Raw genomic sequence first — 65,541 nt, forward strand, 5'->3', positions numbered from 1 at the left:
CTGTAAGCACAACCCCCACCTGTGGACGTCGGGCCCTCATACCACCCTCATGGAGTCTGTTTCTGACCGTTTGAGCAGACACATGCACATTTGTGGCCTGCTGGAGGTCATTTTGCAGGGCTCTGGCAGTGCTTCTCCTGCTCCTCCTTGCACAAAGGCGGAGGTAGCGGTCCTGCTGCTGGGTTGTTGCCCTCCTACGGCCTCCTCCACATCTCCTGATGTACTGGCCTGTCTCCTGGTAGCGCCTCCATGCTCTGGACACTACGCTGACAGACACAGCAAACCTTCTTGCCACAGCTTGCATTGATGTGCCATCCTGGATGAGCTGCACTACCTTAGCCACTTGTATGGGTTGTAGACTCCGTCTCATGCTACCACTAGAGTGAAAGCACCGCCAGCATTCAAAAGTGACCAAAACATCAGCCAGGAAGCATAGGAACTGAGAAGTGGTCTGTGTTCCCCACCTGCAGAACCACTCCTTTATTGGGGGTGTCTTGCTAATTGCCTATAATTTCCACCTGTTGTCTATTCCATTTGCACAACAGCATGTGAAATTTATTGTCAATCAGTGTTGCTTCCTAAGTGGACAGTTTGATTTCACAGAAGTGTGATTGTCTTGGAGTTACATTATGTTGTTTAAGTGTTCCCTTTATTTTTTTGAGCAGTGTATATGCTGGCTGACTTTCTACAGAGAAAAAGTCACATTAAACAAATACATCATACTGTATTTAATAAACTTTATTATGGAAATAAATTCTAAAATAATTAAAAATAGTAATTTTTTTGCCACCAAAATCTTTGTAGTCTTACCAGTTAGTACACCCGTGGAGGTTGGTGGCACCTTAATTGGCGAGAAGGGGCTATTGGTAATGACTGGAGCAGAATAAGTGTAATGGTATCAAATACATCAAACACATGGTTTCCATGTGTTTGATGCCATTCCATTTGCCCCGTTCCAGCCATTATTATGAGCCGTCCTCCCCTCATCAGCCACCACTTTCATACACACCCTTCTTGGCTGAGGATGATGATTGAAAAAGTATGTTGGTTTCCTTTGTAACTGACACTCGTTTCAATTATGAAATGATTTGCATATCTTTAGTGGAAAGAGCGTTCCAGTGTAATATTTTGTTCTGTTTTACTGGGAAATAATGTGAAAATTCGGACACATAATATAATTCCATGTTGGAACCCTGATGTCATAATAGGACTATTTGTTTTTTTGATAGTCCTACCTGAAACAGAAGCAAACATGCAACTTTTTCAACAAAGAAACATGCTAACTAATGTATTTTATTATTTAAAAAATGTTGAAATATATTTGTTGGTATTGAATAAATATTATTCACTTGCTTTTATTGTCATTTTATGTTTGCTTATTGTCTAACTCTAGGTCAAAAAACGTTTAGGTAGTTCATAGTGCGAAACGAGCTTTGAAGCTAATTTATTATAACAGATACTGATGGAAATAGTGAGTCATTTTTTCATTCAATTTTGACACCATAGAGCTAGCTAGACTTGAATCAATAGGCCTACGCAAGTGTGAAAATATTCTCTGATTTGGATAAAATGCCATAAGCTACATTTTACTCCATATTTTTCTGTGTGTGTGTGCATGTTGATGTACTGCATTATCAATTTCTAAATTCACGTTTTGTGTGTGTGTGTGTTTGTGTGTGTGAGACAGTGCGAGATAGAGTTAGTTTGTAGTGATTTTGTTGATTGGAGAGTTTTGTTGATGTGAGTTGGTGCCTGTTTGATGACATCTGTTTTACATCAGATTTAATTAATTGATTAAATTCAATCCATTAAAGGGGCAATCTGGGATTGGTACATCCATTTTTAGACATTTGAATTATTAACATATAGCCATTGATTCTTGTATAATATAACTTAGAAATGACTCATGAGCAACAGTTAGAACCCAAAATATAAGCTTGTTTTACTCCATTGTTTGAAGACAATGTAATTGTAAACAGCTTCATTAAATAGTACCCGCAAAACACCAGTCTCAACGTCAACAGTGAAGAGGCGACTCCGGGATGCTGTCCTTCTAGGCAGAGTTGCAAAGAAAAAGCCATATCTCACTGGCCAATAAAAAGAAAAGATTAAGATGGGCAAAAGAACAGACACTGGACAGAGGAACTCTGCCTAGAAGGCCAGCATCCTGGAGTCGCCTCTTCACTGTTGACGTTGAGACTGGTGTTTTGCGAGTACTATTTAATGAAGATGCCAGTTGAGGACTTGTGAGGCATCTGTTTCTCAAAATAGACACTCTAATGTACTTGTCCTCTTGCTCAGTTTTTCACCGGGGCCTCCCACTCCTCTTTCTATTCTGGTTAGAGCAAGTTTGCGCTGTTCTGTGAAGGGAGTAGTACACAGCGCTGTACCAGATCTTCAGTTTCTTGGCCATTTCTCACATGGAATAGCTTTCATTGCTCAGAACACGAATAGACTGATGAGTTTCAGAAGACAGTTCTTTGTTTCTGGCCATTTTGAGCCTGTAATCGAACCCACAAATGCTGATGCTCCAAATATTAAACTAGTCTAAAGAAGGCCAGTTTTATTGCTTCTTTAATCAAATCAAATTTATTTGTCACATACACATGGTTAGCAGGTGTTAATGCAAGTGTAGCGAGTGTAGCACAAGTATAGCTTGTGCTTCTAGTTCTGACCATGCAGTAACATCTAACAAGTAATATAACCTAACAATTTCACAACAACTACCTTGTACACACAAGTATAAAGGAATGAATACGAATATGTACATAAAAATATATAAATGAGGGATGGCTGAACGGCATAGGCAAGATGCAGTAGATGGTATAGAGTACAGTATATACATATGAGATGAGTAATGTAGGGTATGAAAACATTATATTTAGTGGCATTGTTTAAAGTGGCTAGTGATACATTACATCAAGATGGCAAGATGCAGTAGATGGTATAGCGTAAAGTATGTACATATGAGATGAGTAATGTAGGGTATGAAAAAATTATATAAAGTGGCATTGTTTAAAGTGGCTAGTGATACATTTAATTACATCAAGATGGCAAGATGCAGTAGATGGTATAGCATACAGTATATACATATGAGATGAGTAATGTAGGGTAAGTAAACATTATATAACATAAAGTGGCTAGTGATAAATTGATTACATCAATTTTTCCATTATTAAAGTGGCTGGAGTTGAGTCAATATGTTGGCAGCAGCCACTCAATGTTAGTGATGGCTGGCTGTTTAACAGTCTGATGGCCTTGAGAAATATGCTGTTTTTCAGTCTCTCGGTCTCGATGCACCTGTACTGACCTCGCCTTCTGGATGAGAGCGGGGTGAACAGGCAGTGGCTCGGGTGGTTGATGTCCTTGATGATCTTATTGGCCTTCCTGGCCTTCAAAATTAGCACAACAGTTCTCAGCTGTGCTAACACAATTGCAAAGGGTTTTCTAATGACCAATTAGCCTTTTAAAATGATAAACCTGTATTATCTAACACAACGTGCCATTGGAACACATGAGTGATAGTTGCTGATAATGGTCCTCTGTACGCCTATGTAGATATCGTGTGTAGGTAGATATTCCATACAAAATCTGCCGTTTCCAGCTATAATAGTCATTTACAACATTAACAATGTCTACACTGTATTTCTGATCAATTTGATGTTATTTATATGAACAAAAAATGTGCTTTTCTTTCAAAAACAAGGATATTTCTAAATGACCGCAAACTTTTGAACGGTAGTGTATAATTTTGTTATCATGGAAGGTCAGTCCTTGCATCTATATGTGAAGTCCTTTCGTCTATGCATTCCTCAGCTGTTTACCAAATGACATTGCGGGGGAAATGCTTTGTTAATGTTTGAATCCCAGATTTCCTCTTTAAAAGGGGTCAAACTGCAGGACTATTCAATGATCCAAACTTACTATCTCATAATTAAGATGTACATATCTCATAATAATGACTTAGTATTTCATAATTATGACTTACTATCGCACTGTAATGACTTACTATTTCATAATTGACCTACAATACCATAATGACTAACTATCGCATAAATATGACTTGCTATTGCTGTCTCACAATAATGACTTGCTATCTCATAATTACGACTTACTGTCTCACAATAATGACTTGTTATCTCATAAAGATGACTTGCTATCTCATAATAATGACTTACTGTATCTTGATTATGACTTCTCATTACTGACTTACTAACTCCGAGTCATAATTATTTTGGTGGGTGGCGGGAACGGCCTTCCATACACTGTATGTCAGTTACGATGTTCTCTTTCACGCATATTTTTGATGGCTTTTTCACCAGTGGCATTTTTCCTGGGTGCATGAACCTCGCGATAATGTTTGCACACGATGCGTGACGCTTGAAGTAAGGTACAACAGCACAGGGCACTTCCAGACGCACTGCAGAGGTGTGAGGAGGTTATGTCCAAAATGTTAAATTCCAACATTTTGTGAGGTTACCGGTGCAGCTGGGCTTATGTCTAAACATTGCAGGGTTTCAAAAATCACGAGATTGTACTGCCACTGACAGCGGTGTTTGTTTGCTTTGTCGTTTCAAAAAGTAGCTTGATGAGTGTCCAAAGTAACATTGGAAGTTTGGAGAGGACGCCATCTTGGCCCTAGCTCTCCACGTCCCCGACAGCACAGGGGTTGCTTTCTCAGCAACATATCACGGCAGTGGTGAAGGCCAAGGAAGGTACTGTAAAATAATATTGGAAGGAAAATTATTTGTTACATGTTTTGTGAGTCGTTTTGTGGTACGTGCTAAGAATAGTCTTGAAATGAATTGCGTCTTGAGTTACACCGAAGCCATGATGGGCAGCAGCCTGCTAACGTTAGCTAGCCACCACAGTACTAGCTGGTGGTGTCTAACTGCAAATATATGAGGCAAACTAGCTAATTGGTCAATGTTAAGCACAGTACTTTAAACTACTGGTACTTTGCTCGCAATTTAAGTTCATCAATTATTGACATGCTGAAGTGGAGTAGCGAGCGTGCTAGCTACTTGCCTTTCTGGCTAGCAAGTTTCCGATACAGAATTTGCTATCCAGTTAACGTTAGCTAGCTACTACTAACTAACTGTCTCTACCGGCTACAAAGACAACGTTAACTGTTACCTGTATCTATTGTTAAATGTTGCATTTGCTAGCCAACAAGCTAAGATGTCTGATTTAAAACAGGGACGTGACATGGAGGACTCATGGATTCAGTATTGCGAGATTTTAATGGGTTTCTGTGGACTACATGAATATATGTACATGCATACAGTAGTTAACTAGAATGATTTACTCCTTATCGATAATGATGCAATGGTGTCTGGCGACCCTCGCCTTTTTTTTTTTACATGAAGTTGGGATGGCATTTTTATATTGCAGTAACCAGCTAAGTACACTTGTCATGAGAACCTACTGTGCAATGGATCATATTAGATTCAGAAACTGGTGTTTGCAATCTGAATTGTTTTGCACTCATTGACTATCAACAACAGTATAAGTGACTCAAGTATCCATCAACTATTACTGTGCTATTGACAGTATAAGATGCACATTCAATGGTTTGTGTGGACAAGACGGTGGCAATAGTTTAATAGGGCAGTGTATTACTTTAGACAAGTAGTCAGCCTAAATGTCCTGATGACAACTCAAGTCTTTGTGATGGTCTTTGCATGCCTTGTTATTGTTGTGATATTTGTTGAGTGGGTATAATTTCTGGAACGTTCCAACAGGAATCCGTTCCAAAAACGTCATAAATAACAAGTTTTCCGACAAACAACGCATACAAGGTTGTAAAGCAGCAGCATAAGATACCAGGTAGGGAGTGGGCTATTTAATTACGTTTTTCACTCGCCACGTTTATTCCGAAAAATGTATCTCCTCACTCTGGTACCCTATGGACAAACATTCATTAAGAATAATCTACCTGCTGAGTTGGTGGCTAGTTGACTAGGTGAATTGATCATTCTACTTTGTATGCGTTGTATGTTGGTTTCCTTGTTACTTTACCAAGTTTTGTGAACAGATTCCTGTTAGAACTTCCCACAAATTATACCCAACCATCTTTGTTTGTACCAGGTAACAGTACATATTTAAAGCACATGTTCTGTTTCAGCAGTGATCACCAGATTTCTAGACATTGTGATGGTCATTTTCTGAGCAAAATAAAACATTTTTTTAATAAAAATACAATCTTGGACATGACTGTGAAATTATTTCGAAGTCATTTTAATTTAGGAAATCTGTTCCATGCATAAATGGAGGCATATTCAATAATATCCCAATGTTATCGTTTTTTTGTCATACTACATCTGTTTGGGATTCTTGCAGTCAATTTGCGGTGTACAAATTATAACTATAACCAGGTTTTCATCCAACATTTTTATGTTAGTAAAGTACTTTTGAAATGTTGACAAAACAAAATACGCTAGACGAGGTGCGATCTTTTTGTCGGTAAAATGAATTTAGCCTTTGCACATTGATGTAATAACCATGTAGAAGTAAATTTGAAGTCGCGCGACAATATGGTGTGTGGTTCTCGACTAGGACTTGGAAACCATGTAGTTTGTTAGGCTACCTATACATTAAGGTATATGAACTTCACGAGGTCAAAGTGCACGTGGTGATTGATTCTGCTTTCTAATAAATATCGGGGGTTCTGGAGACATGATCGATTGTTGGCCGGCATTTGACAAATAACTATGGACAAAAGAGAGATTTTTATCTCATGTAGGCCAGCCTAACCGCGCTGTATCTGCAATCGTTTGGCTAGTGTGCACGTGCCAAGACCAGAGTGGGCACATTAGCGACGTAACGCAAATTTTGAGCAGTAGAGTTGAAAATGTAATGGAAACCCATTTAATAACTTGTATCCTTTATTCAGTAAATGGGAATTTAACCGCAGTTATTTTCATGTGCACTTGGTCATCACGAAAAGCCTTTCATCCGCAACAGGTCAATTTGATGGGGAAACTTCTCGGATGGGAAAATGCATATTGTTTTTTATGCGGATGCATGTTTAGTTTTTTTCCCCTAGCACTACACAGCTGACTCAAATAACCAACTCATCATCAAGCTTTTATTATTTGAACCTGCTGTGTAGTGCTAGGGATAAAACCAAAACGTTCACACCCGGGGGGCATGACCGAGTTTGGGTAACCCTGCTCTAGTCAGACTAGTGCAACAGACTCAATTCTGAAAAGGGTGATAGGGGGGGACTATTTTTTTCTGTAATTCTGCACATTTTGTCATGGAGCTGAGAGAGAGATGGCTGTTAATTTAAAGCTAATTTCCTGACAAATCTGCACATTCAATGGGTCCCCAATGGTTCAGAACAGTTTAAAAAGTGTTCTATAGCACCTGTCTGCTTCATTTCAATCCAATAATCATTAAGCAATCTGAAGTGGATAATGATATTTGGCAGTGAGCATTATTTACTCTGTTACATGACATTTCTCAAGTTACTTCATGATGTACTGAAATATCTACTGGCAAGCTATAAAATTACATCACGAATCCCCGAGCTGACAAGGTAAACATGTCGTTCTGCCCCTGAACAAGGCAGTTAACCCACTGTTCCTAGGCCGTCATTGAAAATAAGAATTTGTTCGTAACTGACTTGCCTAGTTAAATAAAGGTTAAAAAAAAGTTGCTCACTCGCTTTACACTCAAATCAAAATGATCTTTGTCACATTTGCCAAATACAACAGATGTTGACCTTACCGTGAAATGCTTACTTATGAGCCCTTAAGCAACAATGCAGAGTAACTCTTTTTAAGTAAGAACAATGAGCTAAATAACCTAAAAGGAAAAATAGTAACACAAAAAAAGAATAACGAGGCTATATACCAGGGATTTTCATGCGGGGGTTAGGGTTAGTCAAGGTGATGTGTATATGTATGTAGGGGAACAGTGACTAGATAATAAACAGAGTAGCAGCAGCGTGTGTGAAGGAATGTGTTTGTGTGTGGCGTCAGTCAGGTTGCTCTCTGGTGCAGCTGTAGAACTTTTTTTCCAGAATCTGAGGTCCCATGCCAAATCTTTTCAGCCTCCTGAGGGGAACAGGCATTGTTGTGCCCTCTTCACAACTATGTTGGTGTGTTTAGAACATGATAGGTCCTTAGTGATGTGGAGACCAAGGAACTGAGGTTTCCTCGTGCCACACTCTCTTGTTTTTGTTAGGTTGAATGTGGTAAATCATGGCTGGTTTTCCATTTTATGTTCTTTCAACTTTTTCACTTTTGATGAATGATGTTATTGATGAATGATGTTGTTGCCATGCATAACTGCTGCTTATGATTACATTATCACTGAAAAATGCTAAATACCGTAGTCTACATAATGCAAGTTCCACTTGGGCAGCTGTTGCATACAATTTATATTAAATCAAATGCATGTTTCTAACTAGAGATGCATAACATTGTTGCACTGCATCGTCCTGGGTTTGTACGAAGACTCCCTAGGACCCCAGAGCACCACATTTTATTTCACCTCTACTCCACAAATGAGCTAAAGTGGCATCCATCTTGGGTGCCATGGAACCTGCTGTGGTACCTGATCCTTTGTGTCTCCAGGGTGTTGTCTCTTTTTTCATTCTTTCGCCTGTTTTGCATTCCCTGCCAGTTAGACTGCCTCCATCTGGTGTTGCAGCACCCACCACACTATGCGGATGAACAGCAAACTAATCTACAGTAGGCTAGTTGACATTAGGGATGTTAAACGGTTAGCTGCCAAAAATAAATTTGACCAGTCATGCTTATTGGTCTATAGGGTAATTAGCATAATTATGTTGTGGAGTGGCTTGTAATGTTGTTTTCGTTATGTAGTCATGCATCTTATTCATCACACGCATACAGAGCCTGGTTTGAGGAGTGGAAAAGCCTTCCTACCTGTCAGACTGTGCAAGAGGAGCTCAAGTCTGTAGGCTACTGTAGTGAAACCGAAGTCCAGTCATTGGGCAACAAATAACCATTCTAAATGCAATCGCGTATTAAACTTTGGTGGCCACGATTTTAAAAGGAGCTATTTTTAACTCGTAATTTAAGAGTGCCTCCCATTTGCCATTCGGGTGTATAGGCTGAAGCCTGCCTACCGTTGACTATCAGCGAGTCACCCACTGCTTTGCAATGTGAGCTTGAGGCAGTAAAACCTGCACGTTTTACTTCAAATAATGAAGCATGTTTTGCCCTGCGAAAATCCATCTGTAGAAATGTGGATGCAATTATTTTATAAAGACTTCCTCATGCCATTAACCAGCATTTCTCTCCTGTTCTATTGGTTTTCATATCAATTTTCTTTCGTTGTCCAGAAGCACAATCCTCGTCATATTAGTAACCCATCATAGTTGTTGCTATTAGATTCCCCCCTTTTCTAAATTTCTGAAAGAGATTTTAATCTCTGTCACAACTGCTCGCATTAGGTTTAGAGCTGTGTTTTCCGCAAATTGCAATTTGGCAAATGTTTGAAAATGGCAATTTATTAGCTGCTTCATTATAGGAGTTGCGTGTTCAATAACAGGCTACAGCCTCTTGAACTGTAAGACGATAAGCTTGCTATTGTTGCATGTATCCACTAAGCTCTTAATAAAAAAATGTCCAGTCCTTGTATGCATCTGTAGTATCAGAGAGGAAGAGGCAAAGCAAGAGGTTTCACTCTTGCCAAAATCTGTCAAATATGCCCAATTCGTTTCTTTGGGCTTATTTTGGGCCAAACTTGTCGACTACCTTCCCGCGTTGGGATGACTTGCATTGTTAGGGCGGAAACATAACATCTCATTATTTACAGATCTCTCATAGTATTTTCTGTTGGTCACACAATTAATTTTTTCCAAACAGTAACCGTTTGTTGACCAGGTAGAGGGTCAGTTAGACAGAAGCAAAATTGACAGAAATTTGCATCCCTAGTTGACATCATAGAATAGTAGCCTAAATGGGCTTTGAACTAGGCTATAGGTTAGTTATTATTTTTTAATTGGCCTATTTTATGCCTTAGCATGGTTTATACACTGAACAAAAGTAGCCCTTTGTGAGGAAAAACTAATTCTGAACGGCTGGGCCTGGCTCCCCAGTGGGTGGGCCCAAGCCCACCCATGGTTGCACCCCTGCACAGTCATGTGAAATCCATAGATTAGGGCCTAATGAATTCATTTCAATTGACTGATTTCCTTATTAACTGTAACTCAGTAAAATCTTTCATTGTTGCGTTAATATTTTTGTTCGGTATAGTTTCTCTTTTTCACTTGATCTTGCTGATTTAAGCTATCCCCTTGCAATAAGAAGGTGGCTGGCAAGCTTCTTTTTTGTTGTTGCTGTGGACATTTTGGTAAAATGAGCTGGAGTGGTCCGTTTCTCGTGAAATTAGAAATTGTTGGACAGGACAATAGATTTGAATGATGGGTAGTCAGATTGTTCTTGTGGATTGTGTGATGCCAATATAGGGAACAAATGAAGACTGTAGCACTAATGAGTGATATCTGGTCTAATTTTAGTCAGTCTAGCTCTTGCATAAAACATTTTCAGAACAAACCTATGTTGTGGGCAAATTGCTAGGTTGATGTAAGGGTGTTGATTTTAAGAGAGAGCTGCCAGAGAATAATTTGATATACATGTTTGTTCTCTGTTCCAGCTCTGATACTTTGGTGTTCTTTGTGAAAGCCAAGTAAAACAGCCAGCCCCAGGTCCCTTCGGCCCACTGCGCTTGTGGGAATTGTCTTGGAGACAGGCCTGCATTGTCTAACATGAGCTTGGAGAACAAGGTGGAGGAACTGTCGTCTTGTCTGTGGGTGCTGTAAACCACAGGCTGGTGGGAAACCACCATGGGTCGTACTGGCCAGAGTGGAGTGGCTTGTAATGTTTTTGTACTGGACACAGGAAAGACAGGGCATTGGCTTTTATTTAGGTGTTTCCTCCACTGGGTCTTCAACTTTACTGGATAGTTGAGTTGAATTCAGAACATTTATGGCAGTACCCGAGCACCCTTTTGAAAGTGAAACGTAGACCCACTTTTGACCAACATTGCATTTGTAGTGCCCTATAAAATCGTATTTTTTTGTTGTTGCCTGATTCAGTTTTTTCCGAAATTGTTTAGTTTACGGTTTTCCCAGTTTTCAGGTTTTCGCTGGCAAAATCTCACTTTGTTAATAGAACATCACATTTTGCTGCTTTTCTTAGTCTGCAACAATGCTTACACCACATCAGGAAACCTCTTAAGCTCTGGGGGGGGGTCTTGCCACTGGATTGATGAAAGTAATCCTGACATCATTCTGGCTGGTAGGCAGTACTACAAAAGTAGCCTTTCGGAAAGCCTTTTCATCTCTACCAGAAGATTGTTATCATTAGCATTATGGCTAATGGCTACACAAAGTGTAGATGTGCGTGCACGGGCATTTTCAGAAAGTTGCAGGGAAAATACAACCACTGATACATTTTGTTCGTGTCTTATGATTAACTTGGGCAAATTAATGTTCTAGTAAGTTAAATACATTTTTGAATATTGTTGAATTCTATTCTAATGTCTGGATTCAATGAGGTTTATTCAAAATCAGTGTCTCTCTGGCATTATTTATGGTCTGACTCTTGACAGTGGAAGTGGTGCGGCAGACATGATGCACTGACTGAACAGGTCTTATGAGACCTCATAGCCCTTTGTAGATGCAAAATAGAGCGCATATTAGAGCAAGGCCATATCAGTAAAGTAGACCCCCACGGAGTCTGCTCTGAGGTTATAGCTTGGATAATTCCCTTAGCTGAGCTGTCTACCAGAGGCCCTCAGGCTTGAGGGAGATTGAGAAAAGGAAGAGAATTGGACTGTTTAGGATCCAGCCTAGTAGTTGAAATCCTGTTTTTGCGGCTGTAGGCCTAATACTGTGTGCTTGTTTACATGTGAAATAATGAAGATATTGCCTAGGCCAGTTTATTTTTTTTAGGAACTCTGAGGCTTTCAACTTTATTCTTCAAAGTGTTAATAGTAGAATGCATAAGGTACATTTTTGGAAATTGGGGAGGGTATCAGCAGTTTTCCTTTCGTCATTGCAGACCTAAGAGCTACAGTTGAAGTCGGAAGTTTACATACACCTTAGCCAAATACATTTAAACTCAGTTTTTCACAATTTCTGACATTTAATCCTAGTAACAATTCCCTGTCTTAGGTCAGTTAGGATCACCACTTTTTATTTTAAGAATGTAAAATGTCAGAATTACAGTAGAGTGATTTATTTCAGCTTTTATTAATTTCATCACATTCCCCGTGGGTCAGAAGTTTACATGCACTCAATTAGCATTTGGTAGCATTGCCTTTAAATTGTTCAACTTGGGTCAAAGCACCCCCACATGATGCTGCCACCCCAGTGCTTCCCGGTTGGGACGGTGTTCTTTGGCTTGCAAGCCTCCCCCTTTTTCCTCCAAACATAACGATGGTCATTATGGCCAAACAGTTCTATTTTTGTTTCATCAGACCATAGGACTTTTCTACAAAAAGTACAATCTTTGTCCTCATGTGCAGTTGCAACCCGTAGTCTGGCTTTTTTTTATGGCGGTTTTGGAGCAGTGGCTTCTTCCTTGTTGAGCGGCCTTTCAGGTTATGTCGATATAGGACTCGTTTTACTGTGGATATAGATACTTTTGTACCTGTTTCCTCCAGCATCTTCACAAGGTCCTTTGCTGTTATTCTGGGATTGATTTGCACTTCGCACAAAAGTACGTTCATCTCTAGGAGACTGACCGCATCTCTTTCCTGAGTGGTATGGCGGCTGCGTGGTCCCATGGTGTGTATACTTGCGTACTATTGTTTGAACAGATGAACGTGGTACGTTCAGGCGTTTGGAAATTGCTCCCAAGGATGAACCAGACTTGTGGAGGTCTACAATTTCTTTCTGAGGTCTTGGCTGATTTCTTTTGATTTTTCCCATGATGTCAAGCACAGGCACAGAGTTTGAATCAAATTATGTCAATTAGCCTATCAGAAGCTTCTAAAGCCATGACACAATTTTCTGTAATTTTCCAAGCTGTTTAAAGGAACAGTCAACTTAGTGTATGTAAACGTCTGACCCACTGGAATTATGATACAGTGAAATAATCTGTCTAAACAACAATTGTTGGAAAAATTACTTGTCATGCACAAAGTAGATGTCCTAACAGACTTACCAAAACTATAGTTTGTTAACAAGAAATTTGTGGAGTGGTTGAAAAATGAGTTTTAATGGCTCCAACACAAGTGTATGTAAACTTCCGACTTCAATTGTATTTATAACTTGTCAGTAATGTCCAGATCAACAAGCCCATGTCAGCTAACTTTTTTTTTGCTAGGTTTTGTAGCCCATTGATTTTGTTGGAATGTTTAAGTCCCTCCGATATCATATAAGACATGGCAAAATGTGTAGAATTGCTAGAAATTAGCTTTATAACTGCAGAATGTTCCCCAATGATGGGAGGCCTGAGTGGATTAAGTTTGTGAACCACTGGTCTAGGCTATCAACTCCAGTAAATGTAACCTTTATTTAACTAGGCAAGTCTGTTAAGAACATTCTTATTTACACTGACAGCCAGACCTGGACAACGCTGGACCAATTGTGCGCCGCCCTATGGGACTCCCAATCACGATCAGTTATGATACAGCCTGGATTCGAGCCAGGGTGTTTGTAGTGACCCCTCTAGCACTGATATGCAGTGCCTTAGACCTCTGCGCAACTAGGGAGCCCCATATAGCTATAGAGCGCCATGTTTGCCTTGCCTCTAACACTCATCAGGCAGAATGTTGTCAGGCATGTACCAGGATTAAGCTATGTCAAATATTTCAGTGTTAATAGAATGTTATCTTGAGGAGTATAAATGTAGGAAATGTCTCCCCTGCTCTGTTCAGATGTGAAGTATCCAGACATTTAGCCTATTAAATGTTTCAGAAATTGCTTTCAGCTGTTCTTTTGTGTGTGACGAGGGAACAATCCTCATTAGTTTTGCTTTGTCACTACCTTATTTTAGTTGGAGCTAAATGGATAGCTCTGTGGTAATGCCTTGTTTTAACAGATTATCACTGCCGCCTTAGATGATCAGAGTATCCCCCAGGACTAATTATCAGGCTTATTCTGAAGGCCTTCAGGGTTCAAAGTCAATCGCGTTATTACCTTGCAGTTAAGACTTTGTGCCAGGCAGAAGCTGACTTGCCTTGTTAAATTAGCTGTATACCTGATCTCAGTTTTTCTGGCCAGAGCTTCAGAGCAAATCCACGGAACTCAACAAATGAAGTAGTTTTCAGATAATGGTGTATTTTTCAGTAGTTTCTCATTTTTGTCGTGGGAAAATATATTCAAGACGGACAGTCTGGTTTTCCTTTTGTATAAAAGAATACAGAGGATAGACGCAAGTTTACTGACTAGTAGGCTGCATGAAGATACAATCTGTAGTGAGGCTGAATTCTAACACCAGGTAATATGATTTAACTAAAAAAATAATAATAGTGTCCATTATACTGGGAGTTACAGGTTAGGTACTATTTGGTGTAGCACATTTTTGACCAAGCTTGGAGATTACTGTCGTCGTCCACGATTCATGGAAACAGGAGTCTCGTAAAATGTCCAGTTGCAGGGTGTCCGTTTTTAAATTTAGAATTTGCTTCGTTATTAAAGTAGTCCAACAATGTGTGCGCTGCCATCTTGTCCATTTCAAGTCTTCTCTCATTGATTGATTGAGACATATTTTTAAGAGACTCCTTTTTCCACGAATCAAGGACGAAGACCGTATCGCTAAAGTTGGTTACAAATTCTGTGCTTACTCCAAACAGTACCTAACCTGTAACTCTGTTAAATCCCATTATCTGGTGTTAGACTGCAGGCTGAGCTCAGCTACAGATTGTGTCAGGACTAAGCCCTTTCTCAGGGCATATATCACTCATGTCATGGAGAGGTGCCATGTTCCTCTGAGTCTTGTTGTTGTACAGCTATGAAACTGAACTGACCTGGTTCAGAGGTGGGAGTGGTGGCTTCTGGGGGACACAACTTGGTTCAAGCTGTAATGATGTATGGAATGGGTGATCGTGATTCACTCAGATCTCATCTGCAGCGTTGGATGAGTTAATGTTGTCACAATACCAGAATTTTTACTTCGATGCCAGGTTTAGTATCACGATGCGTGATACCGAAACAATATCACAACAACAAAAAAGGAGTATTAGCCAAAGTCACAGCATGGCACTTGATCCGGACAGAAACTCAGCTACTGCTCTGTTCAATCGTTTGCCATCTTTTGAGTTTAAAATCATTCCATTTCAACATTTTGTATGTCTCTTTTTTTTTAAGAGCAATGTATGTGTTAATGAATAAATTATACAATCAATTTGACTTCGTTTTTACCAGTCTAACTACAAAACAACATGGTTATCATTTATTTGAATGGTAAATCTCCAGTTTTAGGTCTATTCACAATACAGGTGAATGCATATTCCATAGGAGTGTGTACATGCGTTGAGTTATTGAGCTTGTTTTAGCTGATTTCACGGGGCTACAGATGACAAACAATCCCTCCATTTAGGACTTATTTAATTGGAAACTGCTAGGAGAACATTATTTTATTGTACTGATCAACAACATTTGCATAAGAAGCAGTCTTCTATTCTAAAAGTGTGCACTGTCTCTAAGAAAGTAATGAAGTCATTCACAGGGGATTTTAACTTTGGAGTCTGGCTTTGTGGCTATGGAATCTAGTGGAAACCAGACGGTAGGCGAGGGAGATGAAGTTAGTCTCGCTTGCCACCAGAAACTCATTAAGTAAATGAATTATGTTTTTGATGACAGTCAGCTTTGAAATCAGCATATTTAGCATTATGGTTTGCATATTATCACAAACTACTAGAGTAGTGAATTCATTCAGCTGGAAGCTAACAGGGTAAGTTGGCCTATAATTTAAAGCTGGAAGCTACTGGTATCATCTTCCATTTTGAGGTGTTCTAGCCTGTTTTGGACATTGTTTTGCGGACAGTAATGAACAGTTTCTACCTCTCTACATGAGTGGGTAGCAGCCCAGGTGGCTCTAGCAATGAATAAGTAGAGCAGGATCTTTGCTCTTCACGCTATATAGGGGCTGCGCTAATGGACTTGATCCTCTCAATCACGTGAGACGCGTTTGACAGAAGTACCGAACATAAAAATTTGAGTACTGTTTTTGTTTTATCACAAAAGTACCGACGTTTCGGTATACCATGCAACGCAAGGAGTAGGCAGTAAGTGGTTTACATGATAGTGTGCGGGTTCTGAGGTGTTGCTCCTCTCTTCCAGGCACCATGGAGGAGCTGCACAGCCTGGACCCCCGGAGACAAGAGCTGCTGGAGGCTCGATTCATGGGCGGGGTCAGTGGCAGCACCGGGGGCAGCACTGGCAGCACCAGCGGGGGAACCAAAGTGAGTGAGCGTGTGTCAAACCCCCCCGATCCTCACACTGTTTCCCCTATATTAATTTAGCAGCGTTGGCCCACCGTTACGACGCTGTTGCCGTCACTCCAAAAAAATGATTACACACAAAAATATAAATGCTGCAATTTCAAACATTTTAGTGAGTTAGTTCATATAAGGAGATTAGTCAATTGCATTAAATCCATTAGGCCCTAATCTATGGATATCACATGACTGGGAATACAGATATTCTTCTATTGGGAACAGATACCTTAAAAAAAAAAAGTGGGGTCGTGGAACAGAAATCAGTCCGTATCTGGTGTGACCACCATTTGCCTCATGCAGCACGACACATCTCCTTTGCATAAAGTTGATTTTATTTAACTAGACAAGTCAGTTAAGAACAAATTCTTAATCCGGCCAAACCCTAACCCGGAGGACGCTGGGCCAATTGTGCGTCGCCCTATGGGACTCCCAATCACGGCCGGTTGTGATGCAGCCTGGAATCGAACCAGGGTCTGTAGTGATCCTTCTAGCACAGGGACATTTTCAGCTTCTAGGATTCATGTATAGATCCTTGCGACATGGGGCCGTGCATTATCATGCTGAAACATGAGGTGATGGCAGCGGATGAATGGAATGACAATGGGCCTCAGGATCTCATCGCTGTTTCTCTGTGTATTCAAATTGCCATCGATTTTAAATGCAATTGTGTACGTTGTCCGTAGCTTATGCCTGCCCATACCATAACCCCACCGCCACCATGGGGCACTCTGTTCACAACGTTGACATCAGCAAACCGCTCATTCACACGACCCCATACATGGTCTGCCATCTGCCCGGTAAAGTCGAAATCACCATTCATCCGTAAAGAGCACGCTTTTCCAGCGTGCCAGTGGTCATCTAAGGTGAGCAATTGCCCACTGATGTCGATTACGATGCCGAACTGCAGTCAGGTCAAGACCCCGGTGAGGACGACGAGCACGCAGATGAGCTTCCCTGAGGCGGTTTCTGGCAGTTTGTGCAGAAATGATTCGCTTGTGCAAACCCACAGTTTAACCAGCTGCCTGGGTGGCTGGTCTCAGACGATCCGGCCGGTGAAGAAGCCAGATGTGGAGGTCCTGGGCTGGCGTGGTTACACGTGATATGTGGTTATAAGGCCGGTTGTGCGTACCGCCATATTCTTTTTACATGACGTTTAAATAGAATATTCTAATGAACTTCTGTTTTGATTTCAGGCCTTGACAAACAATGAATGTTCAAATCAAAGTTTTGGAAGCCTGGGGTCCTCCAGTGACAAAGAGTCAGAGGTATGTTTATTAACATGATGTTCTTAAAGGTTTTAGTGAAAAATGAATGAATGTGCATTTTTGTTTTGAACAGGTTGTCAGACAGTATAACTGGTATCCACGGCTTTTCTGGATTTGCTTCTTTAGTCTTTGATGTTCCATCTTGTTTGGCTCAGACCTATGTTTTGATTGGAAGTGGGCTGGTTGGTGTGAGCGGGGAGATCACACGGAGAGTGAGTGAAGGGGAGAGGAGCTGGGCCCTGTTATCCTCCTTGTCGCTGGTGAGAACGTCAGACGCAACTTAAGATGGCGCTAGAGAGAATAAAAATGTGCGGAATCTTGCTGTAATTAAACTGCGTTCTTGTGACGCATAATGCCACGCCCTCTCACATCTCTGTACAAACACGGTTTGTGCCAGACTCTCTGCCAGGGCAGCCTGATCACGGGCGTCATCATCCTGCATGCCGAGTCTGAGCCTCCCTCCACGCTGCTCTCCTGTGTTTTGGCAGCACAGCTCGCTAATGTAGGGAAAACACAAATGGCCTCCAATTTGGAGGGGCAGCAGTGTCGCAAGTCTGTGGGGTGGTGGACTCCCAACATCGCTGACTGTAGGGTTAACCTAAGAAGCCTGAACCTCTGCAATGAGGAGTCTGCACGTATATTAGCAACCTGACTGTGCGGGTGATTGTCTGCTCCCCTCCCGTCTAGTTCGTGTGGTGTAATAAGTCACTGATGGAGGCCTGTGTGCGAGCATGATCGAGGAGGCAGAATAACATCTCTCTGGCCTTTTCTGCCGCAGACATGATGAATCTGCACAGATATCACCCAAACATCCCCCCCGGCCCCCATACGTCACACCCTCCCTAATGATGCACTCGTGAAACTGTCAGACCTCTGCCTGTCAGCAGATTCCCTGCACAAGGCTCTGTCCTGGTTCTGGGGCCTGTAAATCTTATTTTGTAAAAATATCACGAGGGTTCCTGTGCCCTGTTGAAATGGGCTCCTCATGTTAGACTTCGATTTGGTTCGTGTTTTTGCAGTTTAACCATTGTAATGCTAGCTTTTTTTTTTTAGGTCCAGAAATAATCCTCAATCTTAGAGGTCGTTGATTCAATGAAAATGGTTGATTTTCTTTAGCTGATTCCTTGCTTTGTTTGGCGATTACCTTGTTTTCTTGTTTAGCTCATAAGCTGATTTGAATCAGACATTAGAAAAGGCTAGTTAGTCTGTGCTACAGTTTAGTTACCTGCTGTAGTCGCTTTTCCTCTATTTCTCACAGCCTGTGGCCCAAAACTGCCAACAGGGGGCTGCATCGGTCATAAATAAGCATCCTCTCCCCACTGGAAGTTCTCGCACAACTACCTCATTAAAGCTTTCCATTACAATTTATCTCTTTTCAGAACAGGCTAATTATGAGCTCGATTAATTATGCATTTTGGTTTTACGTTGAACTCATTCTCTGTACCCCTCCTGCCTTTTTTTCCTGTTTGCAGAGCTCAGACGTGAAAAGGGGGAGCTCTCCTGCATACTCGGTAGGTGCTCATTGTATTTGGAATACTAGGCTATGTTCCCCGTCCTTTTTCAGCTACTGGTGGGCGGGCAGCATTGGTCGGTCAGTTCACCGACATTCAGGAATCCTTAGCAGGCTGTAGACTTGGGATTTATGTGTTGCTGCTACAGTGTATTCACTATGCTTTTTGTTTTTCAAACACACGTTTTAAATCCTAATCTGGACAATTCAAGGAATCAAAATGATTGTATTTGTACAACCGACCAGATAGTGGTCATTGGTGAAACAGTTTGTCCTTTACAGACTCCTGAAAAGAAACACTCTGAATCGTCCAGAGGAAGAAAGAGGAAACCTGACACCCAGTCAGAGAACAGCCAAGGTAACTTCCCTCAAGCTGTTTCTGTTGTACTCCAGGTACAGTCATCGATGTCTGAAAGTCAATGCTAATTGTATTTTCTCTCTCACAGGGAAGTCTATTGTGCGAGGACCCAAAATTAGTGATTATTTTGATGTAAGTTATTCTTTTTTTGGGGGGGGGGGTTGAAAATTGAAATGATACTCTTATCGTGAGTGAGCTGGGCTTAGTCCCTGTGTCGTGGAGCGCCACGTTTGATGTTCAGCAGAGAGGTTTTCTGTTTTTAGAGAATATCAATGAAGCCGTGATGTGATCCATTTCACACACAGGCCAGCTCTGAAATGAACAAAACCGGACATAAAGGAGGCTTTCTGTGCCAATGTTGTTGCCAAGTGGCAGGCGATGATGTCACTCACACTGGTGGTCTCTTTCTCCAGTTCCATGGAGGGAACGGGTCCAGTCCTGTGAGAGGTCTCCCCTCTGTGATCCGCTCACCTCAGAACTCACATTCCCACTCTGTGCAGGGTTCCAGTGTAAGTAACCCCATATCCACTTCAATTCCTTTATTGCTTGTTGGCTTTATAAACGTATGAAGAAAGCATAGGAGCCTTGTCCAAGCCAGAATGGCCCATTTAAAAAAAAAATATATATATATATAACACAATCAATGTTTTGAAGAAATTGACTACCATTTAGATACGCTAACAATTGTTGTCCCTTGGGTTTCAGATTAGGCAAAACAGCTCATCGCCTACGAGTCTGTCTTTTGGGGAACATGTGATGCATCCAAGGCAGTTAGCAATCAAATGTGTGCAGGTGAGGATGACCACCACTGTAGTATGTGTGTTCAGCACTTTGGACTGTGTGTCGCGAACAAATTCTTAACTCGTTTTTAATTGCAGACTGACCTGACGGGGCTCAAGTTGGCTGCCCTGGAGATGAACAAGAACCTGGACCTTGAGAAAAAAGAAGGCAGAATTGATGATTTGCTTAGAGTAAGGGAAATATGGCTAATTGACAGAACACATCAGCGGAACATTCCTAACTCCCTCATTGAGTTGAAGTATCAGTGATGTATTACTGTGACGCCACTGAACACATGGATCAATTAAAAAGGCTCGCCGTGCTGCACGTAGACTTAAAGTGCGTACAAAAATGTGTGTTATTCAATGCTAGGCTGACATGCTTGAAGTTAGCTGCAACGTTCTTATTTCTACGGTAGGAGTGTTTAGAGGGCTTTGGTTTTACTAGGGTTGTAATATGATAAACCTGATTTGTTTCTTCTCCATAGGCGAACTGCGATCTCAGGAGACAGATAGACGAACAACAGAAATTACTTGAAAAGTACAAAGAACGCTTAAATAAATGCATCACCATGAGCAAGAAGTTGCTCATAGAAAAGGTACTTACTTCCCTTTCGTTTCAAGGCGGAATGTCTGAAGCTAGCTTTTTTATATATATAATATACACTGCTCAAAAAAATAAAGGGAACACTTAAACAACACAATGTAACTCCAAGTCAATCACACTTCTGTGAAATCAAACTGTCCACTTAGGAAGCAACACTGATTGACAATAAATTTCACATGCTGTTGTGCAAATGGAATAGACAACAGGTGGAAATTATAGGCAATTAGCAAGACACCCCCAATAAAGGAGTGGTTCTGCAGGTGGTGACCACAGACCACTTCTCAGTTCCTATGCTTCCTGGCTGATGTTTTGGTCACTTTTGAATGCTGGCGGTGCTTTCACTCTAGTGGTAGCATGAGACGGAGTCTACAACCCACACAAGTGGCTAAGGTAGTGCAGCTCATCCAGGATGGCACATCAATGCAAGCTGTGGCAAGAAGGTTTGCTGTGTCTGTCAGCGTAGTGTCCAGAGCATGGAGGCGCTACCAGGAGACAGGCCAGTACATCAGGAGATGTGGAGGAGGCCGTAGGAGGGCAACAACCCAGCAGCAGGACCGCTACCTCCGCCTTTGTGCAAGGAGGAGCAGGAGAAGCACTGCCAGAGCCCTGCAAAATGACCTCCAGCAGGCCACAAATGTGCATGTGTCTGCTCAAACGGTCAGAAACAGACTCCATGAGGGTGGTATGAGGGCCCGACGTCCACAGGTGGGGGTTGTGCTTACAGGCCAACACCGTGCAGGACGTTTGGCATTTGCCAGAGAACACCAAGATTGGCAAATTTGCCACTGGCGCCCTGTGCTCTTCACAGATGAAAGCAGGTTCACACTGAGCACGTGACAGATGTGACAGAGTCTAGAGACGCCGTGGAGACCGTTCTGCTGCCTGCAGCATCATCCAGCATGACCGGTTTGGCGGTGGCATTTCTTTGGGGGGCCGCACAGCCCTCCATGTGCTCGCCAGAGGTAGCCTGACTGCCATTAGGTACCGAGATGAGATCCTCAGACCCCTTGTGAGACCATATGCTGGTGCGGCTGGCCCTGGTGCGGTTGGCCCTGAATCCAATTGAGCACATCTGGGACATCATGTCTCGCTCCATCCACCAACACCATGTTGCACCACAGACTGTCCAGGAGTTGGCGGATGCTTTAGTCCAGGTCTGGGAGGAGATCCCTCAGGAGACCATCCGCCACCTCATCAGGAGCATGCCTTGGCGTTGTAGGGAGGTCATACAGGCACGTGGAGGCCACACACACTACTGAGCCTCATTTTGACTTGTTTTAAGGACATTACATCAAAGTTGGATCAGCCTGTAGTGTGGTTTTCCACTTTAATTTTGAGTGTGACTCCAAATCCAGACCTCCATGGGTTGATAAATTGGATTTCCATTGATTTATTTTTGTGATTTTTGTTGTCAGCACATTCAACTATGTAAAGAAAAAAGTATTTCATAAGATTATTTCATTCATTCAGATCTAGGATGTGTTATTTTAGTGTTATTTTTTTGAGCAGTATATATATAGATATAATTATTATTATTATATATAATTATTATTATTTTTTTTTTACATTGTGACAAGCCTGTATGAGTGCAGTGGTATGAGTACTGTCAGTGACGTCTGTCATTGTTTGTGTTGCCTAGAGCACCCAGGAGAAACAGGCGTGCCGGGAAAAGAGTATGCAGGACAGACTACGGTTAGGCCATTTCACCACTGTGCGACATGGAGCCTCTTTCACAGAGCAGTGGACCGATGGCTTTGCCTTCCAAAACCTAGTCAAGTTGAGTATCTTGGTCTCCTTGTCAAAGTTGTCTCAAGTCAACTTAACCATATCACAGTTGAGAAATGTGTCGAGCTACACGTCTTTCTCTTTCAACAAAGTTCAGTCTGTTCAGGTATCGAAGAAAAGTTTGTAGAATTTGTACTGGCGTATCATTTTCCTCTTATTCTAAAGGCTTATCCAGGGTAAAACTCAGGCTTGGCAGAAATGGTATTGATTACATAGAACATCTTTATCTGCAGACAGCAAGAGTGGATAAACCAACAGAGGGAGGATATCGAGAAGCAGAGGAAACTCCTAGCCAAAAGGAAACCCCCATCGTCCAGCAACTCCCAAGCACCAACCACAAACTCTGAGCCAAAGCAACGCAAAACCAAGGCAGTGAATGGAGCAGAGAATGATCCTTTTCTGAAGCCCAGCCTACCTCAGCTGTGAGTGCTCTTGTCCTCCCTACCTTTGGCTAAGCACACCAAGACGCTAGATATCTGTCAACAAATATGCTTGATCCTGTTGCTTTCATTTCTCATGATCTTTTGTTGGTTCATTCCAAAGTTTGACTCTAGCTGAGTATCACGAGCAGGAAGAGATCTACAAACTACGACTCGGGCATCTCAAAAAGGTCAGTGTGCCAACCTGGCAGATCTAGGCAACACGAGCTGAGCTTTTTTTGTTTGTTTAATGTGTCGCATTGTTCAAGTCGATTCAATCGTGATTAGACATCCTGACACTGTTCCCTGATGTAGACCCACTAACAGTTCCACTCTGCTTAGAGATTCTGTGGACATTTTCCCTGAAAATTTCCCCTCAACCTATAGTTAATTCAATTGTTTCCCAGGTGAATAAGCATCAAGAGGGTTTGCCCTAGAGACAGACTTGCTACCAAGTCAACCGTTAATATTTAATACAAGGCTAGTCAGCCGAGGCGTAGAAGTGAGTTTTGATGAGCTCCCCTCTCCTTGTAGTGAGTCCTCTGATGTTCCTCTGTATGTTTGTGTGTGAATCATTTATAGGAAGAAGCAGAAATCCAGGTGGAGCTGGAGCGTCTGGAGAGAGTGCGGAACCTTCACATTCGGGAACTTAAGAGAATAAATAACGAGGACAGTTCACAGTGAGTCTGATCACTGGCATCTCTGTGACGTCAGGGAATACGCACAGGGGCTCCTGCTGACAGAGATTGTTCAGTTAGACACTGGAGAGAGAGGCAGTCATGGTGCTTGTCACAAGTCATTTTCAATGTCCGTGTTTTCCATTCTGCCACTCGATGTAAAATGAGGCTGTTTTTTTCCCCCTGACTAGCATTTCAATAACGAGGTCCCTCTTTCTAGCCATTAGTTGTTTTTGAGTTGGTGAAAGTCCTACCATTGAGTTAATTCCTAATGAGATTCTGACCTTGTTTTTGTTTGAAAGATTCAAAGACCATCCGACTTTGAACGAGAGATATCTACTGTTACATCTTCTGGGAAGAGGAGGCTTTAGTGAAGTTTACAAGGTGAGTTTATATTCGACCTGTGTATTCATGTCGTCAGTTTGCATCTACAAGTCTTTGTTTGAGTGGACCAGTCCAGAACCTTTCTGTTATAGGCGTTTGACTTGATTGAGCAACGCTATGCTGCTGTGAAAATTCATCAGCTCAACAAGAACTGGAGAGAGGAGAAAAAGGAGAATTATCACAAGTATGTTCCACATTAAATCGTTGCCATTTTCTCTGTGTTCTTATTCAACACTGTGTGGCGGGATCGAGTCAGTTTTATGAATCACAGTAACAACGGACAGTGTTTCAAAATGTATTTACTTGTAATGCACCGGCTTTAAGCTTATTGTTCTACTCCATCCGCTTAATATCTGGGTTATTCAGTCATACTGCTGTGCTCCTACTGCCTGGTGTCATTCAGTTGGTTGCCCATGGTAACACTGCTCACCTTGTTGCAGACATGCCTGTCGGGAGTACAGAATACACAAGCAGCTGGACCACCCCAGAATCGTCAAGCTGTATGACTACTTCTCACTGGACACAGACACGTAAGTTAACCTTGCTTATTGTACTGACTTAGATAGATAGATAGATATATCTATATCTCGTCACTGCCGTTTACACATTGCTCATTTTATGATGCCCCCAAAGGTTTTGCACAGTTTTGGAATACTGTGAAGGCAATGACCTGGACTTCTACTTGAAGCAGCACAAGCTGATGTCGGAGAAGGAGGCCCGCTCCATCGTGATGCAGATTGTGAATGCCCTCCGATACCTGAACGAAATCAAGCCCCCCATCATCCACTATGACCTCAAGCCGGGTGAACGAACACTCGCACACACCCGAATGATATCCCATACTGGGAGGGCTCCAATTATTTCTGATGCAATGTGCTCATTTTGTTCTGTTCCAATTTCAAGGTAACATCCTGCTTGTTGATGGCACAGCGTGTGGGGAAATCAAAATCACAGACTTCGGTTTGTCCAAAATCATGGACGACGACAGCTACGGTGCAGATGGCATGGACCTGACATCACAAGGAGCAGGGACCTACTGGTAAGAAGTGCCACCGCATACACGTGTCATGGGACCAGCACATTATTTGGGTGATATGATGCTTGGCATGTGGGCAGACATCATTTCGTTTTTGTTTTCTCAAAGGTACTTGCCTCCGGAGTGTTTTGTTGTTGGCAAAGAACCTCCAAAGATTTCCAACAAGGTGGACGTGTGGTCTGTGGGTGTCATCTTTTTCCAGTGTTTGTATGGAAGAAAAGTAAGTTTTTTAAGAGAACTGGTTTTATTGATTTACCAAAATAAGTTGACGCTGAGCCTTATTTCTCTCTCAGCCGTTCGGCCACAATCAGTCTCAGCAGGATATCCTGCAGGAGAACACAATACTTAATGCAACCGAAGTTCAGTTTCCTGTCAAGCCTGTTGCCAGTAATGAAGCAAAGGTGAGGGATCATTTGTGTTCTGAATATTACCATTTGACTGCAATTCTCACTTCTACTTCATCTTCTTTATAATAGTTCTGCATTGTTTTTATGATCAATTCCTGTATTTGTTGTTGCTTTTGTCGAGACCGCTAGTGTTCACAGTAAGGTACAGACATCACAGCCCCTTTTGAGATGCATTTCTGTCCAGCCACGAGTTTTGATCACCAGCATACTCAACATATTGCTCTGTTAAATCATTTTAATTGGTTCTCAGTGCCCGTGTTTTGAACGATGTTGCCTTTTTATTCCCCAAGGCCTTTATAAGGCGCTGCCTGGCATACAGGAAGGAGGACCGGTTTGATGTTCACCAGCTGGGAAGGGATTCCTACCTGCTTCCTCACATGAGGAGGTCCAACTCTTCAGGGAACCTGCAGATGGGTGCCGGTGGCTCAGGACCTGCCGCCTCCAGTATCATTTCATACTGAGGGCTGGTCCTGAACTGACTGAATTACTGCCTGGCTGCCCCACGCCTGCAGAGCCCCCCTCCCCCATAGGACCGTGTGTGGGGGAGAGGAGCTACATGCCAACTAGCGGTGTATGGAAGGACAAGAGGGCCATAGACACTGCAGACTGAATGGTGTGGAGTTAGGCCTTCGCCTGTACTGTGCTGAGTTTCAAATGTGTTTTCTAAAGACTAATGAAAGGATGTTTAAAGAACATAAGTGAATGACCTTGTAAAGGTTGAATAGAGCACTGCTACAGACAAAGTACCTTGAAATGTGACTGGACACTTGAGTTTGTTTTGCTGGTGGAAGCCTTATAGGGCCTTAGGGATAACTGGCAGCCTGCTGTTTTTAGAATTGTTAACATCCTCTTGCAAGGGTGCAAATGCTTTAGCTGCGCAGAGTTTCCTTTTTCACCATCAATTTGGCAGTTTTTTTGTTTTCAGCGAAAGTGTTAGGTCTTAATTTGAGTTGTACAATTAGCAATGAGAATGTAATTTTAGCATACAAGTGGCATTATTGTCATTTAGGCCCAGGCAGCATACTAATGTTGAATGCACAAAATAACCAAATGTAGATGAATGGCAATGTACAGAATAATATGCAGGATGATTAAAAATAATTCCTTCAAGAGTAAATGTATATTTGCTGTACAGAAGATTTTCAGATTTTGAATTGCAGCTGTACCATGGTTTAACAATTTCCCTTGTACATTTATGTCCTGGAGTGTTTTCATTTTGCTGCTTTTGATGTTACTTTTTAAAGGGCTGTATGATCCACTTTGGGTACAATTGTACAGTTCTATAAAAAGAATAAATGATGACTGATAATAAATACCAGGAAATCACAGCATGCCATACGAGTGACTTCTTTTGGAGACGGTGGGAGAAGCACTCCGCTGTTCCATTTGATGGATAAGGGCTTTATTATTGAAACTGAGGGGAAGATCAAAGTAGGATGAGTGCTCCTTGTCGCTGCAGTCAGGCGTCTGAGACCAGGGTGACCAGACGGTGACCTTCAGGTTATTTGCAAGTATGGAGTTACACAGCCCAATAAAACAGGCTTGCTTTGGGTCTAATGCTAGCAACCAGTATTCTTGATAAGCTATTGCACCAATATTTTCTGTTCCACTGACCATCTTAAAACAAAATGCTGAAGGGCTCAATAGACACATTACGTGCATTAGGCCTACACGGCGATGAATCATGCAAACCTACTTGTATCTACAGCTACAAACATGAGTTTAATTTGCATCCATAAAGAATATTTTTGTCCCACCAAGTTCAAAGAGTACATATTAAGTGCACAATGAACAATCCCATTGTTCACCCAAGTAGATTTTATTGGTCCTATACTGACACCCTGTGGTTTTCAAAAGTAAAGCACCGTCATTTTCACACCCAGGCAAAAAAGATCATTTAAGGGATGGTTCAATTACACTTTCATTCATATGAAGTGTTTTAGTACAAGCTGAAGTGTTAGATTCCACAATTAGAATTGGACTTGTTGATATGGAATTTTTGAAGAATATAAATGGCTCATGAGCTGAGTCCAACTGTCCAGAACCCAAAATAAGCTTGTTTTACTCCAATGTTTGTAAACACATTTTTTGCATCATAGCTCTGTCTATGAATGAGTGGTTACATATCCCTCAGCGTTTTACCAAAACGGGCAGGGAGCATGCTTTGTTTCTACTGCTGATTGCTGCTTTGAGCTCACAATTGCAGCATTTACCGTGAATGCAGTCTCCACTAAAGCGGGAACATTGCCTTTAAATTCCAATCACACTGTAAAGCCGAACTTCCGCTACACGGATTGAATAAGAGCCCTTAGCTTGTAATGCAGTATCAATTTACTAAAGTGGGTCTCTCTCACCATTCTCCCATCCTTCTGAGGACCTTTGCTGTTTCAACAACCATGGCTACATCCTGATTCTCCACCCTTTTTCCAGAGTGTGCACTTGGCTGCACACTTCCCATGATGGATTTAAGGGGGGGAAGAGAAACACTCGCCAATGATTACACTAATCCAGAGCTTGTAAATCCATGACAGGAAGTATACACACTTTCGGAACAAAGTGGAGAATTAGGGGCACAACCATAGTTTCAGTAGTACAACTATAAGTGTTTCCAGATTGTTGAATTTTAAAGATAGTAGAGCTTGTTGGTAGATGGTTCTCTGTTAGGACTCAGAGGTCGCTTCTGTTGGTTCAAAGGAGGCCACTGGTGTAGGGAGGAGTGTTTCCGTCAATTTGTCAATGACCACTGGGGCGCTGGAGGATTTTGTGTCCGGGATGAGGGCAGGTCTCTGCTCATAGGAGACTTTGACGTTTGCAGAGACAGGTGGAAGAGTGAACTCAGATGGAGGCAGAGTTACCCCTGGGACCAGGGGCAGCTGAGAGTTGAGCATGGATAGAGTTAGAGGAGGAAGAGGGGGCAATGGAGGGAAACCTGAGGAACACAGGTGGAATGTTTCAGCAATACAGAAACATTACTGAAAGTAGTATTCAAATAAACATCTTTAAAAATAAAGAATCTTGAAAACATTGACATTACCTGCTGGTGGAATCCCTCCAATACCTGGTAACGATACAGTGCCGAAGTCTGGCAAAGTGAAATTCAAATTTGGCAGGTTGGGAAGGGGAGGTAGGCCTCCGGGTAACGACATTAGACCTGTGCAGGAAATATGAATATAATTAAATACACAAAGCCACATGCAAATTATACATGCAGCATTATATTGTTACCAAACCGTGTCTAGCGTGTACCTGGTAACGTGGTAGCAGGGAGGATTGGAGGTACAGTGCTTAGCAGGGGGCCGACTTGGCTAGGCAACAGTGGCATAGTAGGCACTCCTTGGACAAAGACAATCCATTGTAATAAAATCTAATTTTATTTGTCACATGCGCCGAATTACTTACAAGCCCTTAACCAACAATGCAGTTTGAGAAATAGAGTTAAGAAAATAAGTAAAAAATAAAAAGTAACACAGAATAACGAGGCTATATACAGGGGGTACCGGTACCGAGTCAGTGTGCGGGGGTACAGGTTAGTCGAGGTAATTTGTACACATAGGTAGGGATAACGTGTCTATGCATAGATATTAAACAGCGATTAGCAGCAGTGTACAAAACAAATGATGGGGGTGTCAATATAAATAGTCCGGGTGGCCATTTGACTCGGGGGACTGGAGTCTGACAATTTTTTGGGCCTTCCTCTGACACCGCCGAGAATACTAATCTCTTACCTGGTGATATCAAGTCAGTAAGCAATATGCATCTAAATGAAGAGTAATGATACCTAGCATACCTGTTTGTAGAGCGTTCGGGACAGTGAGAGAAGCTGAGCTGATTGACAGGTCAGCGAGATTTTGTTCCAACCCAGTCGGAGCAGAAGGCACCGCAGGTTGAGGACTGACAGCAGAGAGCTGAACCTGAGGAACAAATTAAAACTGTGATCAACACCTAGCGCTGTCGAATATTCTCAGAGTACATAAATTCCCTCATGCGACTGCCAGGTATTAGGAGTGAAAAGTCGTCGGTCATTTCCAAAAATGTCTTACCTCTGTGAAGCCATCCTTGAGTGGGGAAACCGGTTCACTTGGAATCTGTCCAGGGAAACTCATCTTCTTACCCTCTTCAAATGGCTGTGTGGGTATCCTGTGCAGGTAGCCATAGCCAATCCCACAACCTAGGCTGAAGAAGGGCAGAGAGAGTAACTGTGCTACCTGCCAGCCTATAGGCACCTCAGCTAAATCAATGAACAACAAATGTCAATGCCATTACCTGCCTTCTCCACCCCATTCAGAGTTTGGAGTGATGACCACCTCCCGACAGTTGTCCGTGTCAGTGTTATACACATACAACTTAAGCCCTTTCCCTTCATGAGTTTCAATGAGGGAGAAGAGATCTTCAGACTGCGGGGAAAAACATAGCCAAACACTATAGCAATCATCATCAACAGTTTAGCGTAGGGAGAACATTCATTGAATTGTCACTAAAGAAAGGCATTCCACACACCTCGTTCATGACAGTGTCCGCACCTATGATGTAGTCAGTGAGTGGTCTCAAACCAGCCAGGGCTGCAGGAGAGTTTGGCTCCACTTCCTGAGGACAAGAAATAGAATGCAGATCGATATTGTAAATATATGCACTCGGGTTAGTGAAAGTCTTCACATCATGATTAAGCTACACAATCCTGCCGTTTCCTGTTTCACATTCATTCATGTCCGCAGCTCTAAACTGCAAGGCGATTCGCTCACCAAAACATGCCACACATTCTCATTGGCTCCTTCGAAGCTGCAGAATCGGATGCTGACTCCCAGCAGCCCCTGGCCTCCCCACATGTTGCTGGGTGTGACTGTTGTCTCCCTCAGCTCAAGTGTCTTGCTGCTGTATACCAGCATCTTGATGGGTTTCTCCACGTTCACCTTCAGCAAGTCTTTTAATGTGTCATTATCTTTGTTCTGACAAGAGTGAAGACGTTAGCAGATTTGAAAGGGTTTTGACTAGGTGGTATAAAGCTACGACCAGACGTGACTTTTTCGTAGCAGGTTAGGAGAATGAATGTAGCAGGATCAGGATTAATAATTTAGGAAAAGGGTTAGGTAAAATGCTCTCCTAACCTGCAACGAAAAGTAACTTCTGGTTGTAACTATCTACTCACAACCATGTTAAAGTGCATCACCTGTAAACATAGTAACTTCTGGTTGTAACTATCTACTCACAACCATGTTAAAGTGCATCACCTGTAAACAAAGTAACTTCTGGTTGTAACTATCTACTCACAACCATGTTAAAGTGCATCACCTGTAAACAAAGTAACTTCTGGTTGTAACTATCTACTCACAACCATGTTAAAGTGCATCACCTGTAAACAAAGTTAGTCCAGCTATTGGTTGTCTTGAATCCCTGGCTTTGGAAACATTTGAGCTGCAAGGGATCTGACAGATACAGGAGGTAGATCATTTGAGAAATGACTGCTTACCAATCTTGTGTCACTGATGGAAATAATAAAGTCAAAGAATGGTTCCAATCCTGCAAGATGACCAGGGGAGTTCTCTTGCACCTGCAAATTGAGACATGAAGTTTGCACATGGCACAATCATATTATTGCCTTGAAACATTCAATGAAACAACAACTGTGTTCTGGATTGAAAGGAAATCCCACCCCGTCACTGTACATTGACGGACCGGTTCCTCAAGTCAAGTGATGGCCTAGCTTCATGGCTGGCTTGCAATCTAGCTAGTTAGTTAGCCAAATCAGCTAGCAAGTTGTCAGACAGTGCTCTGTTTAATTTGTTAGACTACACATAGTTTGTTTTCTGAACAGCAAACATGTTGTGAATTGCTCATAGGAAGCCCCTAAAATACACACTGACAGGGTACGGCAATCAGAAGGCCGCAACATCATTCAGTCTGTTGACAAGCATTCCTGTGTTGTTCCCATTATCAGCTATCCCAGTTACAGCTCATGGTTTAGCATGACCCCGTGGGCAAGCAAATATCCATACTCTGAGGACGTGATAACCTTCGGATCCTCCTCCAGGTATTTCGATGCTCTGTGCTCCCCCCATGTCTCCTCAAACCCTGGATATTTTTGTGGTGAAACTGCGATTGGCTGGCTAGCCACAGTAGCTTTTATTTCCCTCTGTTTCCGGAATGATTCGAAAAATAGGCTAAATTGCCTACATAGCAACACTTCCGGTACACTGCAAGAGAGAGTTTCTAAACCCAGAGACGCAACATCGTGAGCCTTCCGGGAACGCTTGACAAGCAGACCAGGCCGGGGTTTGAGAGGTCAATAACACAGGAACAATGTTTTACTTTAGTTGTTAAATTCCTTGAAATCTAAAAGCACAACTTAGATTCGAACCAATCTTAAGTAGTTGAACATGTTATTACTCCAACCTCGTGAAATTGACCAACTGACATGTTTTCATTTTCGGCAAAAACAACTTTATATTGAAGGAGGGGCTTTGATTTGACTGTTTGCACATGCGCATTTTGGCGCGAGACAACCGTTGACGTAATTCTACGCATGCGCTTAGCTAACCAACGTCGCCATGACATCGCATACAAGCGTGATCGAGGATTTCTATTGGATAAGCCGTTTCTGCTTATCTTCATACTGTACTGTCTTTGGTTTCTGGCATCGTCTAAAACACAAGGTACTAAAACTTTGTGGCTTTTTTGTGTGTTCAATGTGTTTTTTTTAAATACTTTTTTTATCCAGTTAATCAAACGAATGTGTGTGTTATGAAAAGTTACAAAGAAAACAAAAAAAGTAATTCAGGAAAGACCCCTTCTCAGCAGTTTAGTAGGCTATGCATTTATACAAATTTTGATGCTCTTATTTGATGGTTATTTAAGGTCACTCTAAAGAAAAAAAATGTAATGTGAAGGATGTATAATGTTAAATCACCTTGCATTGGCTATTTGCCATGTTTTAGAATGGGACAGTATAGCTATAGAAAGCAGTGTATGCTATTGTGTCTACTGTGCCTTCAGAAACTATTCACACCTATCGACTTTTTAAGCATTTTGTTGTGTTACTGCCAGAATTTAAATTGTATTCAAATGAGCTTTGATGTCACTGGCCCACACACAATACTCCATAATATCAAAGTGGAATTATGTTTTTAGAATTTTTACAAAGTAATTAAAAATGAAAAGATGAAATGTCTTGAGTCAATAAGTATTCAACCCCTTTGTTATGGCAAGCCTAAATAAGTTCAGGAGTAAAAAGCTTAACAAGTCACATAATAAGTTGCATGGATTTTTGAATGACTACCCAATCTCTGTACCCTACACATACAATTATCTGTAAGGTCCCTCAGTTGAGCAGTGAATTTCAAATGCAGATTCAACCACAAAGACCAGGGAGGTTTTCCAGTATCTCGCAAAAAAGGGTACCTATTGGTACAGTTGAAGTCGGAACTTTACATACACCTTAGCCAAATATATTTAAACTCAGTTTATCACAATTCCTGAAATTTAATCTAGTAACAAATTCCCTGTTTTAGGTCAGTTAGGATCACCACTTTTTTTTAAGAATGTGAAATGTCAGAATTATAGTAGAGAGAATGATTTATTTCAGCTTTTATTTCTTTCATCACATTCCCAGTAGGTCAGAAGTTTACATACACTCAATTAGTATTTGGCAGCATTGCCTTTAAATTGTTTAATTGGGTCAAACGTTTCGGGTAGCCTTCCACAAGCTTCCCACAATAAGTTGGGTGAATTTTGGCCCCTTCGTCCTGACAGAGCTGGTGTAACTGAGTCAAGTTTGTAGACCTCCTTGCTCGCACACGCTTTTTCAGTTCTGCCCACAAATTTTCTATAAGATTGAGGTCAGGGCTTTGTGATGGCCACTCCAATACCTTGACTTTGTTGTCCTTAAACCATTTTGCCACAACTTTGGAAGTATGCTTGGGGTCATTGTCCATTTGGAAGACCCATTTGCGACCAAGCTTTAACTTCCTGACTGATGTCTTGAGATGTTGCTTCAATATATCCACATCATTTTCCTGCCTCATGATGCCATATATTTTGTGAAGTGCACCAGTCCCTCTTACAGCAAAGCACCCCCACAACATGATGCTTCCACCCCGTGCTTCACGGTTGGGATGGTGTTCTTCGGCTTGCAAGCCTCCCCCTTTTCCCTCCAAACATAACGATGGTCATTATGGCCAAACAGTTCGATTTTTGGTTCATCAGACCAGAGGACATTTCTCCAAAAAGTACGATCTTTGTCCCCATGTGCAGTTACAAACCTCTGAGTTTTTTCTGGCGGTTTTGAAGCAGTGGCTTCTTCCTTGCTGAGCGGTCTTTCAGGTCATGTCAATATAGGACTCGTTTTACTGTGGATATAGATACTTTTGTACCTGTTTCCTCAAGTATCTTCACAAGGTCCTTCGCTGTTGTTCTGGGATTGATTTGCACTTTTCACACCAAAGTACGTTCATCTCTAGGAGACAGAACACGTCTCCTTCCTGAGCTGTATGACGGCTGCGTGGTCCCATGGTGTTTATACTTGCGTACTATTGTTTGTATAGATGAACGTGGTACCTTCAGGCGTTTGGAAATTGCTCCCAAGGATGAACCAGACTTGTGGAGGTTTGCAATTTTTTTCTGAGGTCTTGGCTGATTTCTTTAGATTTTCCCATGATGTCAAGCAAAGAGGCACTGAGTTTGAAGGTAGGCCTTGAAACGCATCCACAGGCACACCTCCAATTGACTCAAATGATGTCAATTAGCCTATCAGAAGCTTCTAAAGCCATGACATCATTTTCTGGAATTTTCTAAGCTGTTTAAAGGCACAGTCAACTTAGTGTATGTACACTTCAGACCCACTGGAATTGTGATACAGTGAATTATAAATGAAATAATCTGTCTGTAAACAATTGTTGGAAACATTACTTGTGTCATGCACAAAGTAGAGTGGTTGAAAAACACATTTTAATGATTCCAACCTAAGTGTATGTAAACTTCTGACTTCAACAGTAGATGGGTAAAAATTACCCTTTGAGCATGGTGAAGTTATTAATTACACTTTGGATGATGTATCAATTCACCCAGTCACTACAAAGATACAGGCGTCCTTCCTAACTCAGTTGCCGGAGAAGAAGGAAACCGCTCAGGGATTTCACTATGAGGCCAACGGTAACTTTGAAACAGTTACAGAGTTTAATGGCTTTGATAGGAGAAAACTGAGGATGGTTACTCCACAATACTAATCTAAGTGACAGAGTGAAAAGAAAGAAGCCTGTACATAATAAAAATATTCCTAAACATGCATCCTGTTTGCAATAAGTAAAGTAAAGTAAAACTTTATGCCCTGAATAGAAAGCATTATGTTTGGAGCAAATACAACACCACACATCACTGAGTACCACAATTTATATTTTCAAGAATGGTGGTGTCTGCATCATGTTATATTTATGCTTGTCATCGACAAGGACTAGGGAGTTTTTTTTAGGATATAAAGAAAAGAAATAGAGCTAAGCAGAGGCAAATTCCTAGAGGAAAACCTGGTTCACTCTGCTTTCCAACAGACACTGGGAGACAAATCCACCTTTCAGCAGGACAATAACCTAAAACACAAGGACAAATACACACTGTAATTGCTTACCAAGACCACATTGAAGGTTCCTGAAGAGCCCAGTTACAGTTTTGACTTAAATCGGCTTGAAAATGGTTGTCTAGTTTTGATCAACCAACATGACAGAGTTTGAAGAATATAAAAAAAAGAATAATGTGCAAATATTGTACAATAAGTGCAAAGCTCTTAGAGAGACTTACCCAGAAAAACTCACAGCCATAATCGCTACCAAAGGTGATTCTAACATGTATTGGTTTGGGGGTGTGAGTACTTATGTAAATGAGATATTTACTTAATTTTCAATACATTTGCAAATTATGTCTAAAAACACATTTTTGATTTCAGGTTGTAACACAACAAAATGTGGAACATGTCAAATGGTATGAATCATTTCTGAAGGCACTGTATCTCATGATTGGGGAATCATCACAAAACAGGCATACCAAGTGAAACCTTATCAACGTGTCTCATGACGTTTTTTGAATGAGAAAGGAATGTCATGTTGAACAGACGACCTGACATAAATGTAATGATTTCCTCAGCAAACTGTATCAGCGCCTTTATCCTTTAACCATCACGGCGGCACCCAAACATTGTAAATGAAAACACCAACATGGTTGTTGATTCAATAGGTGCTGGATGGTGCTGTCCAGTACCATCATTGGGAGGAGCCATGCATATGGCTATCATCTCAGAGCAGGAGCGGACGAGGCTAAGGTAAGAGGATAAAGGGTGTTATAGAATCGTGTGGTGATAAGGAAGATCACTATCATAAGGAACGTGGGTTGCACAAACAGATTAATGAATACATCATTGAGTATCTCTGTCTCAGGTCTTATCATATCATTTGAAATAAAGTTATTCAGGGTTTTGCTTCCACTCATCAATCAAGAGGAGTTCCTTCAGGATGAATGTCCATGTGATGAACTCGATATAGGCATACTCTGATCTAGAGTAGCTTTCCACCGCAGCCTCTTGCAGTGAAAAAAATGACTGAGTAGCCTATATGTTGGATTGAAATTCTATAACAGGTAAACAACGGTTTCCACTCTTGTTGTGGTGTGAAATTAAACAAAGCAGAACGGCATTGATTTTGTTTCTACAATAATACAGCTGCGATTAATCAGCCAATGTGGGGGACCGTATAAACATATGCCAAATGCAGGGGGTTGCGTGGATAGTGAAGTGAATCTCTCAATATCAGAGATTAGACTTACTAATCAATATTAAACCTATACATCTAGTCAATTACCTTTATTTGTATTGTAAAAACATGAATGCATTGATTAAGCAAATGCATTAACTTTAAATGAAGCTTATTATTTATCTTACAAAGAAGGATATATATATATATATAAGGATTCAGTAGCTTACTGTACTTTATGTTAGGCTTGCCCTCAAAACTCTGTGGTTATAAAAGTTCATTTTTACTGGCCTTTTTCCATTATAAGGGGGACAATTTATCATACTGGGAAAAAAATCTCCCTAGCGGAAGGATACCTTTATTGCTCTTATTTTGAGGCCAAATTATCCCCACTTCAAAGCACTAACCCCATCATAGACTAGAAAGAGTTATTATCTGCCCTGGCCTTTTACACATTATATTGAAAATGGTCTCTGTGGGTAACGCGTTCAAGGCTGAGAGGACAACAATAATTCTGTCCTACAAGTATTTTAGGTGGCATTAGGATCAGCATGTCTTACGTAATACTGACTCTGATAACAAACTGTAAGAATGAAAGAATGCTTAATCTGCATTCCTGGACAGAAATTAATACAATATGTGTGCCTCTATGGGCATACTGCATTTACAATTCTTGAATTCAGTACTATGGTAATACTATTTTATTTATACACATGATTTATATATTGTGCAAAAGTATTAGATTTGTGACATTACAGTTTTGTCCCTATTACTTTTAAGCAGTGAACAATCTTCTGGCCTAGTGTCTATAATGACACTATCCTCCTAGAGGAAAATAAATAAACTCAGTATTTCAATAGCAGCTTGCTGACGCCTTAAGTCCCTGCAATCATCATTCCTCTCAGGGCCGCTCTATGTGGCTGTCACAGATTTATACCCGTTCAGTCCTCCAAGTAATTTACACTGCAAGTCTGGACCAAGGAAATATAGTATTCTTAGTGTACCTGAAAATCTATTCTTACAGTACAGTAAAATATACTCTGCATCCTCTGGGGAGTTTTCAGGACACAGACCTGGATGTTTTGTAAGAGTCAACATTTTAGTGGTGTTATGTTACTGAAGAAAGACCCAAAAAGTTTGGGAATGTCAATACTAGCAAATGCTAAACACAGAAGCCCATAAAATAAATGAGTATATTTTACTTATGAACTGGCAACAATCTGGGCATGAAAATGTGTGTGTAGATCAGATGACCAATATTTTACGTTACGGTAAGGGTTACAATGCTTTTTAAAGCAGAGCAAAAACATTACCTCTCTGGGTTAAATGTGGCAGTCCACATGTTTGATCCTTCAGCGCGCACCACACGGCAAAGAGCTGTCTCTTCTCTGGGCTGCCCACACCAACCGCCTGGCCTGGCCTGTCATGATGGTGAATGGGATCCTCCAGAGCTGTGGTCGCCAGCCATGATCTCCTTCCTGTCTGGCTTTGGCTCTCTGCTTGTGGTCCAGTAGCGAAGCCTTGAATTGCGCGCTGCAGCGGGTTTGTATTTTAATGACATAAACTTAATGAATCCTCTGTACCCCTTGGAAGAGAAGACTGTCAAAAATAAAGGGGAGACTGTGGTTCGAGGAGCTGCATCTCACAGACATACTGCGCTAGGAGGCAGAGATAAAGTATTTCTCAGAGAGAGGGAGAAGAGCCTGTGTTTTAGCTGACAGGTCAGAACAGGCATATACGCTGGTGAAATGTTTATCACACAGTTATCACTGTTTATTGTTTTCACTTCGACCACTGACGCCGTGTTCCCTGCCAGGCCAGTTCATGGCTCATAGTAAGTACCCCGGCAGTGTCAGCCCTCCTCATGTTAGAAACACTGAGCCGTGTTAGAGTGAGGCTGAGCACTGCATCACAGTCCTCTTGTTCCTCTAAAGTACACGGTGGTAATCAGCATACAGGCTGCCTGGCTGCGGTGTAATTGCTCTCGGCAAACGTTAATTGCCTTTAGAAACTGTCTAAGAGAGACATTTACTAGCGGCCTTTCAACTTTAACAAGAGCCCCATTAGGGGTTCAGACACGATAGCCAGAGAAATTAACATGTTGCTGTCGATGCACTATTCATCTTGCACTTATACGTTTGCTTTCTGACAAGACAAATCAAGCCTTGCGCTGGGAGTGAACCGCGAGGTCAATAAGAGGCACAAGTCCCATAGGGCGGCGCACAATTGGCCCAGCATTGTCCAGGTTATTAGGGGAGGGTTTGGCCAGGGTAGGCCGTCATTGTAAAATACAAAAAAAAAATCTTAACTGACTTGCCTAGTTAAATAAAGGTTAAATACTTTTGTTTTTTAGTTGATCAAAAATAAACATGTTTAGCAACATTTAAGAAGATATGGTCTATTATTAAAAGGCTATTTATGGAGTGAGTGTGTGTGTGTGTGTGTGTGTGTGTGTGCGTGCGTGAAAGAGGGAGAGTGCAAAAAGGGGGCGGCGTGGCAATGAGCCCCCGTGAATATCATCATCACCATTTCATTAGACCAGCCGCGCACAATGGGAATGTCAGTATCTATCAGGGGCATAATGAAGCAGTGATTCCCCAGGGTGGGAGATGGATCTGGCGCGTCAGGAACCCAATGACTAGACTGATGGGTAGATATGAGAGGAGAGCTCTCCATCTGAGAGGGGATAGGGGGAGAACCCCATGGTGTGCAGACCGTCTGGGACCTCAGTGACCACATGAGGACGCTGGAGGTGCAGAGATACCGCTGAGAGAGAGAACTCCCAGTGCTGTGGTTAGGAGGAAGAGGCTGCATCTAAGACCTCTCTAAAGCACAAATCATCATAAATATCAATATCCCACAAAATCGATGGAAAGATTGTACAACAAGCAGATGAAACCAATATCATATCTGGACACATTCTGACAAACTACCACTAAATGATTTATAGCATAATTAAAAACCAGAGGTTCAGCTAGATGAATTCAGATTGAACCTTGGATTTGTTTCATTTTCAACTGGGCAAGAAAACTAAAGCCTCTTTAGGACAACCATCTCCTCATAGGCTGTGTGTTGGGGACGGAGAAGTTGTAATTGTGGTGTGAAATGGAGGGTGGTCATCCTAGTGGCCAGTCAGACAGCAGGCATTTCACAGTCTGGTGTTCATAGACAGTCTACCCCGAGAGACTGAGAAAATAGAGAGGAAATCAGCCATGCTTGTTATTTTCAAAGGCCTGCTTTGGACATGATCAAAGTTTAATAATGCTTGTAATTGGAATTGATGGGCTTACAGATTGTTGGTTAAGGTGATGGAGCAATATGAGAAACAATTCAATATGACTTTTATGCTCCATATCAGAGAGCTGTTCCAAGGCGTTTGTGATTGGTTAACTTTATTCCCCTTACATGTTTCTGTCAAAATTGACATTTTGTTCAAACAATCTTGGTGATGCTAATACAGCTCTGGAGATGATACATTTTGCATTGTGTGGAAGTCCAAGGACTAATATTTACATTCCAGTGTAGGTTGAGAATGTAACTTCCTGTGGGAAGCCATTTGTCTCTGCTGAGTCGCTGGATTGTGACGACTAAAGGAGCCAATTATTGGGTGATACAAATGCTGGTTCAGTTAATACAGCTCCTTTGTTTTCATTAACCTTCAATTATTTCAAGAGCCTCAGACACCTGCTTCCAAATTAGCTCTGTAATTATGCATCAGTTCAATTAAGCCCAGACAATATTATCACCATTACTGATGCAAAACAACCTAACTACTTTATTTATCCCACTTTGATTCAAAGAAAAGAAGAACGGTTTATGATTTCAATTACCCACTTATGAATGTGATTTTCCCCCCCCCCAATCCTGTATTTTGTGTTGCTTTTACGAAACATTCAATGGCATCGCGTCCATAATGATCACGGCAGTGACCGGTGAAACCGAGAGGATTGTCTCGCAGGGGAGCGGGGGTTAAAGCTCACCTTGCACCACTGAAACACTCGGTTCCCGTATGACTGGGTTGAAATAAAATGCACCCAGGCAGAGCCTTGAAATGGGCTTCTCTGAAATGGGCTTCTCTGAGAGCTAAAGAAAAAGGTAAAGGGAGCACAGTGTGATGCTTTTTATGATAAATATCTTCAAAGTGTGATTAATGAGAGGAGCGGAATACACGGCAGGGCCTCGTGAAAGCTCAGCTGTGAGATGATCCGCCAATAAAACTCCCCATCCAGGGTGATTCATTTGAGGAACGGAGAATGGCAATCGCATAGACTCTTTGGAGAATTTGGACAAGGCACTGGAAATACACATACATTTGCTCATAACAGATCTTTGGCCTGGGGGAGTGGGGAGAGCTGATCATTTCACTGGCCGCGGTTGAAAAAAAATCGATACATGAATTGTTCATTTTTACTGCCCATTCTGGATTTTGGTACTGTGGAATCGCAACTTCCATTTTTTGGGGGCAATCAGAAATATTCATACTTTGTAAATGTGGAGTATTTGAACATGCATCTGCACCACTGAGATAACCGCAATTCAGTTGGCCTCTGATGACGGATGGATGGTGGGTGGCAAAGGCCGAGTGTCTTCTGAGGTCAATCAGCTCCAAGTTGCTCTCACATCATTGCTGTTCCCCATGGCTGACCATAAAGGCAGGTCTGTCACCTAAAGGCTTTTCTTATTTCAGCCACCAAATAACAGGACCCCAGAGGGAACTATAGGACGACCACAGGAGGGGAAGAAAAACAGCAAGCCATTTCACTCAAGTCGAGCAGACTCACAGCCACAGATTTATTTCAACAGTGCGGATGCGTAGCAGATGATCATTGGACCTCGTTAACAAAGAACAGCCAAAAACATGCCCCCCGCGTTCTTTTTTTAAAAGCTGAGATTTTTGTTTCTGCTGTAAATAGGACAGCAATGCGCTGCACATGGTATGAGGTTAAAGTGCCTGCCTCGACAGGGGACATCCACCCCACTGAGGAATGTATTCAATGTATCTTATCACAGAAACAACAGAATCATCATCACAACTGTGCATTTGTTTTGTTTAAATCAACATCTCAACGACAAACAATTGGTCTTTCACAACATGTCGGTTCTCACAGGATTAAACTGTGCACATGTGGATCATGTAAAGACCCCAACAAATCCATGACATAGTTTATAGATTTTTGAAAGGTGATTCATTTGAGGAATGGCCCCCTTCATGAAGTGAAATACTTCAAAACAGAGTAAACGCTCTACAATGTGCAACTCTTAAAATAGAAACAATCCTTCGTCCCTAGGGTAAAATATTTCCACAGATAGCTTAGCATTGAGCTTCTCACTAAATAAAGCACCAGCAAATCTACTGACGGAGCTCAGCTCCCCTCCCACAGCGAGTCGCGTGACTTTATAACATTCGGTCAGTGTGATTCACAAAGACATATTACATTTACACAACATAGAATGCACTAAGGTTAAGGGTGGTGACTGAGTTACATATTACTATATAAATATCTTAATCCATCTATTATCTTAATCCATCTATTACATATATATTTGTAAGCATACCCTTCTTTGGTTCACAAGTACACTAAAATACCTTTAATATCATTATTCAAAACATTTGGGTAAATATACAGTACTGTTTCAAAATATAAGTAAGGACACATTACAAATGGAATAGATAACTATTTCACACATATACTTTCTTGATATAAATAAAGTGATTTGTCTATTAAATACGCATATTTTGTGTTTTTATAGTCATTGGAACATGTGTTACTGAAAAACTAGGATATATATATATTTGCCACAAAAGCAATGTAACAATACTATACACAATCTTCACAAAATTCATTATCTCTAAAAACGCAGCAACAGAATACAGTACCTGTTACAATGACTGTGTAATATTCCCTCTACTTAATATGAAAGAGGAAGAACAGCCAGGATACAATGCAGTGCTTCATATGGTGCATCTGGCCTAATACTTACATGGACAACACACAGCACCAATAGTCAGTACATTATAATATACTGTATATATCTAGGTATACAGTATATATACAGTATATTACAATACTGTATACATCTATGCCATGAGGTCCTTTGCATTGTGCTCTGTCGCCTACTGAAAAAGATCTCTCAAGGTCACTCAGGATGTGAATATGTATTCTCTTATGTAGGCTATACTGTACAATAGTTACAGTTAAATCTAACAATGGCATAGTCACTGCTAAAAGACAGAACAGACAGGAAACACATGAGACGGACCACAGCTTACCTAAAAAAAGTCCTACAAGCAGCTGAAGTTTCAAAGTCCTACATGATTGGTCAAGAGACAACAGGAATATGAAGCTTGCTGTAGTTCAGGGTCTTTTTCGAGCTAGACATGACAAAGCTGAGACGGAAAGGTCAAAGGGCAACATCCTCCTACTGAGCGTGGCCCTCACAAGTCATGCCCCAGTCTCTCAATCTCATCGGTCAAGAAGTCGATATCTGACCTGGTGGCGGCAGGATTGGAGATGACCATGCGGAAGAAGTTGACCTTGTCTCCCTGAGGCTGGTAGCCCACCATGGTAGTTCCAGACTCCATCATCAACGCCTTGATCTTGGGGGCCACCTGGTTTAGAGACGAGGACAATTCAGAGAAATATACAGTAGGTCAGTGCTGTCTCATGGGAATACAAAATATAGTCTTTATAGACCAAAGCTGACGAGTCCTTACCTTATGCAACCTGTCCCGCCTCTCTTGACCATCGGGCATGTCGCGAATGCCTGGCGGAAGGTACCAGAAGCAGACGTTCGTGTGCTGGGGCTGTGGAAAGAAAACGGAGACAACATTGTTTGTCAGTGTCTTAACTCAATGGATGGTCTGAGGAAGAAGTACCAACCTCAGTAAGAGGCCAAATAAAGAGCTGAGGCTATGTAAGGTACAGATGTTGTATCTTCAGTTGATTAGTCTGTTGTCGCTGATATTCAAATTAGCCTCGTAATTTACATAAATTCACTGAAAACCCACAGTTCTCTTTAAAGTACCAGACAGAATAAATGTCCTACTACTCCGACATCAACAACAGCCATTTTATATATCTTATTAACACAACATCGGGGGCCTCCCGAGTGGCACAGCGGTCTAAGGCACTGCATCGCAGTGCTTGAGGCATCACTATAGACCCAGGTTCGATCCCAGGCTGTTTCGCAGCCAGCCACGACTGGGAGACCCATGAGGCAGCGCACAATTGGCCCAGCGTCGTCCGGGTTAGGGTAGGGTTTGGCCGTCCATGTCCCATTGCGGTCTAGCGACTCCTTGTGGCGGGCCGGGTGCATGCACGCTGACTTCGGTAGCCAGTTGTACGGTGTTTCCTCCGACACATTAGTGCGGCTGGCTTCTGGGTTAAGCGAGCAGTGTGTCAAGAAGCAGTTTGGCAGGGTCGTGTTTCGGAAGATGCATGGCTCTCAACCTTCGCCTCTCTCGAGTCTGAACGGGAGTTGCAGCGACGGGACAAGACTGTAACTACCAATTGGATATCATGAAATTGTGGAGGAAAAGGGGTAAAAAGTACCCAAGAAATTATAATAAAATTACACAACATCAATATTGGTCTCCATAACGACATACAAGTGTATCCAAAATGGAGCCATAGGCTACACCTAAATTATAGCCTACTGTAGCGAATCAAAACTAATTTCCTGTAAGAAATTATCACTTTTCTGAGAATAACCTGCTGCAGGATTATTTTACTCCTGCGACAAAGCCGGTCAAATTTAAGATCCCACATCTGTAAACTCCTAAATCCACAAGGAGTTCAACTGAGGATTCTAAAGCATAGCGCCACCTCAGGCAGGCCTGCCTCACTACATTGTGTTGCTCAGAACCCTTTTTGGCACCTCAGTTAATGACTTCTGACTCATCGGATATCAGATATTTCCAATATCTCTGATGCTTAGGGTAATCCATTGGAAGATATTACTATCTTTGGAAACAGAACAGAGTAGAAAACGCAGTGCAATCAATCTCACCTCTCCCTCGAACACCATCTGATAGCCCTCACGGTCCCTGATTTTAGTATAGAGATAATGCGAGAGGTCCAAGCACTTGTCGATGTGGTGTTCAAACCCTACTGTTCCCTGTTGGAGCGGAAATATACATAGATAGAGAAGGAATATCAAACATTACTCTTTTTTTTTGTTAACTGGTCCAAGATCAGCATCCAAGATCAATCCCTATCACATGCTTAACATAATATAGACAGATTTAGTATTAGAACAAAAGCTTGGGGAGATACGTGCACATACCTTTGCTTTCCACATGAGCCAGAATTTGAAGATATCTACGTGTCGTCCACACTGGATGGCCTTATCCCCCGTGTCGTACGATACATCGTACTGTTTGTCAGGTTGGAAGAGGTAGCCAGCACACATTGAGTTGCAGCCTGATAAAACTCCCTGTAAAGATCAACGGTGTGGTTAAAGGCGAGAGGCAGATACTTAGAGTGCAATGGTGCCTTCAAACTGGGCTGTATTCATAGGTATAGTATGCCAGATCTCTGACTTGTGACCTAACTTGAGTGTTTCACGGCATACGCTAGTAGCGCGCATGCCCCGCCCACCTAAGGATCTGCCTATTTCAGACATCTATTTCCTGTGTTCGAGGGGTGCAAAATCCACTTGTCACTTAAATCTGGCTGGATTGATTGCTTTTTTTTACTCCTGCGACTCTTTCATACTCTTGCTTGTGCCTGTCGTTTTTTCCCGTTAACGTTACGGCCGCCAAAATGTTTGTAATGACCTGTCAAACACACGCTGGTAATGGCTGAAATGGGCTCAATGGAATACAGTGCCTTCAGAAAGTATTCAGACCACTTGACTTTTTCCCCATTTTGTTACTTTACAGCCTTATTCTAAAATGGATTAAATCAAAAAAAATCCTCAGCAATCTACACACAATACCCCATAATGACAAAGCGAAAACAGGTTTTTAGAAGTGTTTGTACATTATTTACATAAGTATTCAGACCCTTTGCTATGAGACTCGAAGTTGAGCTCAGGTGCATCCTGTTTCCAAAAGCTGAACGTAGCAAAGTACAGAGAGATCCTTGATGAAACCTGCTCCAGAGCACTCAGGACCTCAGACTGGGGTGAAGGTTCACCTTCCAACAGGACAATGACCCTAAGCACACAACCAAGACAATGCAGGAGTTGCTTCGGGACAAGTCTCTGAATATCCTTGAGTGGCCCTGCCAGAGCCCTGACTTGAACCCGACGAACATCTCTGGAGAGACCTGAAAATAGCTGTGCAGCAACGCTCCCCATCCAACCTGACAGAGCTTGAGAAGATCTGCAGAGAAGAATGGGAGAAAGTCCCCAAATACAGATGTGCCAAGCTTGTAGCGTCAAACCCAAGAAGACTAGGATTTAATTGCTGCCAAAGGTGCTACAACGTACTGAGTAATGTGATATTTTTATTTTTGTATTTTTATAAATTAGCAAAAATGTCTACAAACCTGTTATTGCTTGGTCATTATGGGGTATTATGTGTAGATTGATGAGGGGAAAAAACAATTGAATCAATTTTAGAATAAGTCTGTAACCTAACAAAATGTGGAAAAAGTCAAGGGGTCTGAATACTTTCCGAAGGCACTGTACATTGGCTTTCCTTTGAATCTATAACAATGCTGAAACTTCGTCGGGGATTTAACACACCATCTTGACACTTACATCACTAGAAAGAGAAGCTAGCTAACTTTATTTTGATGGGTGTTCATTTTTTGTGAAATTGAAAACAGTCATCTTTTAATACAGTTAAATAGAAATGAGATGCGCTGAAATGAAAGCAACTTCCAAAAATGAACACTCGGATTATATGTCTGATCTCGCAAAAAAATGTAAAGTATGTATAGATAGGTGTAATCTAGAGCCAAGCCTGTAGATTTTTTTATCAGAGGGTATCCTGCTATTATAACACTGAATTGTGCAAGAGAACGTGACAATAACAGTAATTAATGAGGCAGTCTAGACAGTGTAGGTGAGTGGCGGTATAGGGTCGACAGAGCAAGTGTTTGGTGGTTTCAGCCCCGTTCCACCCCTTTATGTTAATTTATTCATATATGCAAATACACCCGGTGTATTTATGCAAATGAGGCACATAACATTTTCTTTATTTTAACACGAAATAAAAAATAACTGATGCAATAAGAAAATGTATGTATGCGTGCATTCTAAGAAGAAAAAAAATGAAATTTCACAATAAATTGAATAGCTTGAATTCCCACCAAAATCGCTGAACTCCATCCATTATTTGTCCGTGCTAGTAAAATGTTTTATGTGCTATAAATCTGCCAATATCTGATGGATTATAGAAATTCAAAAAGTTTGAAGTATCTTTATCCATTGTCCAATTGCTGCATTTATTACAATTTCGATGACCGTTGCTAATCATACACCATACGTGAAAACTCATCAGTCAGTAATTGCTCGTACCCTCTCTCTGACCAGAATGGCAGAGCACTGCAGTGGCACACCCATCATCTTGTGAGGGTTCCAGGTGACCGAGTTGGCCCTGTAAACATGGAACACAGGCTGTAAGACAGGCTACAGTCACCAATGTGAGTGTGAGACCATTGTAGGTTGTCAGGGCTGTAGCCTACCTCTCCACGCCACGCAGCTTGTGCCTGTGCTTCCTGGACATCAGTAGGCCTCCTCCCCATGCACCCTGAACAAAAACAACGGTTTGTTTTGAATCCTCAAAAGGATTAGACCTGAAAATGGCTGATATGTTTAAACTAAAGATTAGCCCGCCATGAAAACGTATTTCAATCAACCCTGAAATGATCAATATCACAATAACCTTCCTGTACTTATAGTAGGAAGATGCACTTACATCAACATGTAGCCACATGTTGTATTTCTCGCAGATGTCTGCAATCTCATGGATGGGGTCGAACGCTCCATACACTGTGGAACCAGCTGTAGCATTCACAAACATTGGGACACAACCCTGCAAGCGTAACCCATCAGAATGAATATGGGTTCTTATATTATTGCAGTGAATTGAAACGCTTGCATCCTTCAGTTTCTGTTATCTTTGACTGAAAATAAATTGGTTAGAGCAGAATTCACAGACATTTGACTATTTCTCTTGTCAAGTCTTTGTCACAGCAGAACTGCACACCCATTGCAGAGAGCCTGCTATCACCTCCCTCCTCTCACGGAATTAGCTTCAGGAGACTGTACTTTCGAACTAGTAGCAGTCGGCAAGATAATATTTGAGGAGGCATAAGCACTAACCCTAAAATGAAAGGAGACATATTTTAGTTTTGGAAACAAGTAATGGCCTGACTATTCCGTTAACGACTGGATTCATAAGAATTCCGTTTCAGTGCAGAAACAAACAGAAGTGAATGAATGTCTTCAGGGAGAACGAATCCACAATTTGAAGTTGATTGTCTGACAGTTTGAAACTCACCCGCGCCTTGGCATCGATGACCTTGGCTTCCAAATCAGCGGGAATGACTCTCCCTCTAGAGAAGCAAACAGACAGTCAAAGGGAGGTTTTCATTGGGTTATTTCATACAGTGCAGTGTATTGGACATGCATCCACAAACCTCTCATCTGTGCTCAACAGGATCAGGTTTTCTGTTCCAAAGCCCAGAGCAGCACAGGCTTTCTTTATAGAGTAGTGACTCTGTCAAAACACATGACCATGGCATTAGACTACTAGCCTATCAGCTGAGGGCAGAGATACAGTCAGCTGTACCGTCCAATTGTTTTCATCTGTTTCTATGAGGGCATTTTGTAGCTTTGAATCAGGCATGCCATGAACTCTTTACACAGAATAGACAGGGTCAATCGAGGAGTGACACAATAAGAAACAGTAAGACTTTGTTTTGGTGACATAATACTGTTTCTGAGACTGGAGATATATTGTGATGTGAAAATGCATGTTATACTCAGATGTTATGAGGAGGCTGTATGAGGCTTACATGCTCGGAGGTGAAGAGCACCAGTCTGGGGGCAGCAGTCATGCCTTTGGTCTTGACTTCAGGGAAGAACTTGTAGCGGGCGGTCATCACACTGTACATGTTGGATATCGCTCCACCTGCACAGACGTTGCATACAATCCTTCACTAAACTGCATTCTATTATCTGAAGTTTTGGAAATATTAATCTGTAACAGTTATTCTCATCTCAGATTCCCAAGGCATGGATGAATTGACAACTGTTGATCCACATTGGCTTCACCTGGTGAGAATATCCCATCGCCCTCTCCATCAGGCCAGCCAATGATCTCCCTCATCTTCTTCAGCGTCAGCTGCTCCATGAGCACAAAGACTGGGGCGATCTCATAGGTGAACCTGAAACAGAGCACCTGTCTCCAGTTACCCACTACCAATTAGAAATCCATTCTATCACTGGCCTTGAACTCTCATATTGCCATTTGTTTCTCATATCTACATTGTCTATATTGACATAAGCAGAATCAATGAAGGCAGGTGGAAAAATCCCAGGCTAATGAATCACCATAGTGATAACAGCCAATAATTGTAGCTCATTTTTTAAAAAATTTTGTATTTTTTTTTTACATAATTGGTTTTTAGTTTGTTGTGTTCTTGAATTGTCATTACATAAGTTTCTCATAGTGTTATTTGAGCACTGGCACTTTGAAGCCAGAGAAAGCATGGAACGTGCATACTACTTTCAACGCAGCCACGGTTCAATGATAGCTCTGTCACATTGTGTTAGGGATACCATTCGTTGCAGTGGAATGAGAACGAACATGAATGTCACATCGGTGGAAGTCCATTAAGAGTATGCCACAAAGAGGGAGCTCTTGTCTCTGAGTTAGCAAGAAGAAGAGGCTAGAAATGGGATGTAGCACAATGAGAATGCCGTTATCTTCGTGTCGGAGGGTTGTCTGGAGGCCAGCTTCCACTGAGCTTGTTATGAATGTGTTTTTAATACATACAGTATATTACACTCGAGGCCCGTCTCTCTGAGAGTAATGATGGAAGAATGGTCGTTTCACCTTTACAATAGAAATGATAGGACTACAGTCATGTTGATACAACGCAATCACGATTGCAAAATAAAGGATTGTTTCCATATCATTAGAAGATGTTACAGAATTCCCTCCGGGGTAGTGCGATATCAATGTGGAATTAAATGGATGCCCAACCACAGTAGCTCATCTATCTTCACTATGTACTGACCAATGCTCTCCTAATTACACTGCCTGTCTATTCATGCAATGAAAGTCAATGCATTAGAGGGACAATACAGTGTATCGCACTGTGCCATACACACAGCACATATGTTTTACTTCTCTTGCTGGCATATCCAGTAACAACGTTACAAAAAGAAGGGAAAAAAAGTTAGGAGTTATGTCCCAAATTAATTTTCGCTCGCTCACTCATGTAGACTAATCCTGATGATAGCCCTGTGACATGATTGTCAACCAATTAGTGTCAATCAATAAGTGTAATTAATGATGATGTAGTAATTAGCTAATGCAAATAACAAGTATGTTGGCAGTCAGAGCCCTCTGATTCAATTTGTCTACAGTAGCGTTGCCATGCAGCACACGGGCTAACACTCTCACCAGAACACTCTTCAGCACCACATCAATGAGCTTGACAAACTAAAGACTCTTCAAAACAGTGGGGGAAATCCTTTGGAGATTGCAATAAATAGAAAGTGAAATCAGGAGAGGGTTGAAACCTTTTATTATGCCAGGGGCCAGGCAAAAAAACGAATGAATCCTTGACATGAAGAGCCTCAGCCTGGGTGGTAAGCTTGTATTTATGTGCCTTTTTTAAATAGGAATGAAAACACCATGACCACACAGAAGACTGGCTCTTACCACGCATAAATGCTATGTTTCATCAGTGCTTAGGCGACAACATTTTTCGTATTGTGTTTTTGTTTGTTTTGTTATGATGGTTTTACAAATGCCCTGACGGGTTTGAGGCTGACATCATAGACAAATCAACATGTTACAGTAGGTGATACACTCTGGCCAGTGCCTTAAATGACTCGGCAGCCTCAGCTGATAATCTGTGTGTACCGGTCAACGATAGCCAATGTTCAATGAAGCATCAACGTTTTTATCTTGGACAAGTCCCTGGACACCTGGTGTATCATAACTCTGTCTCTTCCAGATTGCCTTTCCCACGGAAAAAAAGCAATATCACTAAGTCGGTTGTTCACATTTCCGCAGCAGATCTCAAGGGAGAATCTCATTCTGTTGTGGTACCGTTATCTCTGATCCAAAAGAGTGTTACATAAAACAACCGCCCTATGTAAGATTCAATTGCTAATCGATATGCAATTAAATGTTCCTGCAGGGCTGTATTATCTGACTACAGCCACAGTGTTTGTCAACAACAATAATACAGCAACCAACAGATTACTAATTCCCATCTCTCCTCTTCATGCTTGCCATGTCACATTTGACTCGCCTAAGTGGCGGCTTGGAGAGCATCCTCAGGAGCATCGTCCTTCATTTAGAAGCTCATCAAAGGGCCCCAATTATGTCACTTCTACTGATCTTCATCTTCGACCAGAATCTTCCAAGGCCATTTAAAAAAAATGATAGGAAATGTCATGTTTCTTCAGTGCCAGACTTACATTCACCCAAAGGAAACCCACTCACTGCTAAATTAGATATATCAACCTCTTATCACCATCCCAGCCTAAACTGAGAGCTATGTTGGGTCACTCTAACTAAGATCATTGGTTTAGGCAAATTGTTCACGTGACATTTTGCACAAAATCAAGAGGACTTTAATAACTGATATACTGTACAGATATTTACAATATTTCAGGATCCTGTGACTTTTGATAATAAACATATTTAAATGTATCATAAATGTGTAATAACTAAGGGAAATAAAGACCACTCACATGTTAGTGTTTGCGGTGGAGGTGAGCCATTCTCCTGCTAACCCAATGATGTCTAAACCAGTGGAGAGCTGATTGAAAAACCTGGGGTGGCCTAGGAGGAAGACAACACCATTTGTCTTCAATACAATTCTCATGAAAGTTTCATCATTTAACTATGGGATTATCTGTAATCATGAAACCACATTGTAGACAAATGGGAGATGTTGATTACGCTGAGGGTTAGCACTGCTTCCTGCCTCCTCTGTCTTCTCTGTCCTCACCTGTTCTCACGCCATACTTCAGGGTATCCCTGCAGTCCACCAGGATCTGCTCCAGAGACTCAGGCTGGTCGGACAGCTCCAGGTTGAAGCCCTCCATGCCCTCCAGCAGCTGGTGGGGGTGGTGGAAGTCCAGGACCTTGGTGGATCTGTCGAAGGTCTTCCGGACGTAGTTTGTGAGAATATCCACCACCTCCAACAAGAACTGCATGGTTGGCTCCTCTCCATTTTTGGCTGGTAATAAATCTAGCGTGAGAAATCGATATTTTCAGTTTATCTTGTTTTCAAAAAAATAAATCAATTCCTTTTGTTGGCATCCTTCATCACTTAAGTGTGTTTGAAGAGGTCACTTTCATAATCTTCTGTAGAATTTGTCATGACTTCATTCTACTTTTCAACTCATAGATAATGTATTTTAGTTTCTTCTCTAAAGTTGGTATAAATTGTATCAATTAGAAAGTCATTTTTTAGCAACAAATGAATTACAATTTTTGCTATTTGTCCAGTGAGTGTCCCTGAGTAACCTAGGCTATTTTTCAGCCACTTACAATTTGACCTAGAAGGTGATTATGGTCAAACAAATGGTGAATATTAATTTTGAATAGACATATTCAGTTTCAATGACCAACAGCCTAATCATTTCAGTGTTTTTGTATTATTTTTCTCAATATGTGTTTTAAAAATTTCCCCTGAACTGTGATATGTGTATGTTATCTATTGTGTCCTTAATGTCATGAAATATCACTAAATCGAAAGAAATCACTGAGATTTAGACAGATGATAAAGATTTGGTAAATCAGTATTTTCAAATCAGATCAAATCAGGCTAATCTTCGCATCAGTAAGATAATTAACGTTTTCAAGTTGACTCATTTTCCATGTATTGTAAAACAACTGCACACAACGAACATTAACAAGATCCCCACACAAGTTTGATCATTCTGATTGATAGGCCTATATTTCCCATAATGGAAATAACTCGGCCAATTACCTCTAGCAAACAGATTGGAAAAGTCGGTCTCCGTGCGTCTGAAACGGGAATCCCTGTCGCTGTTATCAAGCAGGTCCTTAGACGATCTTTCCTTGAAGGAACTAATCTTCTCCTCGAGGTTATTGTTCTTCTGCAAAAATCCTAAATTGTTGCAAGGGGCAGAGGATTCAAATGAGGGATTACTATCATCACCCCCTATCCCAAACATTTTGATGACACCCTTTTTTTTTTTACACAAAACACATGCCTAAACTACTCTCACTGGTGGAACTGACAATGCTGTGACGGAGGCTAGTTTTGAGGTAGCCTAATTCCCACCCTGTCCGTGGAAGCCTATTTGTGGGAGGAACAGTCAGTGGGAGGTTGAGCCCCGTGACATCAGCACGAAAATCCAGCCAAGCAAAAACAAATATCCGTAATTTAGTGTATGTACATTCGTATGAAGTCCCTCGGAGAGATTCCACTTCAGTAAGCAGGGAAGAGCACACAATGAACCGATGTCGTTAAAGCCCGAAGGCAGATCTAATAGTTGGACTGGGCAGTGATGATATATTGGGACATTTTATAGCCTATCTGCTCATAGGCCCGTGGAGAACACCACATTAACTCAAATCTTATTTAGCCCTACCAATTTCTCCCAAACCTAATCTGATTTCTAGATTGGCCCTTCTAAAAATAACACATTTTCCAAATCTCCTGCGTAGATTATTAATTATAAAAAAATCCTTCAATGTGATCTTATTTTACTATAAATAACGCAATATTTCAGATAATTTATCTAGCCCTATAAGATGTGAAAACCATTTATATGCCATAGCTCACACCCTTTGGAGTAATAAATAAAAGTACATAAAAGTATATCAAAAGATTAAAGTTGGTTTTATTTCATTTGAATTCATTTTATTTCGTTTATATCATGTAATAATATCATACATTTTATTATTTCACTTTCAAAAAAGGAGATGTTAAGACTAAACAAGCTTGCTTCTGTCTCACGTGAAGTCATATAAAACCAACATAAAACCAACAATTCACTTGGTCAAGCAAAACGGAATGTTCATGAGGTTTTTAGACCAATATCACTGCACTTAAAAAACAGAGATGAAAAGTGGCAATAGGCCTTTAACCGGATAGTGAATCAGATAAAACCAAAACGTAACAATTGCGTCAACATCCGCATTAAAACATCAAACATGCATTAGGCCCAGACTCTTGGGCATTGATTGGCCCTGATGGAACAATAACTGACTCAACGCTTGGCCATATCAGATAAGGCATGTTGCTTCCACTTAATCGGTTCGTATTGTGGAGCAGAAGACTGACTTGACAGCGCTATCTCTGTTAAACAGAACCTTGACGAATTACGATTTCAGGCGCGTCTCGTTCATCTTTTCTCTTCAGATGAGCTCTCGTGATAAGGACCGATACCAAACCATTCCACCAAATAGGCTATACCTTTAATGAATGACACCCGCTCAGTTATAAAACTATAGGCTACCGAGATACATTAAGACAAAGACAAAGGTATGGCCAAGCAAATATAAAGACAGTGGCCTACCATACTAGTTGATTAGGCCTACTACAATTCATGTAGTAAAATCCACTGTATATGTTCATGTTTATTCGAAATTAACCCCCAAAATTGAAGGGGTTTCGGATAACCTAGTTAGTTGGCTAATTGTGTATTCCAAGGTCATTACACATCGGCAAAGGAAGGACTATATTTCTCAAGTACGCCATGGGAGGGCGCAAGAGTACGATTGTATTAGGGCCTACGAATTCAAAAAATGTACTAGCTGGGAAACAAAACAGACACTCACATTGAAAACAAAACATATGCAAGACTGAAGACAGCTCATATCGCATTTTTAGACGCCAACGTAGACCTTTAGATTTATTTCTGGACCAACAGCTAGGCCTGTGGTCTCTGCAGGTTTTCAAACTGCTGTTCATATTCATAAAGAAATAGGTTTGTCACTATAAATTCCGTGGTAATAATCATTATGGACATAATCATCCTTTCATCGTGAAAACCCACTCATGCGACAAGGGAAAACAGAAAGGGGCAGAAGCCCGTAACCACAGCCACCCAGTCTGCAGTCTTTGTGTTTCAGACCAACGTAGCCCATATTCCTCAGATATGAGAATGGTCTGCTTGCCCAGCGTTGAATAACATAAAATATGCAACATAGTCTGCATATGTTAGCCTATGATCTTTATTTCTCGAGAAAAACTTAGGACCAATATAGTCTAAACATGAACATTAAATACATGACATGAAAATAGCGAACTTACCACATATCTTCATTCCCAATTTTCTAGTACATCCATGGGCAACTCCACACCAAGCGTCATAGCCTAAAATAGTTTTGGAAAACTATTGAGAGGGCCTCTACATTAGGCCTCAAGGGCATTATTTCTGCTAAAATAATTACAAACGCAAAGCGATGGATGGGGAAATGTTGATGAAACAGCAGTCTAGGTCTAGGAATGGACGAATTTTGTTAGAGGCCAGTGAAAGGGACAAGGGGCAGACAGCTCCACACAGATTCACAGAATTCCGGACCAGAATCTACGCCAAGGTTTCACTCATGAAAGAAAATACAAAGGCAACAGAAAGATCTGAAATATGACGTGTATATTGCCAAATAGCCTAACTGAGCCAATTATGAGCGGAATAGGCTTGGGATCCACGTAGGTGATTCGGGTTTTCACGTCAATCATGCATTGATGTCAATAGAGACACAGACAAAAAGAAAGTTCCACGTTTCTGCATGTAATACTGGCATGACACCAGTCTAATGGTTTTGGAAAACCAACAAGCGACCAAGCAAGCACAGTTTGGCAAGCAAATCCAGCATTGACTAAATCCCTTGAGAAAAACGGAGGGGCAGTTTTTCTATATGAATACATCTGATCTGACTTCATTTTAAATTGCGTAGCTTAATCGTTTACCTTTGCAAATGCACAATTTACACTGGGGTGTTGTCAATATCAAATCAGAGCTTTATGATTGTGTGTAGGCCTAAGACAAATATGCCATTTATGGCAAACTTTGCGACAAAATTGGAATGTGATTGGATGACTAATTGGGCTATATATGATGTGTTTTTCATCAATAACTCTTGGATAATGAAGAGTATTGAGGTAGAGCGGTTGCCTGCTTACATCTCTACATCCTGGGCTACATCGCCCTCAGCTGATGGGGGTTACAATAAGGCGTTTGAACACACGCTATTAGGGCCAATTTAAGCCCAGTTTATACCTGGTGCTAACATGAGTCCTTTGTCCTGATCTTGTATACATTCTGATTGTGCCCACATTTCCAGAAACGTGTCTACACATGGTATTAAAATGTGTCCGTTATCTGCCCACTGTGTCTACATTGTAACGAGATTTCCTGGTCCGTTCCTTTACGCAAATTATGCTAAATAATGATTTAAATGGTTTCTATGTCCAGATCTGTCTACACTTGTAAGATATTCGGACACAATGCGTGCATGACTCCCGCCGGAGGTGGGCAGGATTATCTGATCACGATCAGATCCCAGTGTGTCTTTTCATTGTCTACACCTGTCTAAAAATGTGGGCACAACAATCAGAATGGGAAAAGATCAAGGCAAAGGAAGCAAGTTAGAACCAGGTATAAACGGGTCTTTAGTGTGGCTACAATTAACCCTACTTTGCGCATAATTACCCCCTAAACATCACTCACTCTCACTTTTCAACCAGGGCGGAAGAAATCCACAGAACAAAATAGAACCTACTCCTTTCTGAAATGCAATAGTAATCTAATAAAAGCTTAATAAATAATAATAGTAATAGACAAATAACATAATAATAATTAAAGTAGGCTGTAATATTATTTCGAAAGATAAAGCTAAATTCTATGGCGATTTTCGTCTTTATCAATACCGACAGTTCGGGTTTTTAGTTTTGACAGCAAGATTCGTGTTTTTAGTTTTGACAGCAAGATTCGTCTATCAAGCATGAAGCCGGGAGGTCCGCTGCGCATGCAATGCTGCGGTGATTTGTTGGGTGGCATTTAGAATGGTAGTGTACAGTTATTTTCCTCCATAGAAATGATTAATGGCATTGCTCACAAAGTAAATAGCACAATTGAAATAGCGTTTTATTTGTGATGGACCTACTTGTGCCTGGTGGTCGTAAATTTGTCGAGTTGGGATCCGGTTCCCCGCCAGAGGAGGAAGGTGCAGACGCCGCCATCACCCCTAAAATACAGTACAAAAGTCCTCACTTCCAAAGCGTCAATTTCTGTGAAACCGCTCTTATTTTATCCAAGATGAAAAGTCACATGAACTGTATGGAGATGAGAAAGGATAGCTGTCGGAGACATACAACATAGGCTATAGATAATCACATGCCGAACTATTTGAAATGTATCGATAGGATATTTTAAGATCGATCCGTCATACAAACGCTGACAGAAAACCACAGCTGCGAATAAGCAAGGGTCTGGACACGACAGACGAAACCCCGAAGACAACGTCTGGCAGCCAGGGTAGAATTATTCAACAGGTTGGTTGAGGCTGAACATATATTATTTTCTCCTGAATCAATACAGATTTGAAAGTCAAAACCTATGGCAAAATAACTTGTTGGCTATAAACACAATGCATTTCATTAGGCTTGATCAAATCAACCATAGCCCATCGACAAAGATGCTAATGAATCCTCACCAATCGATTCCATTTCATAACCTGGACTACAGTCAATGTGGATAATGAGGCATCACAGCAAGTGTCTTTGATTTCAGAGAGGTTGATATTTATCTGCCTTTGATGCATAGGACTTGATGAAAAGTTTAAGCCTAAAAAATAATTCAAACATTGAATTAGCCTTGATAATTCATGATCAACTAAATGCCACAACAGCTCATCTGGCGATTTATCATATAGGCAAGTTAGCCGTCAAACCTCCGATAAATAAAGTATTCATTTGATAAACAATGACCAAAAATTGCCTATGTCAACAGAATTGATTGACAAACAGGATAGTGACACCTCAATTAAGGCGATGATTTGTAAATAACGAGGACCCTGATCCAGGTCAACGTCAATTCAAGAAAAACCCATGCCCATACAATAATAAACCATCCGTCATAGCTCGATTGTAGTTTAATGTAGTTGAATACAGACACAACAGATTTAATTCAAACCATGAATAACTTCAGCAAACAGACATACATTAACATGAAAAGCATGTATTGTTCTCTGTAGGTACTTTACAAAACCATGTGAAAGAATTGAAAACACCTGTTAGAGCATCTCAAACGTCAATTTATCATAAAGCATTCAATGAACAAATAAGATTTAGCCCGCTCTTGTAAAATAATAATCCCCTGTTAAAAAGCAGCTTACCGTGCTCAGGATGGGTACAGGTGACCCAAGTAGAGTCCAAAAAAGAAACTATACGAGGACGATCAAATAAAGTCCTTTGGCAACGCAAACGTCTGGTGCGCTTTTGACACTAAGAAACACAGGGTTTTGAATATCTATTGTCTACAAAATCCCATCCACGGTGACCTTTTAGGTGAAGTACGTTTGATTTGCTGATATTTAGAGCGTGCACTGCCTATTTATTCGTTACTACGCACGCATGATTCACACCAATACCTCCTCTGGTGCTGCATATTTCCACCCAATATCGAACAGATCCGCTTTGTCTGCAAATGTACACTGAATCGTGTCGCTTTCAGCTATAACGTGACTTTTGGGAAGTGCTTGATTGGCTTTGAAGCTATATACCTCGATTTGGAATCCTGGTCACGAACATGGACTTGGGAAGTTTGATCCTATGAGCAGAGCAACACATTACGCCCATAAGGGATGAAGGGATGAAGGGGGGGTTGTCTTTGCCTTGTTCTTGAGAAATCCGAGCAGCAGGTAACCATAATCAAAATACCCATCTCCTTCTAGGTTATTGTTGAGTTTTTTCTGTAACAGGTCAGGGAGCCTAGCGGTTAAGAGCGTTGGGCCAGTAACTGAAAGGTCGCTGGTTCGAAACCCCGAGCCGACTAAGTGAAAAATCTGTTGATATGCCCTTGAGCAAGGAATTTAACCCTAATTGTCTCTCTGGATAAGAGCGTCTTCTAAATGATTGGAACGTTAGGATTAGGATGTTTTGTTGAAATCTCAGTATGCAAGGCTTCATCTGTTCCTCTATAGCCCTCAAACTCAACTCTACTTAAAAGCGAGTTCCACTGCGTTTTTTCATTGTTCCTCTCTAGTCAGGGCCTGACTTAGACCTGGGACACTAGGTGTGTGCAATTCATTATCAGGTAGAAGAGAAAACCAGCAGGCTCCAGACCTCGTGGGTTAAGAGTTGAATACCCCTGCTCTATAGGCTACAAGCAATATGTTATCAATAATAACATTTACAGACAATTAATGGATTTTCAAGATGACTGCGCAATATTTATCTTTCCTTTTTTAGCAGCAAAATGGAGAAATTCAAAGTCAGTGTGTAAGGGTTGTAATGAAATCCACAAGGTGGCAGTAAGGAATCATCAATGATTCCTCCCAGAACTCCACACAAGTGAAGTGTGCAATTCCGTAAATACTTCACGAAGCTAATAATAAACCGAGGCATTAATCAGATTTGCTACATCATACCATACCAAAGCTACACGGGTTGGAACAAGAATAGGCCCAGCGCCCAAGAATAAGATTCAAGGGAACAAGCTATTCATAGACTAGACCAGCGTTTCCCAAACCCGGTCCCCGGGACCCCAAGGGGTGCACGTTTATTTTTTTTTGCCCAAACTACACAGCTGATTCAAATGATCAAAGATTGATCAGTAGTTGATTAAGTGAATCGGCTGTGCAGTGCTAGGGCAAAACCCAAAACGTGCACCCCTTGGAGTCCCGGAGACCGAGTTTGGGAAACCCTGGACTAGGCTATACACTACAGGTTTACTCTTTCAATCAATTAAAATATAGGCCCATGGTCGCCATTCTAAATTACCATCCATTTGAATATTAAGCACATTGAAGATAATATTTATCTAGCAAAGGCTAATATATTGCATACTCAATGAGCATTCCATTTGGCTCTAAGATCAACAAATAAATAATAACAAAACCATTTAAAGTCTGACCATTCAACATATCTGAGTGAGACTGTGTAACTAGCATGTAACATAGCTCTTACTTCAGGGCACGTGACCTCAGCGGACCTCGGTAGGAATGCTGACTGTCTTTGACATTTTCAGCACCTTGGACAGCTCCAGCGCGTTCCAGTTGAGTGGACGCTGCCAGACCTGTTAATGACGTAGCCCTGCTGTCAGTCAACAGTCGAACGGTTACGTGCAGCATTACGATTTCACAAATAAATGACATACGCCTGTTTTCAGAGCAGTGAAGACATTCTTTTTCCCTTCATTGACAGGTTTTGGGTGTCTCTTATTCAGATTGTAATAGGCAACACAGGATACTGCCAATGTGATCCTGAAGAGCCCAATGTAGGCTATCATGTTTGTGATTAATCTGTTTTTATAGTTTTATAAGAAGAAAATACCAAGTGGCAGCCGTTAAAAATCAGACGTCAGATCGTCATTGCCATCCATAGGAACGTGAAGGATGAAAGTCCTCTTCGTCGCGTTGCATAGAGTTGAGGAACATCAGTCTCCAGGAGATGGCGCTTCCTCCTACCATTCAAACCAGACAAACCGTGAAACACGTTGAAACGACATTATGAGCATGGAGAGATTGCCCACAGAACGCAGAGGGAAATACTATTGTAAACCATCTAAGGAGAAGGTGAGACTTTGAAAAACACATCCAGGGAGTACTGTTCATAAATGAGGTTCTGTTTTTGATAAAGTCACTACTTTCAAAAAGCTTGACTAATCAGAGAGGAGGCTCAATGTTGTCCAGTTAGAGTGCAGTGGAAGAATTCAAGAGGTCGGATGTCATGTGTTGGACCACCTGAGACAATCTTAGTCGTACAGTCAAAAGACCACAACCTTGCAGCTTTTCCATGCGTCGTTCATCTGAAGCAAAGCAGAATCATGCTGGTCTGGGTTAATAGGACTACCATTACCTGGATGAAAGACCAAATGGGAGCTACTTGAAGTGTTGGTGGAAGGCCTTAGGGGGCACTCTCACAACAGTGCCCTTTGCAAGGGATAGGGACACTTCCTTGTCAAGTGTGCTGTTTTTCGGTTGAGTTGAGACACATTGAGTCGGTATGGTCACTTAAAACCTCCTAGCTAAATCTAGCAGGGATGTGTTAACCCCGCTCTGGCCAAGGCTAATGTGACGCTGTGCCTGTTTGTGATGAGATGCAAGACACATTTACCCGAAAGGGCCACAATAAACAGAATGGAATCGTTTTCCCTACTTGAACCTCATACCATCATGGCCATCTATCCCCTGGTTTATAATGAATATGATGCACTTTTCACCTCTAGCGCAGTCACAGAGACTGTTGGATATGTGGGTCTAGTGGGTTTGCACCTTTGCACTATGCTACCTCTGCCCTCTTCAGTTCTTCCCTATTTCTGAATGTGGAAGTAGGATCCCTCCCACCCTCCCTTTCTTCTTCCTCTGTAGGAGCAGCGGTCAGAGGGTGTGTCACCGGTGTCCCAACAGTATTCTGGATCATCTTCGCCACAGCAATCATTCATGTCTTCTCCCTGCTAATGTGCATCCTTTGACAAGAGAAGGAGCCATAAACAACGTGGACGTTATACTCCGATGTTGACATAATGGTACGTCCAAGCATTCACGCAACTTTTCAAACCGGTGTCACAAAATGTGTTGTTCTGTGTTACAACCATGATTCTCAAGGTTCTGTTTTAATGGGACTCTGAATGAGCAGGTATTTGTGAAGAACAAAAACAACTGAATCCAACTAGAGGATCACCCAACCGCTGCCAGTCAGTTTGACAAAAAGGATATATACTTTTATCGATATTATGTACCATGAAGTGAATTAATATGTGAGACAATGTCACGTACTGACCAGTTTTCTACTGGCCATCTCTTTTCTCAAAATAGCCTAAAATTCTCTCTTTCTCATAATTTTTTTTTTTTTTATATCCTACTAGAATGTTAAAATCCAATTTAAGAATTTTGCACGGTTAAATACCCTGCACCCTTTTTTTGTAAAAGCCAATTAAAATATGCAAAAACACAATCCTTTCATTTTAAAATGTAAATGACTCAAAAAAGCTAGTTAAAATCTGAGGAATTATGATCAAACAATGAAAAATACATCTTCATTTCTTTATTGAGTTCAAAGCAATTGGATAATGGAGTAAATATTGAAAGAAGATCCTTATGGGACTAAATAAGACATTATCATGACACCCATGTGTTAGAACAAAAAGTACCACATGTCCATGGTACTGAAGACATGGTCACTGAACTCTTGTAAAGTAAATGGACTGGTCTAATTCACCGTCATACACTGAGTGTACAAAACATTAAGAACACCTTCCTAATATTGAGTAGCTTTCACCTGGATTCACCTGGTCACTCTATGTCATGGAAAGAGAAGGTATTCTTAATGTTTTGTACACTCGGTATATATTGTATCAATGTCTCATTAGTAATTCACTTGAATACATGCAGTTGCAACCGTTGATCTCAGATATGCAGTTCTAAACTTGAAGGTTTTCTGTATTTTTGGTATTTGTACACAGCTAGGCTAGACCTCCATATTTGTTTTGGAGGGAAACAGTGATAAGATGATTAAATCAGTGGAATTAAATGAATCCCAAGTGGCTTACTGTGGAAGGTGTTTTATAAGACTTTGCTACATTACACCATAATAAGGACTACAATTTCACATTTATAATGTTATTGAACATATCTCTTGATACCTATTGACTTAGCATTGGTTACAATGCTAAGTCAATAGGTATCAAGAGACTTGTTCAATAACATGCTAATTAAAGATAAGGGAGAAAGTGGGATCTATGTTTCCAATGCTCTATGGCCCGCCCTACAGTCTAGGCCCCTATGTTGGGTTGTGGCAGAGATCCAGGTTGTCGACACATGACCCTGAAAATGACCCATTATCTGTTTAAATCAATTCCAATACGCTACACATTAATACAGTCTTAATTGCTGTTGTGTGGTAAGGTGGTGGTTACTGAAAACGAGCCAAGAGGGGTCATAGGCTTCGTACATGTTGAAATATTTGGAAATGAAATGTTGTTTATTTCTACCTTACCCTTGGCTAAACTTTCTGTCACAGAAGACTCATGGTGGGTCCCTGTGCTACAACATTTTTCCAGTATGTCTATATGATAATATGAAAGGGTGTCATTCTCTTCTCTACAAAACAATTGCTCCCAACAGACTCAGAATTGCACATAAGTATTTGGTGTTCCTCTGTTTGATTCTGCTGCTGTCCTAATTAATCAGTCATGAGATTCAATGTAGCTTATGCTCAGAAGCAAATACCACATTTAACTCATCCCACTGACAAGTCACTGTCTGTATACACAAAGCATATACAGTGGTGGCTAAAAGTTTTGAGAATGACACAAATATTAATTTTCACAAAGTCTGCTGCCTCAATTTGTATGATGGCAATTTGCATATACTCCAGAATGTTATGAAGAGTGATCAGATGAATTGCAATTAATTGCAAAGTCCCTCTTTGCCATGCAAATGAACTGAATCCCCCCAAAACATTTCCACTGCAATTCAGCCCTGCCACAAAAGGACCACCTGACATCATGTCAGTGATTCTCTCGTTAACACAGGTGTGAGTGTTGATGAGGACAAGGCTGGAGATCACTCTGTCATGCTGATTGAGTTCGAATAACAGACTGGAAGCTTCAAAAGGAGGGTGGTGCTTGGAATCATTGTTCTTCCTTTGTCAACCATGGTTACCTGCAAGGAAACATGTGCCGTCATCATTGCTTTGCACAAAAAGGGCTGCACAGGCAAGGATATTGCTGCCAGTAAGATTGCACCTAAATCAACCATTTATCGGATCATCAAGAACTTCAAGGAGAGCAGTTCAATTGTTGTGCAGAAGGCTTCAGGGCGCCCAAGAAAGTCCAGCAAGCGCCAGGACCATCTCCCAAAGTTGATTCAGCTGCGGGATCGGGGCACCACCAGTCCAGAGCTTGCTCAGGAATGGCAGCAGGCAGGTGTGACTGCATCTGCACGCACAGTGAGGCAAAGACTTTTGGAGGATGGCCTGGTGTCAAGAAGGGCAGCAAAGAAGCCACTTCTCTCTAGGAAAAACATCAGGGACAGACTGATATTCTGCAAAAGGTACAGGGATTGGACTGCTGAGGACTGGGGTAAAGTCATTTTCTCTGATGAAACCTCTTTCCAATTGTTTGGGGCATCCGGAATAAAGCTTATCCGGAGAACACAAGGTGAGCGGTACCATCAGTCCTGTGTCATGCCAACAGTAAAGCATCCTGAGAACATTCATGTGTGGGGTTGCTTCTCAGCCAAGGGAGTGGGCTCACTCACAATTTTGCCTAAGAACACAGCCATGAATAAAGAATGGTACCAACACATCCTCCGAGAGCAACTTCTCCCAACCATCCAGGAACAGTTTGTTGATGAACAATGCATTTTCCAGCATGATGGAGCACCTTGCCACAAGGCAAAAGTGATAACTAAGTGGCTCGGGGAACCAAACATCAATATTTTGGGTCCATGGCCAGGAAACTCCCCAGACCTTAATCCCATTGAGAACTTGTGGTCAATCCTCAAGAGGCGGGTGGACAAACAAAAACCCACAAATTCTGACAAACTCCAAGCATTGATTGTGCAAGAATGGGCTGCCATCAGTCAGGATGTGGCCCAGAAGTTAATTGACATCATGCCAGGGCGGATTGCAGAGGTCTTGAAAAAGAAGGGTCAACACTGCAAATATTGATTCTTTGCATCAACTTCATGTAATTGTCAATAAAAGCCTTTGACACTTATGAAATGCTTGTAATTATACTTCAGTATTCCATAGTAACATCTGACAAAAATATCTAAAGACACTGAAGCAGCAAACTTTGTGAAAATTAATTTTTGTGTCATTCTCAAAACTTTTGGCGGCCAAGACTGTACAGTTGAAGTCGGAAGTTTACATACACTTAGGTTGGCGTCTTTAAAACTCGTTTTTCAACCACTCCACACATTTCTTGTTAACAAACTATAATTTTGGCAAGTAGGTTAGGACATCTACTTTGTTCATGACACAAGTAATTTTTCCAACAATTGTTTACAAACAGATTATTTCACTTATAATTCACTGTATCACAATTCCAGTGGGTCAGAAGTTTACATATCCTAAGTTGACTGTGCTTTTAAACAGCTTGGAAAATTCCAGAAAATGATGTCATGGCTTTAGAAGCTTCTGATAGGCTAATTGACATCATTTGAGTCAATTGGAGGTGTACCTGTGGATGTATTTCAAGGACTACCTTCAAACTCAGTGCTTCTTTGCTTGACATCATGGGAAAATCAAAAGAAATTAGCCAAGACCTCAGAAAAAAAGTGTAGACCTCCACAAGTCTGGTTCATCCTTGGGAGCAATTACCAAACGCCTGAAGGTATCACGTTCATCTGTACAAACAATAGTACGCAAGTATAAACACCATGGGACCACGCAGCTGTCATACCGCTTAGGAAGGAGACGCATTCTGTCTCCTAGAGATGAACATACTTTGGTGCGAAAAGTGCAAATCAATCCCAGAACAACAGCAAAGGACCTTGTGAAGATGCTGGAGGAAACAAGTACAAAAGTATCTATATCCACAGTAAAACAAGTCCTATATCGACATGACCTGAAAGGCACTTAGCAAGGAAGAAGTCGCTGCTCCAAAACCGCCATAAAAAAGCCAGACTACGGTTTGCAACTGCACATGGGGACAAAGATCGTACTTTTTGGAGAAATGTCCTCTGGTCTGATGAAATAAAAGTAGAACTGTTTGGCCATAATGACCATCGTTATGGTTGGAGGAAAAAGGGGGAGCCTTGCACCATCCCAACCGTGAAGGACGGGGTTGGCAGTATCATGTTGTGG

At 41.4% G+C, this 65,541-nt stretch overlaps 3 protein-coding genes across 6 annotated transcripts; 1 reads left to right on the forward strand and 2 right to left on the reverse strand.

Annotated features, from left to right (window-relative positions):
* The first annotated feature begins 4,383 nt into the window (after window positions 1-4,383).
* On the forward strand, window positions 4,384-26,986 carry LOC115156026 (serine/threonine-protein kinase tousled-like 1-B). Its single transcript, XM_029703216.1, has 22 exons — window positions 4,384-4,715; window positions 16,274-16,395; window positions 17,625-17,696; window positions 19,169-19,207; window positions 19,489-19,564; window positions 19,653-19,696; window positions 19,978-20,073; window positions 20,270-20,356; window positions 20,443-20,535; window positions 20,832-20,942; window positions 22,590-22,726; window positions 22,969-23,157; window positions 23,279-23,345; window positions 23,737-23,834; window positions 24,134-24,215; window positions 24,308-24,399; window positions 24,656-24,745; window positions 24,849-25,018; window positions 25,119-25,254; window positions 25,360-25,471; window positions 25,545-25,652; window positions 25,949-26,986. The coding sequence occupies exons 2-22, from the start codon at window positions 16,279-16,281 to the stop codon at window positions 26,117-26,119; spliced, it is 2,187 nt and encodes a 728-aa protein (XP_029559076.1). The 5' UTR covers window positions 4,384-4,715; window positions 16,274-16,278; the 3' UTR covers window positions 26,120-26,986.
* Window positions 26,987-27,458: 472 nt separating this feature from the next.
* LOC115156027 (Golgi reassembly-stacking protein 2) lies at window positions 27,459-31,875 on the reverse strand. 3 transcript variants are annotated; one of them, XM_029703218.1, is made up of 10 exons: window positions 31,649-31,875; window positions 31,123-31,203; window positions 30,398-30,601; window positions 30,156-30,242; window positions 29,922-30,052; window positions 29,699-29,831; window positions 29,446-29,569; window positions 28,905-28,988; window positions 28,693-28,809; window positions 27,459-28,587 (listed from the first exon to the last, which is right to left on the reverse strand). In XM_029703218.1, exons 1-10 carry the CDS (start codon window positions 31,709-31,711, stop codon window positions 28,319-28,321), a joined length of 1,293 nt encoding a protein of 430 aa, XP_029559078.1. In that variant the 5' UTR covers window positions 31,712-31,875; the 3' UTR covers window positions 27,459-28,318. The 3 variants fall into 3 exon arrangements, with proteins under 3 accessions (XP_029559078.1, XP_029559077.1, XP_029559080.1); XM_029703217.1 differs by having other exon boundaries at window positions 28,905-28,991; window positions 31,649-31,874; XM_029703220.1 differs by lacking the exons at window positions 31,123-31,203; window positions 31,649-31,875 and adding an exon at window positions 31,006-31,116 and having other exon boundaries at window positions 28,905-28,991; window positions 30,398-30,944.
* A 9,269-nt stretch (window positions 31,876-41,144) lies between these two features.
* LOC115156028 (glutamate decarboxylase 1-like) lies at window positions 41,145-58,435 on the reverse strand. 2 transcript variants are annotated; one of them, XM_029703221.1, is made up of 17 exons: window positions 57,903-58,435; window positions 56,673-56,753; window positions 54,817-54,879; window positions 52,522-52,662; window positions 51,535-51,777; window positions 51,275-51,365; window positions 48,614-48,726; window positions 48,355-48,470; window positions 47,977-48,056; window positions 47,838-47,892; window positions 47,253-47,369; window positions 47,020-47,084; window positions 46,853-46,931; window positions 44,669-44,818; window positions 44,393-44,500; window positions 43,098-43,187; window positions 41,145-42,992 (listed from the first exon to the last, which is right to left on the reverse strand). In XM_029703221.1, the coding sequence occupies exons 2-17, from the start codon at window positions 56,746-56,748 to the stop codon at window positions 42,819-42,821; spliced, it is 1,761 nt and encodes a 586-aa protein (XP_029559081.1). In that variant the 5' UTR covers window positions 56,749-56,753; window positions 57,903-58,435; the 3' UTR covers window positions 41,145-42,818. The 2 variants fall into 2 exon arrangements, with proteins under 2 accessions (XP_029559081.1, XP_029559082.1); XM_029703222.1 differs by lacking the exon at window positions 54,817-54,879.
* Between the last annotated feature and the right edge of the window lie 7,106 nt (window positions 58,436-65,541).

The sequence above is a fragment of the Salmo trutta genome, chromosome 20 (genome assembly GCF_901001165.1).
Source record: "Salmo trutta chromosome 20, fSalTru1.1, whole genome shotgun sequence".
Taxonomy (NCBI): domain Eukaryota; kingdom Metazoa; phylum Chordata; class Actinopteri; order Salmoniformes; family Salmonidae; genus Salmo; species Salmo trutta.

Excerpts from the sequence above, each read along its gene's own strand:
- LOC115156026 (XM_029703216.1), top strand. The coding sequence starts at position 16,279 with ATGGAGGAGCTGCACAGCCTGGACCCCCGGAGACAAGAGCTGCTGGAG. Across the intron at positions 16,396-17,624 it reads GCACCAGCGGGGGAACCAAA|GCCTTGACAAACAATGAATG; the intron begins GTGAGTGAGCGT and ends TTTTGATTTCAG. Across the intron at positions 25,019-25,118 it reads CCACTATGACCTCAAGCCGG|GTAACATCCTGCTTGTTGAT; the intron begins GTGAACGAACAC and ends TCCAATTTCAAG.
- LOC115156027 (XM_029703217.1), bottom strand. The coding sequence starts at position 31,711 with ATGGGGGGAGCACAGAGCATCGAAATACCTGGAGGAGGATCCGAAGGT. Across the intron at positions 29,832-29,921 it reads GAATGGGGTGGAGAAGGCAG|CCTAGGTTGTGGGATTGGCT; the intron begins GTAATGGCATTG and ends GCCCTTCTTCAG. Across the intron at positions 28,588-28,692 it reads TGGAGGGATTCCACCAGCAG|GTTTCCCTCCATTGCCCCCT; the intron begins GTAATGTCAATG and ends TGTGTTCCTCAG.
- LOC115156028 (XM_029703221.1), bottom strand. The coding sequence starts at position 56,748 with ATGGCGGCGTCTGCACCTTCCTCCTCTGGCGGGGAACCGGATCCCAAC. Across the intron at positions 48,057-48,354 it reads TGCTCTTCACCTCCGAGCAT|AGTCACTACTCTATAAAGAA; the intron begins GTAAGCCTCATA and ends GTGTTTTGACAG. Across the intron at positions 43,188-44,392 it reads AGATGGTGTTCGAGGGAGAG|CCCCAGCACACGAACGTCTG; the intron begins GTGAGATTGATT and ends TTCTTTCCACAG.